The sequence below is a fragment of the Brienomyrus brachyistius genome, chromosome 20 (assembly GCF_023856365.1).
Source record: "Brienomyrus brachyistius isolate T26 chromosome 20, BBRACH_0.4, whole genome shotgun sequence".
Classification (NCBI taxonomy): Eukaryota; Metazoa; Chordata; class Actinopteri; order Osteoglossiformes; family Mormyridae; genus Brienomyrus; species Brienomyrus brachyistius.
Window position 1 is genome coordinate 8,411,891 of NC_064552.1, and position 72,089 is coordinate 8,483,979.

The 72,089-nt window shown below is 39.8% G+C and overlaps 3 protein-coding genes across 3 annotated transcripts; 1 reads left to right on the top strand and 2 right to left on the bottom strand.

Annotated features, from left to right (window-relative positions):
- Window positions 1-1,476: 1,476 nt before the first annotated feature.
- LOC125715591 (annexin A4-like) lies at window positions 1,477-10,914 on the bottom strand. Its single transcript, XM_048987337.1, has 16 exons — window positions 10,727-10,914; window positions 10,260-10,431; window positions 9,302-9,665; window positions 8,711-8,751; window positions 7,840-7,983; window positions 7,593-7,680; window positions 7,092-7,186; window positions 6,453-6,566; window positions 6,198-6,288; window positions 5,734-5,813; window positions 5,114-5,170; window positions 4,622-4,715; window positions 4,140-4,235; window positions 3,358-3,416; window positions 2,407-2,529; window positions 1,477-2,066 (listed from the first exon to the last, which is right to left on the bottom strand). The coding sequence occupies exons 3-16, from the start codon at window positions 9,660-9,662 to the stop codon at window positions 2,007-2,009; spliced, it is 1,503 nt and encodes a 500-aa protein (XP_048843294.1). The 5' UTR covers window positions 9,663-9,665; window positions 10,260-10,431; window positions 10,727-10,914; the 3' UTR covers window positions 1,477-2,006.
- Window positions 10,915-17,344: 6,430 nt separating this feature from the next.
- On the top strand, window positions 17,345-59,274 carry zcchc24 (zinc finger, CCHC domain containing 24). The gene is made up of 4 exons (XM_048987036.1): window positions 17,345-17,932; window positions 22,168-22,368; window positions 47,872-48,036; window positions 53,257-59,274. Exons 1-4 carry the CDS (start codon window positions 17,696-17,698, stop codon window positions 53,368-53,370), a joined length of 717 nt encoding a protein of 238 aa, XP_048842993.1. The 5' UTR covers window positions 17,345-17,695; the 3' UTR covers window positions 53,371-59,274.
- Window positions 59,275-67,573: 8,299 nt separating this feature from the next.
- On the bottom strand, window positions 67,574-69,767 carry ppifa (peptidylprolyl isomerase Fa). Its single transcript, XM_048987037.1, has 6 exons — window positions 69,433-69,767; window positions 68,968-68,998; window positions 68,762-68,850; window positions 68,558-68,654; window positions 67,868-67,943; window positions 67,574-67,777 (listed from the first exon to the last, which is right to left on the bottom strand). Exons 1-6 carry the CDS (start codon window positions 69,574-69,576, stop codon window positions 67,642-67,644), a joined length of 573 nt encoding a protein of 190 aa, XP_048842994.1. The 5' UTR covers window positions 69,577-69,767; the 3' UTR covers window positions 67,574-67,641.
- Between the last annotated feature and the right edge of the window lie 2,322 nt (window positions 69,768-72,089).

The window sequence follows — 72,089 nt, forward strand, 5'->3', positions numbered from 1 at the left end:
AGGTTATGTACGCGACACTGAATTGCCTAGAGTCTATCAAGTATCTCAAGTTCTCAACACAAATTAAAATCCATCCAAGAGCTCTATGCTGCATATATAATGGGGAAAAAAAAAAGCTGAACGCGCTACAATGTTAAGCGACATCAAATATCAAGAAGATTTGGGGTATAATTTTAAGTGACAGGTCAGCACGTGAATAGCTTCAGTTTCAAAATGATGCTATTTCCCATAAGTATCAAGTCATAAAGATGCGTGCGTGTATATACGGTTGCCAGGTGTTCTTTATGAAAGGACGCTTCTTCACCAGAGGAGCTGGGCCGCTCCCGAGCCCCACCCTAACAGTAGGCTGTGTCACGCCCCTTAGCCATGCACTAAAATTTCACAATAGGTCAGCATAGGGACTGTATACACAGGATTCCTGGCTTAAATGGGGCTGGAGCTTTTCTCCGCGTCAATTGAATCGTGGGTGGAGGATACACCACACGCCTTGGCAACCAGACGCATTAACGTCTCTACCCAGGGCCGCCAGCAGTGCATCACCTAATAATCCAGTGAGCTTCTCAAAAGCCACCGAAGGCGCCGTCGTCTCTGTGAATGATTCTCACCGGCATGTAGAAAAGCAGGAAATCAAGACAGTATCTTTTCATCCTCGCCCCTTCAGTAAGTACCGCTATCCCACAACCCATAGTACAAAGAGTTCATTACTTTTTAAAGCACAAAAACCTTATCGGGATTTCGTTGTTTTTGTCTATCCTTCTAGGCAGCTACTTCTGCATACAGCCCGGCATGAAATTCAGTCGCACCTATTGATTCCATTATCAGCATTTCCCCGGCTTGAAATCACTGACTTGTAAATTAATACATGAAAATTTAAACCACATGTATCTTGAGAAGTGGAGACAGTATTTGTATGCAATTAAATGGTTTCAAACTGCCCCCTACTGGTAGTAAAACTATTTAAAGAATTTCTCAACATGTTATATTTAAGCACAATTCAACAAAGAAATTCAGAAAAATGGCACAATTAAGCGGCGTGTTGGGACATAATCTTGTTCTTTCAGCAGTCAACATGAGGCGCATCAATATAGAAAAAAAAGAACAAATTAGATATTGATATATTCAATATATTCCTGTGTCCAATTCTCTCTTTACTACTGACACATTCAGAGTGTGACAAAGAAATTACAGGGTATAAGACCATGCGCACCTTCGACGGAGCCCCTCTCTCCTGCAGGGCATGCATTACACACGCATGCATGCATGCACTCAAGCAGGCACACACACACACCTATTCAGAGTAATAAATTCACCTAAATGGTACCAAACAATTGTGAAGCTGTACTAGATATAATCCTCTTAAAATCTAACAAAAAATGGCCACCCCCCAAATCTTATTTAATTAATGCTGCCGGAGGTCAAAACCATCCCACTGTAAAACAAAGAACCTGAGAAAGATAGAAACACAAACAGGTCAAATAATGCACAGACATCTTGCCTTTTATTTCAAACTCTGATAACATTCTGAGGAAAGCTTTGGGGTCAAAAGCTCACTTTTATGTTGCCATCCAATAATATGTTCCTAAGCTACATATATACTCCATATGTTAACAGTACAGCTCTCTTTTATGGTGATGCTGAGCACTGCTAAGATAGAATAGAAATTATCTTGCACAGATATTCAGAAAAGCAAGCTTGTAATAAAAGAAAAGAATTTAGCCAAGAGATCACACAAAAATATTAATGTGTTAAAACCTTTCAGATTATATACCCTCGAGATTAGTTCAAAGAGTGAGTTATTAATCGCATATAATATAGAAAAATGTGTATTCCTTTATCTACTTTGCAATAACATTTACTTTAGCGGTAAAATGCACCGTGAAGGGAAAATACATGCAGAGTTACATATTATTAGTATTCTGGGTGCCAGTAAATGACCACATTTCTTTATTCAAATAGTGGCAGACCCTCCTGTCTTCAGAAAAATCAGGAAATGTCCCCAGATGCCCTCAGTCATTTCCTCCACACAACTTCAACAGCAGCTTCTGATAATCCCCAGACGTATCCCCCTATGATGTCACAAAAAGAAAGAATGTAATTTTTCCCCCATCAGGCCCTGACTGTAGTGTTTCTGATAATTACGTCATCGTCACATTCAGACAGGAGGCAAATTCAGTCAAGTTTTCATATGAACGGATACGCATCTACTCTCAGCATTTCAATCCTGCTTAAATCACCATTAATAATACAGAATTCGTTTACTCTGGTTTAGTACGTATTCAGGCGATCTTCATTTAATAAAAGGACGACACTGGGAGTTTGTTTAAAACAATGTGGAAAAAAAAATAAATAAATAAGAAACAAAACATTTTCCACCGAAACAGCAAGGAGGACAGGAGTTGTACTCACACTGATGTGCGTATACAGGGATTTTCCGTAGGTCCGCAAATACTCCTGACGAATGTCTAGCATGTCGATCTCGGAGCGGGTCACCATGATCCGGATCAGGGTATGGTCCTTTGTCCCAGCCCCCTGCAGCACAGGTTCGAATGCATCAAACTGCACGTGACACCTTCAAGTCAGTTTTCATTTTAAATGTAGCTAGTGCTGGAAACAGTGTTTTACAGCATTACTAAGGTAAATCGTGCTTACATTAACTGCAGGTGCATGCCGACAGTATTGGCACGTTAAGCATTACCGTAGGATTTCTCTTACCATAATTCAATAACCTCATTGCATTTCAAAGCAACAATGGGAATGATGTGGAAAAAAGAATATTATGAAAATCAAATATCTTCATTTGAAAGAAAATTTTGTAAATGGTATCAAGAATGATGACTTATTCTGAGACACAGACAACCTGTTCCTACTGTACATGCTGTGCATCCCCAAACAAGATATTTTTATTTATCATGTAGTAAACATCCATCCAACCATCCATCCATTTTCTGTAGCTGCTTGAACTCGTCAGGATAGCGAGGAGGAGGGGTCCAGAGCCTATTCCGGAGGCTATGGGGGACAAGGCAGGGAACAACCCAGGATGGGGAATCTGACTCACGCACCATTCACACCTAGGGACAATCTGGCGACTCCAACTAACTTCAGCATGTTTTTGGACTGGGGGGGGGAAACCGGAGTAAACCGAGGAAACCCCACGACGACTCAGAGAACATGCAAACATCACACACAAGGACCCATGGCAGAGACTCGGACCCTGGTCCCAGAGGTATGAGACAACAGTGCTACTCACTGCGCCACCATGCTGCCCCATGATGCAGTCACAGGTAGTAGTAATTTTACACAGATGTTATTTTTCTGTGTTAAGAATCACAGGTGCAGGTAAAACAAATGCAACATTACCGCCATAGCCTTGTGCAGCCGCTCAGCGAAGAAGGCAGGTGTGTTCTTAATGCATTTCACTAAAACACAGAACATATCATGGAGTGTAACATTTGCTTCCTTTGCAGTCCCTATTCAGTGTTAAAAAAGGATATATGGAAAAGGAGAAACACAAAAGGCAGTTTGAACGCCATAAAAAAGGATTCCCCAGTGTAGCACAAGTGCTATATTGTGCATTGTCAACAACTGCTGATAGTTAAAAACCCCTGTTTTTAAGTACATTGTACCAAAGGTATGTTGAATCACAGTGGTGCACGTTAATGCACAACAGACAAAAGACCTATGAATGACCTGACTGACAGTGTACCTTTAATACTAAAATTTAGCATCCATTGTTTATAAAAATATGGAACCTTCAGAAAATAAATTACAGCACAAGACGATGAACACCAGTGACATTTCAATATGAGCACCAGTGACATCCCATGGGCAGCAGGCAGCAATTTTAAAATCAGTGTTCTGATATACGGCAAAAAAAATAATAATTATATCACCATCCAACATGAATACTGCCATTATGGCCAGCAATGACAGCATTTTGCCAGGACATAAATAAGAAAATAAACATTTTTGGTGATGCATGTTACATTATCAAAAAAAGAATTATAATATTATAATCGTGTCAAAGTTGAACACATATCAGTCAATAAACAAATGTTTGTAAGCTACATCTTGGAGAAAACTACTAGCACTGGAGCCTTCAACAACATGCTAAGTAGCATAATTAGCCTGAAGCAACTTACCCACGGCTACCATGCCAGACTCCAGATTTCCAGACATCTCCCTGCAAATGCTTTTCTCTATTTCTCTGCCGCACATCTGCTGGTACTCTTGGAAAACTACAAGCAGATGCCAAAGAATGCAAGTTCAGTGCAGGCTTTGTCAAACACACCATCATCAACATCTTCATCCCCCTCTTGCATCACTGTTGTTGACAGGATACCATACTGCATGGTCTCAGGGTCTTCCGGGTAGGAACGCCCACGCTATGATTCCTTTTTTCACATTATTATTTTAAGCGCAGCCTCACAGTATGATATCCCGTTCTACCAATTAATAATGCTATCACACAAGGGTGAACAAAAGTTTTTCATTTCAGATTATAAAGAAATAAATTATTTCTCTTCCAAGGTGACTCTTATACAGATTTTTTAAAATCCCTGAATGCACAATTGCAGGAAGAAGATAACCAGCTGCTGAAATTTCTGTTCCTGCTCCGGCTCACCTGCTCTCAGGTGCGGTTTGCTTCTAGCACACAGGATGGCATTAAACTGAGACTCATCAGTGCCCACTTTGTTTTCTCCAGCAGCATAAAGTTTCTGAAAAACCAAACGCAGATATGAGCGGAGAACACTGCTGTCCATAATGTGAGAGGGCAGTAGCAGCTTCTAACAAACGTATCTTGATGCTTAGGATTGTCAGGTGAAATCCTGTAAGGTTTATTGTCATGTCATCCATATACAGGTATACTGTGTCAAAGGCAGGGCTTTACGATATTTGAAGTGTAAAAACAAGGGGGGCGGTCTGGACACAAGGGTTAAAACACATAAGCAAGAAGCTATTAAAAAAATCCTCATGAAATTTCAAATACTAACTTTTAGCATCATTTCGGCAGCAGCGAGACTAAGCGCCGCCATCTTGGTTCTTAAGATTTTAAAGTTGTTCGAATACATAGCTCTATTTACTTTTGTCTTAATGTAATTCCAAGCATGTTTACCTGAGCATCCTGCTTAGCTAAAGATATGTCAACAGTCTCCCTCTCATCACGATTACCCTTCAAACAAGAAAAATAAACAGCATTATGTAATCATAGTGTACCATTTCTTACTTTGTGGTGCCATCTCCTGGAGAAATAATCCTTATTTTGTCCCTACTATTCACCAACAAATAACTCAATGTCTCATTCCGCATCTGCAATCATATCACTTGAAAATCCAGTTAATTTTTTGTTTTCATGTGAAATTTGATACTGCCCATTCTCTGCAAATTGCAGCCTTGTCTACCATCTCTGCATAAAGCCTCAGGTAAACATTTACACATAAAAAAAAACATACATGGTGGATAAATTAAGATAATAAACAAAGAACCACAAATATAGGACAAGATATTATCTGCACTATACATAAACACCTCATACTAATGTGTTTATATGGATATGGTTTCTGCCTTATTGTTCATACATTTTTTCCTCCACTGGTAATGGACAAATTTACTTCCAACTACTTAGATTCTTTTTCAACTGACCAATTACACACACCCTTCAATTTATGTCCAAATCAGCATTCACTACAAAAATTATTACATCAACGAGGGGTCAAGAGGAATGAACCCAGTTACCTGTGAAAGTGAGATTAAAAGTCTGCAGAAGTGCCCTGAGGTATCACTTTTAATGGTGTCCTCCAGTGTCTTCTTGTACTCTGGAACCGAGAAGATCATGAGCACGCAGGAAAACCAGGATGTATGTGATTTGCATGGCCAACCAAATCTTAATGACAGCAGAATGCAAAATAACCAGAAACAAAATCATATACGTAATATAACCCTAAAACTAATCTCATTCAGATGACAAAATGGCCATCAGTTATTTATGTGTTACAGCAACCTGCAAGATGCACTGACCGCTACTAGGAAATATTGAAGAGTCTAAAATAAGGCTTTGCAGCAGGGCTGACTTTTTTGCAACAGCTTAAAGTGAGTGAAATAGAAGCATTCTTTATCCTTTGTCCATTAAATGAACAAAAAGTTCTTTCTTAAAAAAAGACAAGCCTGACCAGATTCGTCTCTCGTCTCTTGAAACTTACCACTTTTAAAAATCTGATTAATCTCCCGAATCTCAGCGTTGGAACGGGACGCCAGGATCTCAATCAGGCATGCTTCATCAGTGCCCGCTCCCTGTCACAATTGCACATTTAAACCCAATTCTTTCTGTAGAAAACTCTCAGCATTTCCCAGTTACAGTTCCCATAACCCTCCCATTTTGCTATTAGGTTCAGTCCTGAATGCGCGTTCAGCAGCCAGTCTTCCTTTACTTATGTAAATCACATGACCAGATTTACCTTCATGGCTTGTCTGAGCTCATACGCATCATAATGGGAGGGTGATGTCACCATGGCTAGGACAAGCTTCTCAAAGTTACCCGAAAGCTCGGACTTCAAATCAGATATCAAATCCTGTCAAAAAGAAGCAAAACAAAAGTTCAAATCACACTATTTCAAACTGTGACCCTACTAACTAACACTAACAGCAATCACATAGAACTCCGGAAAAATTAAGAGACCAATCCGTATTTTTAAAACCTGGTTTAATCCTGGCTCTGCTGGAAAAAAGGTCTAGGCTTCTCATGCCAGAGATGAGCATCAACTTATCTGACAGTTTCTCATGAATCGGAAGATGACATCAATTCAAAAGGAATGGGAAACATTAAGTGCGGGTGTGAAGTGCACTGCTAGGAGAGTTCATATCAGGCTCCTAGAAGCAGGACTGAAGTCCCAAAAAGCAAGGAAGAAGCCCTTCATTAATGAGAAACACAGAAGGCCAGGTAGGAATTTACAAAAAATACGTGTATTATTCACAAACACACAGAAATAAAATTGAGAAATGAGTGAAGCTAAAATTTTGCTGTGGTCTCTTACTTTTCCCCCAGAGCTATTTGCCTATTGCTTGCCAGTTCTCATCAGTATTAAACTGGGCCATACCTTTCCATATGTTGTTTTGTAGGCCATAACCATTGGCACACGCTGCTTGCTGGATCGATTTCCAAGAAGCTCTATGATTGCCTTCTCATCTGTGCCTGTTTAATTTTCAAAAATAAAAGATGTTTACTCAAAGATACTCAAGCACATGTGTAATTCCAAACCCCTTTCTTCTAATCTGGAATGGCCTTCCGGTGACAGGACCCCTACTCAACCCAAAATATCCACACTAATTTGGAAGAGGTAAGGACTGGCTCATGCCACCAGCAGTGCTTTGCTTTGCCAGTTACCCACCGTTTCTGCTTTGCAGGGCGTGTCGGGGAGCATAATGCTCTGAGAAGGGCGCAGCATTTACTCAAACCTGGCCCACTGTAGAGTGACGGGAAGTGAAACAACCAACCAGTCTAACTCACTCTGGGGCCAAACAGCAGGGCACCTATTTTAAGACACACCTTAAGCTGACAATTCTAACAATGATGATTTAAGCGGAACGCGATCACTCACCAAAACCCTTCATCGCTTTCCGGAGCACTTCTACATCCTTCAGGGGATCAGCCCCGGGGAAATCATTTATTGTCCCCCGGAATCCCTTCTAATGAGACACATGAAACAAGATACCTTTTCAGAAAGTAAATGTGAACAGTCATGTGTGCATATATGCCTTTTGTAAGCGGCCTATAAAATATTACTACACATGTTTGAGTATCACCAAAAAGTAACGCCGAGCCTTAACAGATCGTTCTGTCCTTACGTTCACCGCTGGGCCGGCTGGAACACCTCCCCCATAGCCTGGCATGGACGGATTTGGTGCAGGACCTCCTGGGTACCCCGGTGTAGGCTGACCTGGGGCTGGGCCACCGGGGTATCCCATTCCCTGAGGCATGCCCCCTCCTGGCTAGGGAGAAATGAACATGCCAATCTCAGATTAGGGACGTGCATTAGTGCTAGTTTTCCAGCTCAGTATGTTGCTAAGTAAATCTGGAATCCCTTGGAATCTTCTATAGCTAGTGAGGAGATCAAATAACCAGAACATTGCTGCTCATGGTATTCATTTGTTGTGGCTTGCAACAAGCAATGTCATTTCCAGTTTCCTAAAAAAAAAACACAATTTTTTTTTCCCCTTCATAAAAAGGACTGTTGCATCACAACAAATCTTGCAAAAATGCTATTTCACCATTGATGTAACTTACAAAATCTAGACCGAATGTATTGGGACACCTCGACATCCTTATTAGTTCTGTTCGCATTTCTTCATTATTTCACTATAAATTTCAATGTGTAGAAGAATAAAGTGGCCTGCATTTTAAGTTGTATTGTAAGTTGTTTAAGGTTCAAATATATATATGGACAGTGGATTCAGGGCTATAAAGCTTCAGGTAGCAAGTATTCATCACTCCTCAACTAAAAATACCCATCCAAGTTCAGAAGCCACAATCTATAACACCATAAGTGAAAAAATTTCTTTTAGTATTCAGGTCACAATTACAAGGAAAGCTGGGTGTGTTAATATTTTACGATTTTCCTGTATTCTTCACAGTGCATGCATAGCAAAGTGAAGCAGCACAGGATTTGAAAATTTTATCGTATCCTAAAAATGCATAGCTAACAATGGTCAAAATTACCATCCCAAAGCCAGGTCCAGCTCCCCATGGAGTGTTGCCTCCTGGAAAAAAGTAGAAAGTTGTACAGTTAAATACATTAACCGCAAATCACATTTTCAAAGTTTAATTCTTAACAGGGATATGACTTCACAAAAAAATAAACAACAAAGGCAACTAAGAAATTGGAAGAACCTTCTTTATGAGATATTATCCATATTCCAAGAGCTTATCAGACATTTTAAAGAATTTGAACACCGAAACAAAACATGACAATGTGAATGCAAGCCTTAAAACCAGACTAGGCCTCTAGTGCAGGTTCTCAAACCAGTTTCCAACTCATCTGAGAACTGGGAGGGAGCAAAACTGTGGATTGTCTTGAGGGACGGGTTTGAGAACCACTGTACTACTGGACTGTATTTGACACATTAACTATTATACTATTTAAATTGGAACTTTTTAAGTACGTGTCACAGTTTTGTAATGTTGTATCTGACAGACTGGTTTTATGAGAACTGGATTAGCATTTCTTCTGGAAATACAAACTTCAAACTCTCACTGTTTGTATGTGCTATGTACAAAAAAAAATCAGATTTGTAAGTTTTACCAACTGACCTGCAGGAGGCATGGAGGGATAGCCCCCAGCTCCACCTGGTTGTTGTGGGTAGCCTCCGGGTTGCCCAGGATAGCCCCCAGGTTGGCCAGGGTAGCCCCCGGGTTGGCCAGGGTAGCCCCCGGGTTGGCCAGGGTAGCCTCCGGGTTGACCAGGGTAGCCCCCGGGTTGGCCAGGGTAGCCTCCGGGTTGGCCAGGGTAGCCCCCGGGTTGGCCAGGGTAGCCCCCGGGTTGGCCAGGGTAGCCCCCTCCTTGAGGAGGATAAGAACCTGGTTGTTGGGGATAGCCTCCTGGCTGAGGTGGGTACCCACCAGCTTGGGGAGGGTAGCCACCAGGCTGAGAAGGGTATCCTGGATAACTCATTTTCTAAAACGTAGAAAGATAAGTCATTTTTGTACCTTACTATGCATACAAAATTTCCACCCCTTACAAGAAACATAGAGCAATCATATAGCAAAATGCGGATCATTTACTGTGAAGATCACAACGCTTGAAATCTACTAGAGACTCTACACTGCACAACCATCAATGTACTAAAAATGTAAAAGCATAGGACACGTGACACTAAGTTAAAGCACTTCATAGTACACCCCAGTGTGCATTAATAACATGCCTAGTATACGAAACTTCAGTAAGAAACGTGTTTGCGCAGGGTTAATGAGATTACTTCAAGACAAATTTTAAAATACTGCGATTTCCGATGCAAAATATAAAATGGCGGCTTACAGCAAAGAGTAGAATAACGTAAGACAAATAACTACGTTTCAGAGGTAAAATCGAATCAGGAGAGACAATATTTCTGATACCGCACTGTAAAATATGACCGATAAATAAATTATGGAAAAGCCACTGGAGCAAAGTTTATTCCGCAAATAATGGGTAATTAAAATGAAAAGCGGGAGAAAAAAAATATTGAAAGTGGAAAAACACACCCCTAATATGAGATCATACATTACTTACTGTGTGAAATGCAAAAGTTTCCCTGTGAAAAGCAGAATGCAATCTTAAAGACTGCTTTGCAGAGAGCAGCGAAAAGGAGACACCGAGTGAGATTCTTCCGGGCGAAAGATCCAGGAAGAGAAGCCTGGAATCCAACTAATGTGGTGGGTGGGTCTCTTTTGTTATTTCTGTTCTGCACAAATAACGTATTACGGACGAAGTGACTAAAACGCTCAAAATGTGACACAATGGTCCACAGTAACTTGTGGCAAACACTTTCAGTGAGGTGACACGTCACTTATCTGCCATAAAATGCAACAAAACAATAAATCAAGTTGGCCCCAGCCGAAGTCTAAAACGGGCCTGTTTTATTACAGCAACACTTAGACAAATCTAATAAAAGCAAATATATGAAACACATTCGAACCAGAAAGATCGAAGAATATTAAACTGGAATTCGTTGTAAGTGTATGTTTGAATTCACTTACAGTAACCAGCCCGAACCAGTTTGACAAGGTCAGCAACCAAGTACAGAATAATTTGGCTTCAGTATTTTAGTGAAAGTATTTTATGAAACTCCAAGTCATACTATGTAGTTGTGATAATAACCCGCAGATATCTCTTTAAGAGCAGTAAAGGTTTGGGTTTCTTGGTCGGCCAAACGAACTTCTGCAAACCCCTAACCCTCCCCCATCCCCGGTAATTGCCCTACCCTTTTTATGACTCAGAGTCTGGGCAATTACTAACCGCCTGACGCCAATTACAGCGTCTTATTTTACATGTAACGCCCAGTGCCCTGTCTATTCTGCACAACTTTCCATCCATCCATCCATCCATTCATTTTCTGTAACCTCACGTCTTATTCAAGGTGGCGGGGGGTCCGGAGCCTATTCTGCGCAACCGTTTATTTATACGGTATCTATACATACACACGTATGCATACATATAAAGCGCATGCTATGGCTGTGTAGATGTGGGTGGATGGATTCAGTCATGGGTCGGTTGACAGGCAAAAAGGGCGTGTTGCCCATCCTGCTCTTCCACTGAGCCACGGCTGACATGTAACGCTTTTAAGGTTTCGCAGAAGTGGGCGGTGCCTAGTGTTAAATTCCGTCGAAATTACAGCACATTAAGAAAACGCAAAACACTTAACTGTTTAATGTCAAAGTTTAATGCAAGACATTTCCATCTGCTTTTTGTAGTTCTCGTTCTTCAATTTATTATTTATTATTAGTTTTCCTTAAGCGTTCAGCACTTCGCGGCTGGCCGTTTTTCCACAGTAGGAAGTACTCCAAACCACTAGGGGCAGCATACGCCGGACAGCGTGTTCAAGTATCACTGCTTGTTTATCATGTAGGGCAGTTAGACGTAACTTTTATAAAGAATCGATCAAATTAAACCACTAAAGATAGTTAGGAGTTTGGGACTAATCTTGTTAGCTATTAGTCGCAACACGTGGACGGGTTGATTTTAGCCAGCATGTCTAAATAATGGAAGGGAAAGGTTTCGTGCTGACTAGCTTAGTTAAATTTGGATCTGTGGCCTATGTATGTAAATTTTTTTTTTTTTGCGTTTTTACTAAAGTGTTCTTTTGACCGCCGTAGTTAACTGTGATTTTTTGCAAGAAGGGGGAACGACGAAAAGAATTTGCCGGTTATCTGGCAATCGACTGACGGGCTAATAATGGCGCGATGCAATGGCGGTGAGGAAGGACCGCAGAGCTGAGCGCGGTCCGTGTCGGGCTCAGATGGACGTCAGCCGGCGACCACATCGGCTTCCACCGCCGCCCGCTAAAACCGAGTTGAAGCGGCTCCAAACATCTTTGCACGTTTACAGCAGTTTTTAACACTTCATGAATGGGCTACATACACATTATGTGCTACGATGTGACATTTTGATTTAACTATTAAAATACTTCTGTTCGGTACGGTGATGACAGACCTCCGGGGATGTGGGCTGGAGTTCCTGTTCCCGCTGTGAGCGTCTCCCTTTCCCTCGTTTTCTGTACGTGTGGTTTGCTTTTCCCACCCCTGTATTCGAGGGTTTCCACAAAATACTTATACGCAGGGAGATGGTGTAGTGTCCAATATGTGTGAATCGTCACTCAGCATGTTTGTCTATGGTGACAAATGTACAGATTAATTAAGTGATGCAAACATTAGTTTTTCAGTTTGTAGGTACATGTAAAACACATGATTTTTATCAGTCCTGTTTTACCACCACAAACCTGCCCCCTTCGGTTTTTGTGCACTGTTGTGTGGACCTTAACGTTCACGTTTTGTCTGTGGTATAGTATAAAATTCATATCCAATAACTTTTTATTATTCTGATATTGGAGAATGTAAAACGACAACGAAACAATTGCTTTCAACGAAAGCGTGAAGTAATCCTTGCACAGTAGTGGTGAATCTGGACATTTCTGGGGAAAGGGGAAGCGTCAGGGCTCCTTAAGCCTTGGGTACAGATATTTAGTAGCTAAAATGATAACGGCAAATATCAGAAAACTGTTTCACGTCTTACTTTATAATGCAATTCAGCTGTGGGTGAGCAAGGATGCCACCACCTGGGAAAAAGATGTAGGTGCAAGATTTCCTCAGCAGCATTTCACTATCGCCATTAAAATGACGGCTTAACGCTTTGGTTCATCTACTTCCTGAAAGACAGTTTGGTTGAATTTCCAGCTGCGTATCTGTTTATGTGACTTTTTGGGTCATATATATATATATATATATATATATATATATATATATATATATATATATAAAACATTACATTAGAAAAATTACATAACATTAGAAAAGATTTGAAACTACATTTGCGATAAAGTGTTTAAGTGTCACATAGTGTATATACAGTTAAACACTCAAAATACTCCAAGAAAACAAATTTTGCTGGCAAAATTTAAGAAAAAACGTGACAGAGGAAGTCGGACTGATTGGTTAGCACTCCGGGGCTTTGGCTTTGATTCCTGTTTTTCCCTGGCTCTTCATTTACAGAGATTACATGTTCTCCCACAGCCCAAAGGCATGTGGTTAGGTTAATCAGTGTCTAAACTGCCCATAGTGGGACAGTGTATACCCTGCAATGGACTGGCATCTCTTTCAGTGTGGGGTACTTTCCAGCATCGCTGTGACTGGATAAGTGGATAATGCAGGATGGATGGATTCATATAAATGTAAATGAAAAAAAACTCAATACATCAAGATTAACCCAAAAATGATGGCCCTGACTTGTTCTTGGCGAAAAATTATGCACATGGATGCAGAAACCAAGCATCGCCTGAGTTCAGTACATCTAAATTCAAATAAAAATACTACATGGACAAATGTATATTAAAAGACATGAAAACATCATAAATACACAATGCTCAGATCAACAATGAAGGAAGAGGAAGAATAAATCATTAGTTGCACAATAATTCAACAAGGTCAGACGTCCTTGGAAAAATAAATAAAAGTGTTAATTATATTGGCCCACATTTGAAAATATACTCGTGTTTTCTGACGGAACTCAGTTCACATGTTTTAAATGCTAGTTTTCCGTCTAGGAAGCACATGACTCCAGCAGGAAAAAGACAACTGAAATGCTGCCAGAAGTGGTCAGAGAATTCCACAGTCATTTAAATGTGGAACAATAACAGTTTGGCCTTTGGAAATGGAATTAGAAGAATTTAAACAAGCAGTTGCACAATCACACACAAAGTATTTACTAAACTTGCAATGTTAATATTTCTGTTGAAAAACATGGTTTATTGAAAGTTACAATATCATACAAATAGCATTGCATCATCCACCCTGTGATTGCATCTACTTTATTGTTTGACCAAATAAACTTACAATTTAACTCATCTATACCGCATACTATTTGACCAGAGAATTCTGGTAAAGAACTTCACTAAATAATGCTCCAGCAGGGTTCCTCTTGGGGTTTGAGCTAGCAACCCCCACATTGTACCTTTGTATTTTTAACTGCTGCACTACCTGCTGTTACTGGCAACCTCCCTTCTCACATTCCTGTGTGTTTCTCCATCTCCTCCAGCATCACTGCTGATGTAGGTCACAGAACATGTCTTGGGACTCTCGAACGTAATTCTGCCAATCACTACTTTAAGTAAAAATGACACACATATGGTACTACTTCTAGATCATACACAGATCAATCCTTTATCATGTCAGATTTCCTATCTGAAAATTCATTAGACCCATTATACGTAATTGACATATTGCACACAATTATTGTCAATAGTTTGTCTATACTTTGTGTAACAAATTCAGTTCATCCTTTCTTAATTGGAACATTCAAGGATTACATGGCATGAAAAAAAAAAAATCAACCAGAGACATAGCCAATGTTTCAAGGATTAACTGTGATTGCCAAGAGCACTGTATGCTGTCAGTTACCGCATTTTTAACCCAATGGACACCAATCAAGTACCCAGCAGTGATTTGAACTACTTAATGATTTACAGCACAAAATATTTACACCAACTATAGGTTTTGAAGTTGTATGTATTCTACTACTGGATTTGGGCAACATTCAATCACTGATTAGTGACAGTCCACAGAGGTCAAACCAAAATTTTGTTTCAACCAACCAGTTGAGTATAAAGACTCACAGTCACAGAATGTGAAACTGGTTGGTTAAAACAAAACCTTGGTCTGGATTTTAACGTTGTGGCCCCGACTCTTCAGCTCTGCCCAGAGTGGTAAAACGTGTCAGAAAGATGACCCCTCTCAAACAGATTATATAAAAATCTGCACATGTCTGTGGGCCAGCAGTGGAACAGCCCATCTGCAGAAATCTGCAAAAAGTAAGTTAGCCAGTCTATGCTAAAATAACCGAATCTATTTCTTCTTTAAGTGGCAGTCCTAGCTGCATAACCAACAGCCCCTTCCCCTGCCGAGCTACAGACGGACCTCATCCTGAGCTTAGGTCTGGCCCAATGACGACTGCCAGGTGGAGTGCATGAGACCTACACCCTGCCTGTAGGATTGCCAAAGGCAGGTCTGTTTTATACACTTCTGACATCAAAGTAAAAGACCCACTGGGGGGAAGTCTCAGTGAGAATTGGGCCCTGGTGCTCAACACTCACGGTGCCGATTTTCAGCCAAGGCCATTCTGCAGGCCTGTAGCACTATGAAACATATGCATCATGGCAAACATACTGTAAGACTCCTCCTCACATATTCTACAGAAAAGTATTGCTCATATGCTTGCAGATATTCTCTATCTCTCACTGAAAGTCATTTCAAGTTTTATTGCTGCATGTATGTAGTGCAATGATTTTTTTACTTGGGTGCTTCCTTCGAACTATTTCCAATAAATACAATGAATATGAACGACACAAAATTAACGCTAAACAAATAACACCACTGTAGACAAAAATCCCCTATGAACATCAATGAGTTTACACTGTAGTGCAAGTTAGCACTGTTATAACAGAATTTAGTAGTGGCTTCTGTTAATGCACACATAGGCCACACATATGGTGAAGTAATGATACTGATACATTGATTTGACATGTGTGCATAGAAATTCTTTGGTTTTCACATCTTAACTCTCCTATGAGACACACATAAAGGTGAAAGAGAAACTTGCAGTGAGAGTACAGGATCTCAAGGGCCCAACTGTGATACAATTGTTCTTCCAGTCACAAGAAAAAATCCCTAATACACAGAGTCACACACCATATCAAAGTGCCATACTATAAACACAGCCTTTACACAAAAGACAAGAGTTACATTCAAGACTGAAGGAAGGCGGGGGTCAGGATATTATACTGGATGCTAGATATATCAGGATTACACTGAGCATGGGTGATGCATTAATATGAAGTGTAAACAATAAGGTACTGGACAAAACATGTAGTACTGGGCGACAAAGTACCGACTAAGTTCCAGACCGAATGGAGCGCAGGAATCAACAAATAGTTGGACAAGACATAAAGTACTGGGCAAACAAGTTCTGGACAATAGGTACTGGAAAATTGTGACTCATGGTAGATATTGTGCATAACACCAGTAACATGTGAGAGCATTAGTAAACAGTGTAGTGCCGTGGAAAGCTTAGGTGAGCCAGCAGTGGTGGGAAGAAACTTGGGAAGGTTCCGTTTGTCATGTACAAAGGGCAGAGGTAACATTTCTGTGGACTGTATATATATCACACTGAGGCCACGAAAATCAGGAAAGACTGACTATATTAACGTCAGCCCTTATTGCAAGCAATTCAAACTATTTTAGGTAAGTAAGCAAAATGATTGCAGAATTGTTTGGTATTTGTCTTGAAGGAAGTTAATATATTACACATAAATAATATTAATATTTATTGCATTTATATTTTCATATTGTGTGGACTGTTGATGATTAGTCCGGTGATGCCCCAGCAAATAACTTTTTTTTTTATCTGTTTGATATGCAGTTTTGCATTAATATGGCAAAGAACCAACTTACTCCGTATTTCTTATACATCGCTTCAAATATAAAAGAACGTTGTGATTTCGTTCCCTGCGACATGGAAGAATACGGAATAGCAAGCTTGCGGACTCCAAAGCCTGGGAACCATTCCCTGTTGAATAAACAATGCCATTTGTTTCTCTTCTCCTTGAGGCTAATCAGTGAAATTCATGAGCTCTCACATTCCACAATCCCATGTGTGAGTATTAACAGAATGACACTTCAAGTAAAATACTTTTAAGACGTTATTACGTATCTGAAAATGATCGATAATTAGAAAATATCATTTCAGCAAGATCATGACCAAAATACACGTTATCTTTCACATTTGAGGTGGAGAACTGGTCGCATTTATACACAAAATCGCTTTAGTATAAATGTCCACGCCTAATGCGTTAGTACGCAGTAAGCAATGAGCCCCTTTAATATACAAGCAGTATCTATGATATTCAACTTTCCACTGTTCTCCAAATTACAAGCTGTCAAGACCCCGTATCGCAGCCATTGCTGTTCCGTCCTGCTCAGCTGTTCTCATAAATATTCACCGATGAAACCAATGACGATGCTCGTTTTAGTGGGGGGGGGGGAAATGAGAGTTAATATTCAAAGCGGTGTCCTATTACCAGATGATAGATGAATTACTAGGAGCAGAGGATCCCTATTCGCCGCTCGCACGGTGACGCACTCCGGTTTCCCCCGAATATGCAATGAGTTCCTTGAGGCTCCAGCGCAAATAAAGATAGCGGACCGCCGCCTGCGGCTTCAACTTTTTATACTGACAACGTAAAGCTATGCTTTTTGCATAATCGCGAACTAAGGGACTTAGATCCCAGAAGGAGCCTGCGGGGTGAAGAAGAAGGAGAAAGACAGAGGAGGATACTTTCGGGCGGAGAAACGCAAAGTAACACAATAGAAAAAAAAGTGAACTTACGACCTAGAAATCAGAAGTTGTGATTTACCTAAAACAGCGGAGAACCGAAAAAAACCTACATTTCCGTTTTAAAGATGAGTTTGATGTCTGCTATAGACACCAGTGCCAACGTGTACCAACCTGCACAGCTTTTAAACTGGGTATATCTCTCTTTACAAGACACCCACCAGACCAGTGCATTTGATGCGTTCAGACCAGAATCTAACTCTTCCCATCCGGAACTGAACTACACCAAGCCTCCCGCTGCTGACCTGGGCTCCTCTTTAAATTCCAGCTATCTGAACAACTTCTTTCAGCTCCAGAGGAATGAGGTTAGACAGTTTCGGAATCCGCTATTTTTTCCTTTCCATTTTCATTTCTTCTGTGCATTTTACGGCTGGATCTGCGTCCAAAAATATAGGATAAACGCCACACAAGGAACCTTTTTTAATTGTCCATAAAAGTAAAATAATTTAGGTTCTCACGCTTGCATGTTCTAATGTAAAATGACTTGGACGCGGACGCCACATTGCTTTGTACGTTTACACGAAAAAGTTACTTAAAGTGCATTTTTTATCGCAAACTTGTGATGCGCTGCTGTAAGAAAAATAATCTTTTGCTAAAGTTGTTTCTTTTTAATATAAATACGAAATAAAATGCAAGGATGCTGATTTATATTTTTTTGAGCAAAGTAGTCTTGAATTCTGTAAATATAACAATTGATTTTGGTGGAGAACGATCTGTCGACGCCTTAACGGTACCGTCATTTTTCATCTGTTAGCTAAAATCCTAAATGTCAGGGAATGACAGGATGTAGTAATGACTAGGGCTGAGGGTCCATGCTGTTCTCTTTTTATGAAGGACTTAACATGGTTACGTTGTACAAGAGTTTGTTACTCTACATTTCAGACTTTGTCTGAATTGAGTTAGATTCTCTGATCCTATTTAGAGCAGTTGACTAATTGGAAGATAGTTGAAGACTAAGAAAAGTTCAGCAGACTTGCGCTGTTATTTTCAATTACACGGTAATCGTACCAGAAAAATATTGTTGGAAATTTTGTAGCTGATTATTGACCTTTTTGGCCACTATGATAGCGCCACAGTTAGCCGGACCGTGAAGCACGTCGTGCGGCCTGGATAAGTACCTCATACGTCTAGCAAACTCAGATTCACTTTAAGCTGATTTTCAGATGTAACAATCCAGCGTGATATAACGGGAGGACACATTTATATTTGAATCATGTGATGGAGAATATGCATTTCCCACATTTCCAAATTCGTCCAGTTTATCGTTTTAAGTATTCCCTGACACAGTCCTGTAAGGACATTAAGCGAGTAACGTCCTTGTATGCTTTTGCAGTATACTTCAGCATTGAAGCAGTGTCCTCAACTGGGACTATGGGGAGAATGTAATTTGGCAGAGTACAAACGCCAATAACAGTCACAAGTAACAGTTAATATTAAATATACTTAAAGTAAGACAGTCATGTAGTTGCAACACAAATAATGTTTGGTAATGTTTAGTACTGTAGCATCGATGATGCCAACATACTCAAGTCGTGCCTTTTCACAGTTTTGAAAATACATAACAATACACACGTGCACTTTTTAAATCAAACAAATCTTTGTAAAGCAAATATATTCCTACATTTCCACTTAATGCCATTCATGAAAAGTCAGACATTGTGCAAGGGTAACATATTTTTACTTACAGAACATTGCAGAGCCAAGTACATATTGAATCGGGATGGTTTGACATAAGTTATAACAGTTGTGTATCTTTAAATAAGCTAAATAAAATGCAGTTGGTTTGAAACAAAGCTGTTTGAAGCTGTTTGGATAGATGCTGTGGTTTAACAAACACAATACATGTGGAAATGGACAATTGCACGAAAGGCTCTCTGTTCTCATATGCTTCCATTTAAGTATAAATTCTCATATAGTCTTATAGAAAGAAGTTATCCTGCAGGCTGGAATAAATTGCTGGTCGATAAGTGTAACGTCTGTACAGTTTAAGGACTCATTCATCGAATACGAAAAACTTTGTCCTTGAGCAGCCGTTAATTTGCTGTCTATAGCTGTGTGCTGGGCTCTATGCTTTGTAGATTCCACATGCTTTTTGTGTCCCATATACGTGACATTGCATGCCTGCCTTTGTTACATTAACGATCGGCCCGTACTTCATGACCGGCGGATTATGGAGACGTTTTACAGTCTGCCCTTGCTGGTTGCTAACCTGCATCCTGTCCAAGTCCTGTGCTCTTTTTATAGCTTGGGGACTCTTATAGCCAAAGTTAGGGTTCTGTAGCATGCACTAGGAGGCTTGTTTCCATTATAGTGGAATGCATCTTAGAAGGTCATTATGAGTCTGCTCATCTGCAAACATTTTGTGCATTAATTTGTGCATTCACCCAGAATCGTGTTGTCATTAGCATTCACACGCAATAATTCAAATGTATCCCTTTAAAAACTGCTCTGTGTACTGTCAGTACTTAGTGTGTGGGGGGGGAAAAACATTCTAAATTGAATTTTACAGTTTACTGCTCAAATTGGCAAAAGGCTTGTCAAGTTATCTATGTTCAATTTTATGATCAACCATTGCATTGTAACGATCTGCTTATTATTCATTGACATCATCTTAATACATTTAGATGCTGCAAACACATGTCATAAATTAATTAAATAAATCCGGGAAAATGTGCTGTGATGAGAAGCAGCCTGCTCTCCATAGCATGGGTTTGGAGTCTCTGGTCAGCATTATGGTGTCAGTCAACATCTGTGACGCGCTATCAAGCAGAATGTCCCACCCCAAATGACTGTATAACTAAAGTAAGTCATTGCAAAACTTCTAGAAAGCTGAGGTTTTTTTTGGAGTTTGCTGGATCCATTTTGTTCTGAGGGTCATTGCTAGATTTATGGTGTTGAAAATTTGTAAGCTGTTGTAAATTCCTGTCATGCCGTCAATCTAATCAGTCGACACAGAAGTTGCGTTTTGTTTACATCTGCCATGTGGGCTGTTTACAGGTAGACTGCGGTTCCTCCTTGCTGACGTGCTAACAGTCTGCTGCTTCAGCTATCTGTTGATGATTCTGTGTCTTTGACTGGGAAAAAAAAAAGAATAATTGCAATGTTGTGTAATTTCACCGAAACTCAGCCTATCGATTTTACATGTAGGTTCCTCAGGGAAGGAGGTGGAAAGTGATTTTTTTTTTTCCCCTCAATATCAACAACATGAATGAAATGATCGTAGACGCGGGGGGGGGGGGGGGGAGGGGGGACATTTTAAAACCTGGAACGGACCAGAAATGCTGTTTTGCATACTAGGAAGTCAGGGACGGAGACAGTGGGTCCGTTTCAGCATCGTCCTGTATTATTTACGTACAATGCCCACAGGGCTTGGCTCGGAATGGGGACGTCACTTACCAGCACAGGGGCTGTTATGGCATCATGCAGGCTGCGTATTTGTGGGCATTGTAGGGCGTGGCAGGGGACAAACCTGAAATCCAGATGTGATTCTTCTCCCACCTTGTTTGCAATTGTAACTGAAAGGAAGCCGCGCTGCCAAAATCCCAGCATGTTCCTGGAGACTCACGGAGAAGGGGGCCATTACTTTGGATGCATTTTTTCTTTATGGACTTCAGGTGCTTTGGGAGGGAAACACATTAGTGTAAATAGGACTGATAACTGAGACGGATTAACGTGATCAAACTGAAAGGGTCGGTCTCTAAATCCAAGTTGGGTCCAAAGGAACGTTTTTATTTTAATGCCCCGTGAAATAAAAGTTCTGACTGCAAGCTCGGTCGCGCAGTTATATGCTGGATCTGACCTCTCCCAGCTGATATTATAATAGCCTTGATTGTGTGGGGGGAAAAAAAATGTCAGATGAATCAGAAGGGACTCTGTTTCTGGGACAGTGCAAAATCTGCACTGTCCGCTCCTGCATCTGCAAGCTATAATAATGCCTCATTCATCGAGCGTGAGGAGACTCTGAAACAAATCCTGGCAATCAATCAGGGCTGCGGACATGGTCTCCAGTGTTCTGCTGGCAGCGCTGTGCTCGAAGGTTCCTCCTTTTTCATGCTTGCTGACAGTCGGGTTCATGCATGCAGTATCCCTTTGGGTGACCTCAGTACTTTCCCGGTCCTTTTGGCGTTGGCCTCCCCATTTTTTTTTCTGGGTTCAGCTTGTGAGCAGCGAACCACCCTGACATTATAATATCATGCTCCAGACCACATAAATTCATATTTGACATGTCTCTGGATGGCCGCAGAGCTCTTCCTATCTATTTGTTTTGAGACTTCCTTCATTTTTTTTATGCCATAAAAGCATTTCTTCCTTTGGACAGTGCAGTGAAAAAAAATGTACCACGGCCATTGAATGTCGGTTAGAGTGAAAGTCCTCGGAGGTGTCGTCGGACCTTACGTTATCACTTTCCCTGGGTTGAGTACTTAAAGGTTTACACCTTTATCTTGATTAACTGGAGATCACTTTTCCCCCAATTTACTCTCAAATTATTGCACAACACTGACTGGTTTTTCTTTGTCTTGCTCTTTCTTGGGCTCTGCAGGCCTTGAATAACAGCTTATACAAAAGTGCCTCTCCCTACGGTTCCCTGAACAACATTGTGGACGGACTGAGCTCTCTAACGGACCATTTCTCCGAACTTTCCCTCTCCTCTGAGCCACGCAAGCCAAGCAAAAAGCCCCCTCCCAACTACCTGTGTCATCTTTGCTTCAACAAGGGACACTACATAAAAGACTGCCCCCAGGTAAGTCACAGTCAGGCCCTGCACAGCCTGCAGAACGGCGTGTTAATCTCACCTACTGCTCAAACAGCTGTCCGCTATATTCTGTCTGACGACTGGAACCTTAAGGAGCCATTGGGAATGTTAGATAACCCAAGTTCGTCTAAATATCAAAGGTTCTTCCACATACCCTGACCTGATCAGATTTAATATTCAGAGATGAAAGTATTTTCCAAGAACAAACTATCACAAAGGTACAAACGCATTAATGGAATAATGGTAATGAACACATCCATAAGAAATATATTTTATGTATATTCTTATGCATATATGAATCTTGTCATTAGCATAATGTTATGAATACTAAAACCATTGCTATTCTGTATTTTGTTTGGAGAAATACTAACCCAATTTCCCACAAAAATGTGCTATTGGCAGCTCTAGCACTTTCAACAGAATCGTCCTTAATGGTAAAGACACTGGCCAAACATGTTTGAACCCACTACACCTGGGTGAAAATGAAATATGAAAAAACATTTTAAAGAATGTAAAACTAAATATTTTATTCAAATATAATTTGGTACAGGCTTGCCTTTCATACATCTGTTAAAACAACAGTTTTATATTTAGTTATATAGTGGGAAAATGGGGTGAATTTGCACAAATGTGCCATTTACTTACTGTCCTGTCAAATAATCTGACACTTTATCATTGTTAATCGTCAAGGATTTATCTTGAGCTGTAGTTCTTAGTCACCTTCTAGTTCATTCCCTTAATTGCAAACAGTCTTGACAGTTGAGATTGGTATGTGAGACAGTTTTATATTGTAATGTTTCAGATTTTTAGACTGCTGTTCAGGACTAACATACAAACATAATATGTATATCAAATAAGTAGAAAGAGTTTATATGTGCAGCAATATAAAGGGGAGTCGAAGTGATTATCATGCTGTCTAAATTTTATCTCAGAAAAAGAGAAGTTGTGTTTTCATTTGTTTATAACTGGTTATGCCAGTTAGAGACCAATCTGCCTGTTTGGGGCAGGTCAGTACATTTGTATGACTGATTAGCACTTGAAGTTGGTTCGCCTTTTATTATTTTGAAAATGACTGGCAGATGTTTTTAATTACCATGCTTTGTATGCATCTGTGTGGAAAATCAGTCCAAAGAGACATATATATTTCCATCAGTGGTTACAATTCAAAGAAACAATGCAAAAGTTGTACACCATGTGTCTTAACTTTAAGACTTGCCTTTTTATGTTATGGTTTACAGCTATTGTCTGTAGTTTGAGTTTTATTTTTAAAAACAATATGTAGACAAGACATATCAGGTTGCAGCCTAGTTTAAAAAGTGAACACTGTGATCATTTTAACTGAGACCTGTCACCATACAAGCCGAGCAAAGTGACTTACAAACATTAAAGATCTTAAAACATTATGTTTCTTGCGAGGGCTGCAAAAAAATAGAGGCGGCATCTCTTAGGTCTTCCTCTTGTGTCTTTTCTTGTTTGTCATGTTCGGCCGAAAGAAGCTCTTTAAGTCAAAGCCCTTTGAATTTTGCTTTTCAGTAATAATTTTTATTTGCTGTGGATGTTTGTACGCCAGAGTTGTAGTGACAGACTTAGTTTTACACCAAAAGGCAGTAAGTGATCTCACCCTACATCCCAATTCAATTCCATGTACCCTGGTATGGTAATGGAAGCCAGATGTTGGATTAAAATTCTAAGCCTCTCTTTATGAAGGAGGATGGGCTTTTCTGTATAGCAGCACACAATCTGCAAGACAAATAAGAGAAATCCCAGTGTACAAGTTAATTGATGTTGCAAGATCTGTTTGAAGTGATTGACAGTGGTATGTTTGTGACCATATTTCCAATTATCCCGCTTGTAAAGAAGACTGTAGTTTCTCCCTTCACAAATAAATAAACATCGTTACTACAGAAACCAAAAATTTAGTTAATATGATCAGCATGATGCAGAGGCTCTTTAGAGAGGACGAGCATTCAAATATAAAAAAAATTAAGACTAAAATGTTATAACTTTGCTGTTATGCAAGTATGATGACACACGTTCTATATAGATACTGTATGTTAATTGATTCCTGAGCACATAAATTCAGTCTTCTCTACTCTGACGAACAACGTCTTCAGTTGCTGTTGGAACATACCAGAAGAAATGGAATCTTTTAAACAGCCTGTCAACGTTTGTCTTTGATTGTGGCATTTTTTTAGCTCCTGCATTCTGTGCTTTTACGGCACCATTAAAATGAACATTATTGTCTATCATCAAAATTTATGTAAAGATCAAATCCAACAGATTTTTCATCTTTTAAACCATGAAGCAAAAACGTACTAAAAAAACATAATCCTACAGTCTTGTGGTGTGTAATGGATTCTCTCTTAATTTGCATTTGTTTTAATCTTGTAGGGTGGAATTGTCAACTGATATCAAATCTCAGACATTGAGAATAAATAATCTGGGTGTATTTGTTGTATGTTTTTATACTGGGTACATAATCTCATTGCAATTCAATATAGCTGAGTAGAACACCCTGAGAATTCCAGGAGACAAATTCCAGAATAAGCTGGTGCCTCAAAGATTCTCCACAGCCCTGTCTAGCGGGCCAAAGCAAGTATAAATATGGAAGTCCAACTTCACAGGCTGTTGCAGGACTGTGATCTATGTCCAGCACTGGGGATTGCTTTCACATGCGTTCTCGGGGTGCATATTTTCCTTGTCTTTTAGGAGATTAAGTGAAAGCGTCAGTCAAACAAAAAAAAAAAAAAAAAGAGAGAGTCTGAAAAGAAAGTTCACCTTTCCTGGAATGTCGTGTTAGCTTCCTTCGAGGAGCGGTTGATGGTGCAGAGGGGATAGGAGTCCGGGAATGTCACGGCTAAATAAAACGCGAGATATGACAGGAAAAGGGCGTGGCAAGCTGGCCCTCTCGGCATGGGAGGTGTTGTGCGGCAGAGCGGACCTCCGTCTTCAGTGGTGTATTTGTGGCATTTAATTCACTGCATTTGGCAACATCTGACAAGCCGACACCTGTAAAGTGCGCTTAGCCCTATCAGTCATTAAAGGATTGACCATGTCCTGGCGTTTCGCCTTCGTTGCACAATCACACAAAACAATGACGTTTCCTACAATGTTCAGTGGCTTTTTTTTTATCGTGTGTGAAAAATCACTGGAACCCATTGGATCATTTCAATATGTCGCTGAATCATGTGACCGTTTTTTTGGGATGTAGATTGAAGAGCCACAGGTATCGCTCTGTGTGAAGCTGCAGGGTTGAGTCATAACCTCTGCAAAGCCTTGCCTCTCCTCCACTGGCCTTCTGTGGGGAGCGTTCCAGAAACATCCCTGGCTTCCAATCATACACAGCATTTCATTTTCAAGGCATTCAGACGGTTTCTGGTGTCCAGAACCTCATTCAAAAATATAGCTGATGTCTTCAGACAGGAATGGAGATTCTCATGGACAGCAGCGTGTGTGATCCTGACTTCAGACCTTCTTCCAAATAGGAATGGAGATGATGTCTATAGAGAGATGTGATGCAGAAAAACATCTATTAAGCGTGATAAAACACTGATTTGGACTGATTAGCTGTTTTCCTATGGTAGGCTCTAGCCTCACAGCAAACTTGCTGTGGATGAATATGGAAAATGGATGGATGGATGGATGGATGGATGGATGGATGGATGGATGGATGGAAAAGAAAGGTGTCCACCCGGATCTGAGGTGCTTGTTGTGATTGTTGCTATGGTATTCAGTTATTTGCTAGCATTTTTTTTTTTCGTTTTTCTGTGGCCAGTAGACTGATACAAGACAAGTAATTGAATATAACCATTTTCAGATTTTTCCCTTGTTCCCCATCCCCTTGTTAGCGGTGCTTCATGTCCGATTTTCACTCACATATTCCCAGATTAACTGATATAGTTAAAAAAGAAGGAATAATATATCCTTAAAATAGTCTTTTTGTCTTCCATTTCCTGGATGTTTTTAATAACATTTCTTCGCTTCGTTTCACTTGTTTGCGAGTTGAAATATTTTGTCAGCTTCAATATTTTTTTACAATGATCTTGTGTGCCGATGTACTTTATTTGTGTGTATTATAAATAACTTGCCGATTTCACTTCGGTTTTGTTTAAAATGCAATGAAAAGTCAGAGTGCATGTTATTGTAAAGTGAGCGAGATCATAATTATCTCGGCCCAAGCTCTTTTACCGGAATTCTAGTGAAGTCTTCTTATGAGTAAATAGGGAAGAGATGTACTTTTATCAGACTCTGAGAGAGATAAAAACAGGGAAAGCAAATTGACGACACTTCCTCAAAAAGGAAATCAAAGCCAAAAGAATAAAAAGGTTTCCTGCCAGCTGGTTGGCATTTTTTTTTGCACAGGAATATCGGTCTTCCTTTCTGTCGCTGATACCACATTCATTGTCCTTCCCTTAGCTACAGAAAATGAAGAAACAAAGCCAAAACGTCTCTTGTGCAAAGCTGCCGTCTCAGCAAATGCAAAAGGAATTGATCGACTTCGAACAATCAATTTTTTTTCCCGCTGTTAAGGTCCCCTCGTTCGGCATCACATGCATGATTTTCATTCGCACTATATATCGTGTGATTATTCGGTCCTTGGTACCCTGCCCATGTAGATGTGGGTCTGGAATGTATTTACGTTGTGGTTTTCTTTTTGCATTATTGCATGATGATGACATCGTATTCAGTTAGAATGCAGAATGTGTTTCAGAATGTAAAGTGCACAGAACAGAACAGAATAGGGAATAATTGTTTGTAACAAAGACTGCTACAGTCATAGAAAATGCTTTAATGTCCTATTTGAATGCTGGAGCATCGGATGAACACACTGCTTTTTATTCTGACATGCTGTTCAAGAGCCTGTAGCTTGGACTTTGTGAGGAGAAGTGGCAATACTTCTCCTTAGGGCTTATTAAGCTTTGTGGAACTGGTATTTATTCATTTTTATTCACCCTGATATATCCTGAAGACAAACACTGTCTATTGATGGTCCGGAGAACAAAACAATATAACAAGTATTTATAACATATTCCACATTGCAGGAAACCATTATGTAATTAATAGTGACATGTTTATTTTTTATTTGTTTATACAGTTTTGCTCTGTGTTAATCTTAGCATGACTTTCTCCTCATAAAACTCAGTATTTGTTATTTATCCTCTGTGCTGGTTTTCAGTGGAGCATATGCCAAAACTGATGGTATCATGACATTGTTTTTGTCGTTTATTTCAGGAGAGAGCCAATTAACATCTGAAAACTGAACAGCTATACAGCATGTAATACACTGGTGCTTCAGATTGGAGACAGTCTGTTTTAATTTTAATTTTCAGTTAAACATTAATTTTCATTAGTTTTTAACATGGAATATTATTAGATAAACATCCCGAACATAAAATATACGTTGAAAAATATGCATGCCTAATCTGCATTGTTACGTACAGTCTGTTACGTACTTTCAGGGATAATCATAATACTGCAAAAGCATTATAGCACGCACCAATATTTATTTATAATTCCAATAAAAAATAGATTAAAAGGGGGACACAGGGTGAAAAATCAATTGTCCTGACAATTTTGTTGATATCCGATAAAGTCCAAATCATTTAATTCTGGTTGCTTATGGAATTGTACAATCCTGACATAATTAACGATACACTGACAGTAAATGGTAACCGTGCAGCTTTGCGATGGGAAAGACTGGATGCAGCTAAAGGCTTTTTCTGTTTGTCTTTCGGGGCCCAGGGCTGAAAGGTCAGGAAGTCAGCTGGTATTGTTCACTCGCTGGGGGTCGGACTGCTGCTTTGTTGAACTTGTAATTTGTTTTTAATAAGCCTTCAAGGAAACTGACCAGCGAACAGCATTTTTCCACATTTCAAATGAGAGTTTGGGGCGATTACACACAGCACTCGAAATAATGTGCATTTCCGAGCGCAAACTTTGTCGTGGGCTCATTCGATAGATGGAAATCAGTTTTTATATTAAGGCCGATTTGTTTTTCAGCGCTTCAGGTGACCATTTTCGTTATTGTGATAAAATCAGCTTCATTACTTAAAGCTTTTTATGTCCGCAATTGAACTATTTGCTACGCATTTATGAAATAATGAAATCAGAAGTTCTTTGCATTTTTATCTTATTAGGAAGACATATATATCATATTACATGACATATATATGATATATATGAAAATACTGTGTCTTACTGCATATAGTTTGATGATGTGTTACAGAGCTGTTACCACTTAGTTTTAAACTGAGCGAAGGTGACAGGAGCAGTTCTTCATAACACCATGTTCAGTGAACATGCACATCAAACAAATTCGTCATAGTTTGTCATTTATGACCATTGAATGAAAACCACGAGGCTCAGTGTTTATTTTTGGGAAGTTCCTTAACCTCATGTCTGGGGCTGGTATTTCTATGTGTGTGCTATGCATTCTTTACATTCCGTTATGACATTCATCATACGATTTTTTGCTACTATAAGAGCAAATGCAGACCTCTTATATGTGGAAAAAATTATGATTATTTAATGAGAATTGAAAATATCTAAAACATTAAAGAGTACAGGCTCAGTGACTGGGACTAATTTTAGCAACAATAATACATTTTAGCTAATGAAATAAAATGATGAGATTAAAAAGGCACAAAAGTACTACTACTGCAATGTTAAAAAAAAAAAGAAAAGAAGGAGATGTTGGCTGTTATTTGATTTGCAGTGCGCCGCCTTAGTAATGGCGAAATGCTCAGTGCATGACAAGTAGTTTGGATTGAAAACAGGAGGCTGAATATCAAACAGACAAAGATATGGCTGTGTACAATCTGCTGGCCAGCTAGCCTCTCTGACACTGCTCGAGTCAGGGGAAGCTTTGTGTCAGGACATCTGCTGTGCAGTGCGGGTACGACAGCACTGCAGTCACACAGACGCCGCCGAATTCACAGGGTGACAGAAATCGGGAGCGTAGCCCTCACTGCAACGTGAGGCACGTTACGTCCATTTCATTATCATACCCAGAAGTCCAGGGAGACGCATTATAATAAAAATGACACCTTATTTATCTTTCCGAAATGTACACCAGGCAGAAAACGATACTTTTAAGAAAGTACTTTCCTTCGAATTTCTTTTTCAAAAAGATTTACTAATTATTAAATTCATTTATAGTCCTCATATTAAGCCTTTCACCTTTGCACGCCTATTTTTAAGAACACAAATTAAAGAGAGGAAGAGAATGTCATTTCCTTATATTTGCTTTCAACCAGTTGGTTCCTTCCTACATAGTTTTGAAGCCAAAATGAAGAATTACTATGTTGAATTAGACTCTAGTTGGATCATTTTGGTTGCCTAAGGTATTTTCTGGAATTTGTTATAGCTATTAAACGAAATTGTCCTTTTCTAGGGAAAAAAAGAAACAATCACTGATCATACATGATAGTTTTTGATGGGTTTATGTGTATTTTCAATATGTCTGGGTATTGTGAAAAAGATGATTTGACCAGAAAATCATTGGCTGCTACATTTTCAGCTGTTCCTACAATATTTTATGTCCCTGTAAGGATAATATACACGCTTACTGTGCTTCACGCGGACTAAAGAACGTCATGCTAAATACATTTTATACTGTAGGAACGTTTGTTGTAATTCATAATATCTTTAACATGTGGCATTTTGCCCTTGAAGTGATGTTGGAATCAGGAAGCCGGTTCTAAAACTGTCAGTAGATGATTCAGGTGCTTTTTAGCGTATTTATTGGAATATCAGGATGCTTTTTTTAAGCAAATGCATGCTTGTCCACTGCTGTCTGCCTTATTGGTTTCTTGTTTTTGTTACTCTGAACTATTTATGACCACGGCCTTCATTGTACATTAAGCTTCCCAGCACATAGAAAGAATCATAAACCTTAATCATAAACAAACATTATTTACAAAATCGGGGTAAACTATAGTTAACTAATGTAATAATAAGCTACGTTAATTAACTGACACAACCCTTTTTGCGGTGATTTTGAACAGACTTTTTCATCAAAAGAATCTGGAGCAGAAATCATGGCACAGAAATCTTTGATAAATCACAGGATCATGTTACTATACTAATATTGTGGTACATTCTGTGAAATTGGGAAAGTCGAATTTACTAAATTGCAGTTTTAAAAACAGTGTAGCTTCTGCTGTCTGCATCTCTACTAAATGTTCGTTTTCTTGGCTAAATGGATGGACATTATAGAGATTAACATAATTCATTATAGTCCTGTAGAGTGCAACACTGAACAGCAAGTATCACTGGCTAGTCATCCCTTAATGTTGAAAATGTTTCTCATGGTTAAGGTTACTAGACTTAATTGAGATCTTGCTAATTAATATTAGTAGGTAGGTTAGGCATTGCAGCACCCAACAAGGTAATTTAAGTCTTCAACATAAAATTGCAGTCCCAACTCTTCCTGTCACTGCTGTTGTGGGCCAGTCCCAATAGCTGGTTAAAAAAAAAAAAAAAAAAACGCAGTTTCACTGGATTAGGAGGGAAGTGTGAGTGAACTGAAACTGTGCAGGGCTGCTCCACTGGAATATTTTTATAGCGTGACCCCAGATCTTCCTTCCAGTCTACAAGTAGGCCCCGGCTGACATCTACATACTCAGCCCCATGAAGCCCTGGTGACGAAAGAGCCCAGAGCCCTTATAGAGGGACCCCAGGCAATGGGAGTGGGGGGGGGGGGGGGGGGGGGGGGGGGAGGCTGGAAACAATGTAGCGGAGCGGAGAAAGCGAGAGGAAGAGTGAATGATATTTCGAGAAGGATACGGCTTATCTGTTGTGGAGCAACAAGGTGCCACCATCTCTGAATTCCTGTGGGACCGCGCATGAATACAGCATAGAGCAAAACACAGTGTTCTGTATAATTGAAGATGTTCTGTAAACAGCAACATGTTGAGAAAGTCAGCCCCACAGTGACTGAGGGATTAGGGAAATTGACCTAGCAGCTGAAGCACAATTTATTACCAAGGGGTATTAGTTTCCTCTACACTATGAACTCCCCCCCCCCAGCCCCCCCCCCCCCCCCCCCCCCCCAGCTGGCCATGGAATGTGTGATAACAGAGAAATTCCCTGTCCGGGTCCCTCGCTCCTGTGTTCGGAAATAAGCTCTGAATATTTGCTCCTCTATTTTTCTCAAGTGATCCAGCCCACCTGCTCCTGTCGCTCAGTCCCTCCGAAACTTAATCCTGTGGCACAACTGTACAAGTCATTAGGGTGGCTGTGGGCAGGAGCTGCGCCGCATGGGATGGTGGACTGGGGCTAATGCTGAGATCGCTCTCTCTCTCTCTCTCTCCCTCGCCCTCTGTGTCGCACTCTTTTTCTCCGGGAGGGAAAAATTTCCAGCTCCGGACGGACGGCTCCATGTCCGCATTACAAAAACCAAAAGCCCGGGATGCAGAGCTTTGGCCAACCAGGAGGCCTGCTTACAGTAACATAACACCCCCAGACAGATGTGAGTTTTCGCAACCCATGTTCTTGTGCTCGTCCCAAGTTCAGGTCAGTGTTATTAAAAAGCAGAAGGTGGTGTAGAAAAAAACTCGACTCGTTATACACTTACACGTCGTGCTAAGGTTACTGTCAGTGTCTAATAAATAAAACAAATAAAATCACTGACCAGCTGTTAGAAACCAGTACGATATAAGTGTTAATCATAACATAATAAAGACAGATTTTTTATTTTTAATGAATATACATTGTTTTACTAAAATGCTACATAGGAAATAGGTCATAATATGGAGGTATAAAACTAATTTCCTTTATATTCTATCTTATTTAAGACAGCTATATACCTTAGTAAGACATAACATACTGAGGTTATTAAACGACTGAAAGATTAATCGACATAAACAGAAAATAATAATGTTTTCTTTGCTTTATATTTCTTTGTAAGGGAGTAATTTGCCTTAGATACGTAAACATTCTGCAGTTTATTTTGTAGGCTGATTAAGTGACCTGTCTGGCACGCAGCCTCGTAGACTTTCAGTGAGTGTCGTGCATCTGATGGTCGTTAGCAACACGTATCTGCGATCAGTTTCACTAAGGGGCGGTGCCAAAAACTCTGTCAAGCACTGGTATCGTACAGATGTATATAATTCAGTTTCAGGAAATCCAGTGGTACCACTTTATAATAAAGCTCCCATTTGTCACTTATAAATGATAGTAACTCACTGCTAATAAAAAAACTGCATTATAACCACTGCTTAATTTGTGCTGCATCCTGTCAGAATGCATTCCGGGATTTCTCTTAGTGCTTTTCCACTGCCAGAGAAAATGGTTCCATTCCAGTCCGCGAACCTGTTTTTGAACAGTTCTGTGAGTTTCCACCAAAATAAAAACAGGTTTTAAACCAAAACACTGGTTCGTGTTGAGAACCAAGAAATAGTTGGATCCTGAGTGGGAACCATGATGACATCATGAGTGGGCGTGTACTATCGTACCTACAGGCATGAGACAAACATGGAGGCAGTGGTGGAAAATGTATTCAGCTTTTGTACTTAAGTAAAAGTAGAGATACCAGGCCAAAGTGTTACTCAAATAAAAGATCAATGGAACACCGTTACATAGTTTTTTACTCGGTGGAGAACAAAAGAACGATTGTGCCATATTTAATAATGAATTATAACCATATCCCATTGACATTTTACTCCGAATTGTGCAGCCCTACGTATAAGCGAGCTGCATGCTTTTTGCGAATCCTTTTTAAAAATAACTAATTAACGACAGTCTCAATGTAATGAGACTAATGAGACAGGATGTAATGGAGCAAAAAGTTCGTTTTTGGCCCAGAAATGTAGCAAAGTGACAGTAAAAGGTGCAACAGCTCAAGTAAAATCCAAGTTCGGAAAAAAGCTCCTTAAATACAATAATAAAGTATTTGTACTTCGTTACTTTACACATGGAGGCAAATGTAAACTCCACCTACTTAGCTGCACCCTCCCCACTGTTGACACAATGGTGCCGACTATTGAGACAAAATTGGTGGAAACGCAGGTCAGTTCAGTTGGCAACTGAACTGAACTGGTTCTGATTTGAACTGGTTTATGAACCGGAATGGAATAAGTTTCTTTGCTGGTGGAAAAGCACTATCTGTTTGACTGTTCGCATTCTGGCACCAGTTTGCACAGATTCAGCAGCTCTCTGGTTAAAAAAAAAAAAAAAAAAAAGTAAAACAAGAACATAAAAGAAAAATTAAATAAGTAGCCTATGTATTTTAATGTATAGACCAATTTTCATGCTACTTCACATCCTTTATTAACTGATTTATTATTAACAATATGTGCCATGTTTTCATTTCGTTTGCATTCCAGGACCTACAACCTGCTTCATTACCCCTCTGGTCTCATATGCACTTTGCATTGTGGCACCTTCTGATTAAACCATGAAACAATGGTTATAACTTGTTTATAATTGTCTATTAATGATGCTACAACCTAATTAATAGTCTGATTATAAACCACTCATAAACCTAGGCCCAGTCTTATTGCAAAGTGGTTCCCATCCAGCATATCGAGTCTTCGGTCTGCAGTTTGAGAGTCACAGACTTGTAGGAAGAACTGAAATAAAAGCCATGAAAAGATTTATATTTAAATGTAGCCCCAGTGAAAACCTTGGTGCTGTACATGGTTTATACATTAAGTGAGGTATCAAGTCTGGGTTTATATGTTAAGAGTAAAGTGTCACGTCTGAATTTTGCCAAAGATACCGGAAATAACGTTACGATAAACACTGAGCAGCATTCAGCAGTTCAGGTGTCATGCACTGACAGAAAAAAGCACACAGCCCTGGTACAGTTTTGTTGTCTAGAAATCTTACTTTGTCTAGAAACAAAACTAATGTACCCCCAATGGTACAAAATGTACTTCAAAAGGTACATTTTCCTACAGCTAGGGTACAAGTTGGCAAAGCCTTGAGGGTACACCCCCAGTGACAAGTAATTGTCCCCTCAAAGGTTCAAATTGTTCCTTTTTTCTGACAGGGTATGACAGTACCATTGCCTGGCACGTCTAGTGTTAGGGAATCGAATCCCACCAACACTCTAGGTGTGTGGAGTTTGCATATTCTTGTGTGGTCTTATGTGAGTGGAGTACAGATATGCCAGATTTCCCTCACAGTCGAGAAACACTGAGTTAGGTGCACTGATTCTGAATTGCCGATACTGTGTGATTCTGGCATCATGTACAGGCCCTATAACGACCTGGTATATGATGCCAGTGGTCCCCTGTCTTGCGCTCAGTGTTGTCTGGGATAAGCTCCAGCCCCCTTCAGCCACCCTGCACAAGTTTTGGTTGGAAGATGGACAGATGGATAAACACGTGGGGTGGGTGGGTAAAATAATGGAAACACCGCATGAAAAACAACGCTGAAGTAACCGAATCCCAACTGCAAATGCAGATACAAAGGTGAGTCATGTTAGGCTGGATGCCAGTTAGCACTGTGCGCACGTCAGCTGCAAACGATATGTGAGAGTTCAAAGCAACATGGAGCAAACTAACAGAATTACAAAGAGGTCAAATAGTCACAAAACTGCGAAAGTATTTAATTGTACAAAGAGAAATGGTTTCAGAGATCGTGGCAACCGGTCACTGTTGGCACAGAAGAGCAGTGGCCGTCAGTTGAAGCGTTCTATAGGTTGTTCTATAGGTTGTGCAGCTGCATGAGCTAATTAGACAATCGTACAGGTTCATGTCTGATCTGGGTAGATGAACACAAATAGAGGGGAGATGTGCAATGTAGGATGTGACACAAGTTCACAGTGACTGCATATCTCGGCAAGCACTGAAAAATTTTCTTGCTGAGGTTTAAAATTGTAAATTTAATTTTTAAGCAAAACAACTGTTGTGAATGTGTTTTATGGAGGATTCTTCAGTAATGCATCAAATGTTTGGAGAAGTTTCATAAATACAACCTTTGATTTGACGCCAGATTTCGATTTTAAACTAATGTGGTGGATTGACTACTTGATAAAATCTGCTTTTCATTTTGAGAGGGTCAGTTTGTGAAATTTATCTCTGATGTTTGCCTTTCTGTTGGCTTTTAAAGTTTGAAAAAGTTCTAAATAATATAAAAACTTGCATGTTGTAATTCTCCACGCGTCATCACAAATGCCGTATGCTCGACATCATCTGTGGAGACTTTTGTTTCCTTTGTAAACCACACTTCTATCTCTCGACAGGAGAAAATGTCATCGCAACCAGTCGGATGCTTCCATAGGTTTTAGGATGACCGTCATCCCCACTCATTTCTCAGCGTTTGAGGGCTGCGGTGGGTTTATCGTAAACAGAGCGTACGACTTGGAAAAACTCTTTAAAATTTACTAACCTTCATTGAATTCACCACAGCTGTCTCTAGCTTTCACACGGCCAGGGAGAGAGAGAGAGAGAGAGAGAGAGAGAGAGAGAGAGAGAGCGAGCACCTTCTCAAATAACAGAGTGCTGTCTTGACTGAACTTGTTGCATACATATTTTTTCATGTGGAGATTTTGCGGCATATCTGGACTTTATCACTTCCCATGTGTTTGCCAGCATCAATGGTCATGGATGTGGAAACACAGCACAACTGTCACATTCTGTTTGTCTATATCACAGAGAAGGTCACCCTGCCAACAGAAACATGTGGGCATAAAAATATCTGTACGACGATAATTCCATTCCTAACATTCTTCAACTTTGTTGAATGACTTCTTAGTCATATCTTTATATATCTTTATATATATAACCACTCATAATGATCTGTTTTATAAACAATTAAGAGATAGACCCACAGCTATGCTGTCATATATTTCCTATGTATTCCTCTGTGTTGAAACTCAACAATCTTTCTTACAAAATCTCTACCAAGACTTGGTGTTGGCTGCATTTTCTCTATTCTGCTGATGGCACCATTTCGCAGTCTGTAGCATCTGTGATCACCTTACCAAATGTGCAAAAGTGTTTTTAAATACCTGACAAATGACTATGGGAGGAAAAAAAATCTACACTGTAACACTGTAAATTCACACAATTTGAGGTAATTTAAAAAGGTTATGTAGGCATGTAAAGGCTTGGTTATACAGAGTTACATAAGAATTATACAATGAAACTAGCATCAGTGTTTAGCCACTGCAGATTCATTCTTTGAAACAGGAAATTATGTTCCCTTTAGTGTGTTTCAATTCAAATGGTAGCAATATGTCAAATGAGCTAAGCTTTATTCACACTGACTCCCTGGAGTGACTGGCAAAGGGTTTGAGAGGTAGAACATTCAGGATGTGCCCCTGCTGGCAAAGACGAGGAATACCTACCCACCCCCACTAAGCTACAAGCCCCCTGTGTCTGCATCTTGAAACATGCACTTAATTACTGATGGCAGTTTTACAAATTCTGACTGGATAACTGCAACTAAGGGCATGTTTGGTGCTCTCCTAAGAGCGATAACAGTCCCCAGTTGATATGACGGTCCTGCCCCAGTGTGCTGTGGTGATATCTGCTTGGTAACGGCTGTAAACAAAAGAAATGTTCGCCTCAGCAGCTTACTGCCCAGCAACAGCAGTAACTGGTGGACAAAATCGGAGTGTGCCTTTGCTCAGCTGTTACACCCCCTGTAGTGCAATCACCTAATTATTATATCTGACCAGGGGTGCCAAGGGGGTGGGGTTTGGAACATTTGGAATATAATTGGATTGGTCTGGGTTGGAGCCATTATATGATATGCGCTCACGGGGTCCAGCGACACCCCAGAATCTGTATGTTTCGGTGTGGTGTAAAGACAGCTGGTAATATAGCAACTCTTGCTGATTTAAAACATTGCAGTTTTAAGCATTTGATTGAGCCACAACAAAAATCACTTACAACCTTTCTTTTTTTTTACACCTACAGCACATTTGGACACTCATTCGTTAGTTGTTTAAGTACGCCTCCAAACAGCCAATCGCGTGGCTGCAGATGAATTCATGCAGCTCACAGACGGGATCAGCAGGTTTACGTACCGTTTGTCCGGCCAATCGTGAACATGATGTTGCCGCCGGTGTCATAGGTGGTGCTTCCAGCATCTCAAACAGCCGCCCTCCGCCGGATTTTCACTGCAGTGTCTTTACAGAATGACGTGATGAGCAAAAAAAAATAAATAAATATCCAGTGAATGTCATTTCACTGGCCGGAAACAAGCTGTTAATGAGAGAGGTCAGAGGAGAATGCCATATCTCTATTTGCTTCAAAAGTCACTTTTAAAACACTGCTGAGAAACTTGAAATCCCTTCTGAATTGCGATGACCAGAAAAGTCGAAAATATACAAAGGTTATCCGGGTGTAACTGTATTTCCCAGCCACAGTCCCTTAAGCAGAGTGTCTGACTATTAAAACGACACATGATAGAAGGACAGTCCATTACAAATGATCTGAGGCGCAGATTTCAGGTCCAGAGAGTAAAAGTCCAGACCGAGATTTTGTTTCAACCAACCAGCTGAGTATCTGTGACTGTGACTCTTTATGCTAAACTGGTTGGTTGAAACAAAATGTTGGTCTGGATTTGTACTCTCTGGACCTGAAATCTCCACCTCTGGTAGGTGCTACACTTCCTACAACTGTTTGCAGTAGAATTAGCCAGCTGCGCAAAGTAGGAAAATGTTTGGACTCTTTACAAAGTGTCTCTTAACACGCTCACAGTAAGCAGCCTGACTCCCAAAGGCTTGTTTGATCGGTCTTTTGCAGAATTTTGGCTGAAGTCGGCCAATCATGCTGTCAGAGAAAGTCTGAGACATGTGTAAGTGTGATAGATTTAATCATACACAGTGACATGTGGGTGTGTTTCTGACTCTGCATACTCAGCTACACCCACCAAGGAAGGTGTGGATGTAGCCTTTACGATACATTAGTGATTTATTTAAAACTGCACAGTATACGAGCTTGTAACTAAAGTATTCAATTTATAATAATGCAATTATATACAGAAAACTTTGCAGTTGATTTAGCAATAAATATTGTATTCATTTGTTATTTGCATGAACTTAGCTACACGGTGTGTAGAATATTAATTTATTAAAGTCTTTTTTTGTTAAATCAGTAGTTATTCTATCAGGAAAAAAATCTAATTATAGCTTTTTCATAGTTCGGCCGATTACGAAAGGTGCAGTTTGTTTGTCTTACACAAGTAAGATTAAAATTAAGATGGACTTTAAGGGGGAAATTCTGGTTTATACAGCAGAGAGAATGTAGTGCACTGATGAACATATGTACATATGTACAGACAAAGTGCAATGACAGCACACACAGTACACAGCACACACAGTACACAGCACACACAGCACACAAATAAAATTTCCTGCAAAACAAAATATTGTGATACTAAAAATAAATATTTCAAGATAAGAATAATATATTCTGCACAAATAAATTATGTGTAATTAGAACAGAAAGCGCTGCACTTTTACTGTGACGAGGTAGAGTGCTTCCTGATGTGTTATGGCATCTCTGAACGCGGTCAGGAAGGGAAATTTTTATTTTTTTCACTAATAAGCTTCTGGGGGAGTTGTGTGAGTCTGTTGCAGGACGCGAGGGTAATGGAAGTAACGGCATATGCTGGATATTCACCAACAGATCTGGCTTTTTGCTGTAGCTCTGCTGATTGTATGCAGTTGTCAAAGTCCAAAGAACATCCAAGCCCTGGTAGATAAATTAATGGCAGCGATCTCCTCCTACAAGCACAAGGACGCCACAGCGACGAGGGTACACGATACGGTTTTCCACACAGCGTTCTTTATTTATCCGCATGTCACATGATTTGATTGAGGAGCACTTAACGTGGTGTACTGGATTTCTCTTTAGTGTCCCGAGTTGCATCATTGTTGCCCAATTATCAATCTTAATTCAGTGTGACATCGGTAACAGAATGGGCAATCTGGCAGGGCCGCATGCTTTAATGCATACAAAACGCAACGTTTATAGCGACGCTACATCCACAAGATCATTATTAATGTTCCCACGAAACATTTTCTCAATGTAGGAAGCCAAAACAAAAAATACAATCCTGTTTGGTAAATGCTGATATGACTACTAAAAGAAAACATTTCTTCAAAAACAAGAAAATAATGTCAAATGTAGCACTGATGAGAACAATGAGATTACATCTGTGTGTATCTAGTTTGATCTTCCCCTACATGTATTAGTTTATTTTGCGTAATTAAATTTTGCTGCGTGTATGTGTGGGCGTACTTTTTTTTTGTCGGTTTATCTCTTAGTGTCCTTATTACAATAGCTGGGCTTTTCTGTAAAAATGGGACAGCGATCTAATACTAAACAGAACGGGGAAGAGCCTGGCTTTGTTAGACGGGAGTAAGTGACCACACAGTGTCCAGCGGCTCCTGCGTTCTCGTGTTGCCGGGATTGAAGTCTCGTGGGAGTCGGGGAAGGAGATCCAGCCCGGAGAACTCCATTGTTTACACTGATGGTTTCCAGATGCTGGCAGAGGGAGCAGTCAGCATCCCAGGACCACTGCCAGGAACCAGGAAGCGATCCAGGGCTTTCTGGAATACTTGGAAAACATGTCCGTGCTTCGTAATAATGTCAAAAAAACAAAAATGCTGGAGCCCAAGTCCTCACTGTGTTTCAAAACTGATTAAAAACAACAATGTTGCACTGAAACTGCCAGCGATAAAAAAAAATATCGTAAAATCACAGATAGTCGAAGCGTTTCGTGGTGTCCTACGGATTTTTTTTTTTAATCTCTGTTCATAGAGGTCTGTTCAGGGTTCACCTAAGTCCACTTATTGCTGGAAATGTCAAAATAAGGTGGCAATATATCACTAAGGACCCTCTTTAGAAGAGAAAAATTACGATCCTTTAATTTTTATTTGTATAACTCCCAAAATATATAACTTATTTTTATGGTCTTCTTACGTGCGGCTGGTTTTGCTGGGTGTGCCTGTCCATTTTGTATAGGTTTATTTAAATATGTGAAGGTCTTTTCAGTCTGCTTGGCCACTCTGATGGCAGGGGCTATTTTGAAAACACAGGCACACTGTGAGAGGCCAAATTTGTCATTTAACAGTCCACCTGTTTCCCCGCTCTCTTCTTCTGCCCTCTTTCTTTGCGCAGGCACTAAAAGAGACAGCTGCAGGGGCAGAAGATCCGGAGGACCCCGAAACACTGGTTCCTTTTAGCTTTTCCTGGTTGCAGTCCTGCAGCAGCACCTGACTGTGGCTCTCACATAAAGGCCGGCCTTTTGGGGGGGGGGGTGGGGAGGTGGGGGTTGCGGAAATCGCCAGTTAAATAGCAATGCCGCAGGGGTGCAGCTGATGGATGACAGTGTTATTTCTGTGCTTCTTCAAAGAAGTAAAGCCATCAAACTGGCTCTTCCCCAACCACCTTTGTATCCCGCGATGAAAGGGAGGTAGATCTTTATGCGTGTCTGTTGTAACATCTGAAAAACCTCGCCTAAAAAATACAGCTAATGAAATGACAGCGACAAGAATGTGTGCAGTTAAGTACACAGGGGAGTAGGGTTTATATAAATAAGATCAGTAAGCTGAGGAGTGCAGCTGTACAATTTGAGAAACGTGTGTAACGTAAACAGATCGAAGGAGCGCAGGTTTCGGCCGCATAGCCTCCGTTTCACTTCTGCACCATCCGGCTTGAGCCAAAACACACTTCGTTTGGCTTTACATTCTACCGCCGGTTAAGTCAATGCAAAACAAGCCCTTTGATTTTGCGCACGTCTTGGGATCGCGCGCGCGCTGTCGTGGGGTTTCACGTAAACTCAGGCGTCACGCATTTGATTCTCGATGTGTCATCCTGTGAACCACAAAGGTCTGATTTAAACAACTTTACTAGGGGCCCTTGCAGAAATCGGTTAAAGTGTATTAAGCACAAATGTCGAATCCTTGTTTTCAGATATTCCTTAGATAGAGATAAAAGCGTTTCAGATTGTGAGTTCAAATAATTTGTTGATTTATTTAATTGGTTTTATAGCGGCACTATAGTAACTAACCTGCAATAAACAGCACGTTTAAACAGCATCTAATTAATGATATATTTTTAATGCCAGAGATAGTTTCAAAAATTCAAAAATTGGAAGACTTGTTGTGTTGGTGAAATTCTTCTTTGATACCAATTATAGTTTTACACTATATATCATGCACGATTCACCCTGATTTCTAGGAATTCCTTAACAAGCACATGGATACTGGGGTGTAGAGAGAGAGAGCGTAACCTTCTGTCTTGCCCTCTGCCTTTTAACATTTGTGGCACTTGTGTTGCTCTCTGACCTCCAGTGACTGTGTCTTACTGCACAGACAGAGAGCGAAAGCTACTTCTTCAATCGGGCAGACAAGGCTCATCTTACCGGCCATGTGCAGCATGCTGACACCACCCTGTCATTCAGAGGTTAGGGACAGGGACAGCCAGTACACGAGTCCCCTTCCTCTACATGACACATGGGGGGAATGACTGCGTGTAATGCTAGATCATTCTGCAATTATTTGTCACTTGTGACTACGGTACTCTTGACTGGACTTCAACAAGTTGTGAAAAAAAAACCTCAAGTCATTCTGCAGTCGTTTAAAAATCGCCAAGAGTCGGAGACTAGAAGCATGTGATTTTAAACAACAAAACTTTTCTTTCACATGCTACATTTATTTGTAGGTTTTCCTCGTGCCACCTTCTACCACCTCCAGCTAACATATAACTTAAAACAGTCGGTGTGGCTCCATGATGGGTTTCATGCTTTCCTGTGCTATCCGAATGTGCACATAATCTGGCTTTGATTTCCTTTCCCCGCGGTCCTTTACGGCTTGATTGGAGAGCCTTCTCCAGCTGGGAGTGATGACTGCGCCGCTGAAGTATTTGTCCTGTAGCAGGGCGCCTCAGCTCATTGGTCGAGCTCTCAGGCTTGGGCCCCCGTTGCTGTCCTTGGAGGCCACAGCTGGAGGGAGGACCCCCATTTCAAATCTGATGTGCGTTAAAGATTTACAGTCCAGGGCTATACCTTCCTAGCCAGTTAACTGAATTTTTAGTTACCTCAATCTGAAACTATTTCTTCCGATGATTTTTATTATTTTTTTTAAATGACCCACTAAATGTTACTGAAAGACTCTAAGGACTTTATCTCCACGGAGAAAATGGGAAGCACAGCCTTTTTCTGACAGAATAAGTTTGAATTTTAAGACCTTTATTGAATCTGTAAATTATGTGAATGGGAGAGTGCTACTTAATTATTAACAGTTTATGGCAGTGAACAATTGTCTCACCTGAAAACAGGCTAGGGTCAAAACAAGTACCTATTAACTTTACAGGGGGTAATAAAGGCAGAAATATTTGAAAGCATTCCTCACCTGTAACTACATTGGCAGGTCAGTATAATGGCAGCTTTGCTGGTTGGCTTCTTACTTGGCCTCTGAGATGCATCCATTACACGTATCTTGCATTTGTAGACCATTTGTTTTTGAGCATTGCGCAATACGGCCGTGCAAACACAACCAAAACTCAGCCTTTGCCCCAAGCAGATGTTGTTTAAACTGTTATTGAAATCACTGTCGTCATTTTCATATTTATCCTTTGTAGATCATTTTTCTTACAGCTTTTGTTTTCACAGAAAGTTGGACGTATCTCAGGTTATGCATTTGGGAAGTTTTTGCTCAGTCACCATGGCCCCAGTTAAACCTCTAACAATCATTGAATACACGCAATACCAGTGATCATTCATCTTATATACTAATACGAATCTTAAAGTCTCTGAAATCCCATGTTTTCGGTTCACCTCCGTAACTCTCATTAAGAACCAGGTTGGCTGGTTTGGCCCGAACTTATTAGTGTGTAAAAAGAAAACTTTCTTAATCCATACATCTGAAATAAGTCGATACAGAGATAAAGCAATGATACAGAAAAAATTGCTTATTACAGGTCATATAGTTCATAATGTTTTTATAACGCATTTGTCAATCTGCTTGGAGCTAATATGAAATATTTACTACGTATTTAGGCATTGGAATGGTATAATCAGTTCCAGGCTCCAATAAAGCAAAACTGGTGAAGTCTTTTACTATGCCTGCTCTCTACTCTTGGCAGATTTCTGCTGTTACTTGAAGGTCATATAAATTATTCATTAATCTTTCGACTCAAACACTTTCTGAGGAATAGTATGTTTGAACGCCAGGAGTAGTAACCCACCGTGAACTTCATATCAGAGAACCTTTGTGTTACGCGAGTTAAGTTGTACATTTATTTATTTAGTATATCTGCCCTTTGGGTCCAAATCAAGTTAAGAGTTAGTGTAAATACTAAAGGTAGATAATGGGCTCCATCTTCATCTAGCTGTAGGTATCATAGAGAGAGAGGGAGAGAGATTCAGTATTTTCTCAGCTCCAAGTCAGGATCTGAGAGTGGAACCCTGGAATTCTGATGTCATGTTTTTCAGCCTGGCTCCCAACTGACAAAACAACAGGCTTGTTTGTGTGACATTTCCAAGTGTTGGTGTTTGGCTGCCCTCGGGAATGTGGGTCAGAAACAAACAAAAGGAGGATTTTACAAATCGAAGATCGAGTCCTTCCGTGTCGTTCGGCAGTTTCCATTAAGAACCATTCATGCATACTTATAAGTATCACTGTTGTAGCAACACTTTCAGAATAGTGACGTACAACCTAAATCATAAAACAATCCTGATATTAAAACTATGAAGCAGCATGTATGATTGGTTTTGGTCATTATAATGATTAGCTCAATAGGTTCCTTCCTCGAGACATTAATCACTTTCATCATTATCAATAGTTATCAAATATATAATTTTAAAAGGCAGCGACACATAGGGTAGATGTCAGACTGAGATTATGAAGGCTTTTATGTCTGCAAGAGTCTTTTTTTCCAAAATATCTTTTTTTTTAACTTGGTCTTTTTTTTGCTGAATATCAAAAAATAGTTACAATTCTTGCACATTTTACAGTTATTCAAGCCAAATATGCCTGGACCTAAACTGAGTTTAACTGGGAAGATCCGTTATAAATATGATTACAAGTGATTTGAATTCATTCATTGAACAGCTCTGTTAAAGCAAGAAATGTTCAGCTGGAAAACAGCTTGCACTTCATTCTGATTGGACGAGGGTTTGGATCCCCTGGGGTATATTGTGTGTGCGTGTATGTGTGTGTGTGTGTGTGTATGGGGGTGGGGGGTCAATGTAATGAACATGTTTAGTGGTTAAGGAACTGGTTCTGGGGCCTGAAAGGGTTCAAGTTAATTTCCCAAGCCTAGTGTCCCCCTGAGCTATGCAGTTGCTTAGTAACTGTAAAGGTATGTTTCAGGATGTAGTTATTGGTCACACAAAGGGGGAATATTGTCAGTAAAAGGGTGCTACCTTTTATTATTGCATGGAAATCCCTGCAGTGTGTTTCTGTGCTCTTGTTGTTGGTCACTATTCAGAAATAGTTGTAGTCCTCGGTCACAAAATAGCTGGTACACAAGTGGGCCCACTCACAACCTGGACAGGACGCTCAAAACGTTACGGTGCTGGGGCAGTGGACAGTCACAGTACTCAATAAGGTAGCAAAAATTTATTAGACTGCGCAGACTAAATGCGTAAGCAAATGACCAAGGTCAATGTTTGGGGCTGCCCTGGGGTTCCCTGCCTGTGCTTCCATTGCTGGTCTGAACGACTGAGATATTTTCCGCATCATTAGTTATTACCGAATGCCTACTTGCATAAATAGAAATACAAGCTTTCAGTTGATAAAGACATGGTTAGGTAAACCTGGTTTGGAAAACTGAGAAAGTATTTCCATGTAAGAATGTACAGTGTACACATGGGCACGGTTAAGTTAGACATCTGCCTCATATGACTATGTACGTAAACACTTAAGACCCCCCTTCTTGCTATAAAGCCAGATCTTTATGATATTCAGTTGCCTTTATGTATGTTTTTGGGGCCAACATTAGGCCATAAAACTATGAGGAATTGAGTTTACATACATTACATATTGTTGGAACGCAGCGTTTACAATTAAAGCAATGTTTTGGACAGGTATGACATTTCAGTTACCACACAGAGACAGCCAATGAGAGAAGGGCATCAGTCCAACGGCTTATCTAAAACCTTTACAAGAGCACGCGAGTCCTCAGCCATGCGACAGTGAGCCGTTAAGTTTTGTGGCCATAGTAAACCGAGGGGGGACTTCTGTTGACAATTGTTGAGTCATTTCATTTTATTTTGTTTTGGAGGGGGTGACGGCATGTAAGCCGTGACGCAGATTGTTGGCACGGCAGAGGAACGAAGCAGATGCAAATGATTACATTTCGCATTACTCACACTGCCGCCCGACATTGACCCCTCCCCTCCGCAAAGCCCCACCCATTCAGGCACCATATTTGGACCCAGCGATGGATCGTTTTCCACAAAGCAACTGAAAACAGACGTACCATTCTGACATAAATGCAGTGATGCTTGACTTCATCTCACACAATAAGAAGGAAGATCAGAGCACATTGAATTTTTTCAGTCAGAATTTCAAATTTAGACAAGGGAAGAATAAATCTGATATAAACCACATGTACAAGTCATTTTTCATATATGTTTGTTTAAATGTGTTTGTTTAAATGTGTTTTCTCTCCATATTGGCAAGTCACAGATAATTACTACAGAATACATTATTTTTGGTTAAAATGGCAAAATAATCAGTGAAATATGCATAATCATGTTCATGCCAATACAATGAGCAATTCATGCATGTTCAGTGCTGGCCGTTAAGCTTCTGCTGTGTGAAACTTCTATGACGGCAGTGATCTGCGTATTGCCTCCATTTATCGATGTAATACTTTGGTGGAATGTGTTTTTATTACTGTCTAGTGTGTCTTGCTATTTGAAAGTGATATGAATGCATGAAAATAAGCGAATCAAGGGAATGACATGTAAAATATATTTTGCGATTTGCAGTAGATGAAAAAATATCGTCAATACTAAAGCCTGTATGTCTGCAAAGGTCAATGAGGTTATTAGGCAAAGATTTGTGGTTTAGTAATATAAAACACTGGTGGTTTGTACTGAGCAACTGTCTACGAAACACATGCAACGGTCTTAGGTATGCAGACCGAAGGCGCAATGTTGAAGGTGCAAGAAAAAATGAACACATCTTACACAGTTTCATACCTGAAACACACCTTGTCTATACCTTAACACACCAAAAAACCTATAACAAGCCCCCCCCCCCCAAGAACGTGACCAAGATGAGCGATGGATGGAAGGATGGATGGATGGAAGGATGGATGGATGGATATACCTCTTAACATTGTTGGGCATTTCAGGTTCAAAAGCTACAAATCCAGACCAAGATTTCGTTTCTACCAACCAGTTGAGTCTCTGCGACTGTAACTCTTTATGCTCAGCTGGTCTGGATTTGTAGCTTCTGAACTTGAAATGCCTTCTCGTTCACTTGCTCAAACCATGCTTCCATACGGTGATGCTTGCATGAGCGGAGAACACTGCCCAAGCCTTTTCTCTTGTGTCATTTCTCATGAATCCTTAATGCAAAAGGAAAAGAGCAGCGCCGGTCATGGCAGAAATACTTATTTGGATGAGTGATGAACATGGTGATGCAAATTTTTATTACTCTCGTGGGAAAAAAGGTTTGCTTCTTGTTATATTGCTGTTTACCGCAGAAGATATTGTCCGTCATAAACTGCAAACTCAAAATAACGAAGAGTCAAATAGTTGCACAAAGAGCAATCAGTTACGCATGAAGTCTGCAAGGAAGCTGTCAAGTCATGTGACCTCATCCTGGCTACCTGCCCTCTGCCAGGATTAGCATAAAATTTATTATATAAACTCTTTGTTTTAACTGTGTTTTCACATAAGCAGCATTTAATCCACTATTTCCCAATATGACAGAAGTAATTACGTAGGATTTTAATGCAGTGGACAAAGAATGATTTCCACTGTACTGACAATCAGATGAATATAAAAACCAAAACCGCATCAGCCAATTTAAACATCCTTAGCATCCTTAGCTAATCTATCTGAACTGAGTAATTCCTTACTTTTGTCTTTTGTTTATATTTCTATTAAATATCTGAAAAATATTGAAATTAAGGTTCCCTTATTTCCAAAATACCCATCTAAAAATGTAATTCCAATAGCAGGAAACTGGAAATGGCTATCATGGCCACCAATGGTGGATGCTAGCGCGATAAAATTAGAATTCTAAAAGCATCTGAAATTCTTTTTGTTGTCTGTTGTGATTTATGGTTTTTCTACTCAGTTCCGGTGAACTTTTACGGGGGTTTTCTCAGGGTTAATCAATCAACACATCGAAGGTCCGCTTGTCCACACGGTTTTATCCACAGTGTCACAGAAACCATATCTGATCACAACACATACTTCCCTTAATCCTTAGTCAGGACAACCTAAGAAAACCACTTCTTTAACCAAAGGTCTTTATTTGTGCAAATTATTGTATTTCTTTAAAGAAACGAATAGTCTGCTTTATCAGATGTCTGAATGTTACCTCCGGTGTCTCGCCAGGCTCGACCCAAGGGGGAAGGTCTGACTCCATATCAAGGGAAGAAGAGATGCTTCGGGGAGTATAAATGCCCAAAATGCAAGAGGAAGTGGATGAGTGGAAATTCCTGGGCCAACATGGGACAAGAATGTATCAAATGCCATATCAATGTTTACCCACACAAGCAGGTGTGTATAAGGGACTGCTGACACCTTCAGGAATCATTCCGATTCAAAGAATAAGTCGACGCAAATGCTCCTCACTTTACGACGGTTCGACTTTTGCTATTTTGCTATTTACAAATGCTATTTTGACTTTTCCGATGGTGCAACAGCGATACGCATTCAATAGTCATCAAACATTTAATTTTTGATTTGTTCCCGGGCTAGCTATATGCCGTACGATACCTACTAATGATGCCAGGTGTGGGCAGCATCGACACAGCCACATTTCCAGTCTCTGTAATGATCTTGAGTGTAAACATCTCATAGTGTTTAACGACGTATCGTACTGTGGTTTTTATGTGTTTAATCAAATTTAGCCAAACCCGTTATGTCTACCGAATCATATTCATACTCGACTTGCGATATTTTCAACTTATGATAGGCCCGTCGGAACGTAACCCCCTCGTAAGTCGAGGAGCATCTGCATTTATTATCATTGTCGCATCTGCTAGGTTTAATACTTCACATCCTTTTACATCAGAGTATACAATGCAGATATACAGAAGATTAAAAGTTTAAGCCCCTCAGGAAATACATTAGTCACAGTGTAGCAAATACATATATATGCTCCAAGTTGTGTGTTCTCTGCATATATATAATTGCATCCTTTTCCTAAAGAGCAGTGTTTCTCAACCCGGTCCTGGGGACCCACAGACGGTCCACATTCTTGCTCCCTCCCAGTTCCCTGCCAGACAGTCCAAATTTTGTTCCCTCCCAGCTCCCCGGGTCCCCGTAGACCAGGTTTGGAAACATTGCAATTGGCTGTTTGTGGGCGTTTGTGTCATATTTGTTTACTCGCGACTTTCTCCATGCTTAGGATTTTGGGGGCAGATTTAGATTTTTGTACATTTAAACAAATTTCGCTCCATACTTTGTCTTATGCATAAGCTTTTCTTAGTTACTGTCACACAGATAGTGTAATTGTCACAATATCTGCAAAGTTTAAGATGATCCACTTACGTTGCAGTATGAAATTTGCTTCTTGAATAATAAGATTTTACCATCGCCCTTTGACCTCATATCAAATGAAAACAGAACTTTGAAGAATTTACATTGTGCATTTAGTCATTTTGAGCGGCTTTTGAAAAGCGGCACTGCAGTTCTTGTTCAGTTTTGATGAAAAAAGAAAATCTTTCGTCCCAAGTTGAAGACATCTAGTAATAGCTTACATCACAGTGCCATATTATACCATTTTTTAGGTTTCTAGGTATAGAGCTTTAGAGCTTCTGATCCAAATTCAAATCCCTGAAATCACACTCATCGGACTTTTCCTTTAAAATGGGTTACCAGGTGGAGAGTTCAGGTCCAGAAAGTAAAAATCCAGACCTAGATTTTGGTTCAACCAATTAGTTGAATATAAAGTCACAGAAAATGCAAGTGAGTGATTTTTTTGATCACAAAGTGTTTCTTTAAATGTTTCCTGTTATTTACGAAACCACTCAAACCTACATAAGTTGCAGAAGGTAAACGGATTACTGAGTTGAGAAATCTAGCCGAAATAACACTGGTTTGTTTGTCTGGATAATGAAATGTTACATAAATACATTATACTGGGAAGTATGCTATATAACACCAATGCTTTATGTCAGAGCCGCCTTATTTTCTCTTGTAACTATAAAAAGTCACAGTTATAGCAGAACAATGAGACACTCCAAAACAGGACTGTGACCATCTCAAGGAGCTGAAAAGAGTATAATCATAATCCATAACGTCCCATATTTTGAAAGATTTCAGATAACATTGTTACAGTGACTGCAACTTAAAAATGTTTCTGTGCTCAATTTCCTAAGCCATGTATAGCAACTGTGAACGTTCGTCGCCATGGACACGCCACAGCAGCACAGTCTTGGTCGTCAGCTGCTTTCGTGCAGAAAAAAAGCCCCAGGCTTGAATCTCCATGATGATGGAGGTGAACAGTGAAAGCACAACTTTTTGAAGAGCTTCCGTCGCATTAGCTTTGGCTAAAGCCTCATTCACAGCTACCAGATTCACGGTTCATTTTAGTATTTTACTCGCATTGATGCCAACATGCATGATATACATTATATCGTACGCATGGGCCTACGATGGGTTGGCGCCCCGTCCTGGGTTGTTCCGTACCTTGCGCCTGTAGCCCCCAGGATGGACTCCGGACCCCCCCGCGACCCTGAATTAGACAAGCTGTTGCAGAACATGGAAGGATGCATGGATGTATAGACAGTCAGCACAACAGTTAAATCTTAAAAAGAAAGTCACTGTCACATGTCGTATATATTCACTGATAACATTCTCAAAGCTTTACACCATTGATTCGAATAAGCAGAACATTTATCAACCCTCTGCTAAAAAGCCTATTAATATCACCCTTGTTTCAACAGACTTTAGTATTTCCAGCAAATCTGAGACGTCCAATTCTGTGACCTTATAATGCTAAGTTTCCAAATCTGTTTAATTACTGTTCAGACTTCTATTATATCAAGACTTCAAATCGATTGTTAAGTTTTACTGTTTCTTTAGCGGCTTAGCCAGTTCTTTTAGCCAAAGCAACTTAAAATTTAATACATTTATATAGCTGGATATTTCAGCCAAAGCAATTCAGCTTAAGTGTTTCTCCCAGAAGAACTTCAAGTTTACATGTCTGTGCCTTTAACCAGTGTAGCTCCCGTTAGCCTGTGTACATGCTGTATGTACTGAATGCATAAACTTTGACAACTGTATTTCCGTTGACAGTCCCTATTGTGGAGAATGCTGATCGTATAGCCGTGCAGCCATTGCATTGAGGAGATGATTACATTCTGCCAAATTATATCTGGACAGTATCTCACTTTCCATGTATAAAAATGAGAGAATGCATTCATTCATTTCCTCAGCCTGTTTTTCACTAGCGTGGTACGCACCTTTCGCTAAAACATTGCCTGTCCCCAGGAAGACGGCATCGTCTGCCATGCCAAGGGGGACGCTAAATGGAGATTAAAGCCTGAAAATTGCCCAGCTAAGAAGCTCGGACACTGCGGAGACCATATTGTCTGTCCTTTGAGAGCTTTTTTTCCCCCTTTTTTCTAGGATAGAACGTTAGAGCAGTTTAATGGGGAGGAAATTCTGTCAGTGAGGTAGATTTATCCCCAGCTCTGTTCCAAGTACAACCCCCCGCCCCTCTCCACTCCTGCAGAGCGTTAGGAGATTCCTGAGAAACATTCTCTGAAAAGCATTTAAGAGCCACGCGATTCAGCAAACGTTGTGCATTTTTTCCCCCCACCAGTATTTCAAAAATCACGGCCCCGGCATTCATGATGTAAACGATATATGAAATTGGGATGAATAACAAACAACGCTTTGTGGCCAACAGAGGAAAATATGCACCAAAGCACAGCTCATTGGCGAGGTACCGGCCAAACTGTTACACATCCCTGGGTTAGTGTTTTCGTGGGATTTTTGGATTCCAGATCCATGTTAGCGTTTCACATCCATTAGGGATTAAATGGTCTGCCAGATTTCACCAATAATTAAAACTCTGCCTTCGTTCTCTAGATATTTTCAGGCTTGATGCCAAGGTAAACCTCAAAGTATAAATGATGAATGTGATACTTCTCTTCTGCTGTTACGGGTAAAAAGTATTTTAGAATAAAAAGTTAAATTTTTAAAGGTGTCTCGCTACTTGGTAAGGCCGTGACAGCTAATGCATACACGTTAATCACGCATGTGAACGGTGACCTTAATGCACAGTATATACGAGGCTGTTTGTTAAATAGAATCGCTAGTGGTCTGTCGAAGATTGAGAGCATATTGCACAAATGGGATCAATGTTAAAAACATTATTCAAGAGCCAGTGAATCCTCCTCCACCCACCGAGTGGGCTCTCCTGTTGTTGTTTAAGTGCACTGTATGCAGTGCTTTGCCAGTTACCAAAGCAACGTACGCATCACACATACATTGCATCATTCTTTGTGCTGAAGCTCACTTTCGCTGTGTGGATGTTTATAGCGTCACATTTTATTTGTGTTTAACATTTTATGACAGCGGTCTGAAACCTTCTTGGCTTTGAAAGGCACTTCTGCAGTCCCTAGCATCAGTTCCAAGAAAGTGATCTCCAATGCAGTCTCCCCTGTCTCGTCAGATGGGTTTGCATAAACACGCAGGGCAGCGTTCACTTTTACTTTAATCACAATAGATAAACTAAATCAGTGCCTCCTTAGTAAAAAATTGTTTACTCAGACTGCAGCGCATGTAAATCAAGGTCTGGGAACCTTTTTTTTTTGTGAGCATAGAATAACCGTTAAATCTATCAGAAGCTCTTTAACGTAATGTTGACACAGGAAGAGAGTTAAATAATAATGGAAATTTTCTTATTGCGTTGAACAGAAATGAAACTGAAATACTTTTAATATATGGATATAAATAATTATGAATAGCTAAATTTACACCAAATACACCCTAGCCCTTACAAAAAGCTATCTATGTAGTTTTAGCTTTCAAGTTTACAGAGTCTCCGGGATAAGGCCGTTCAACTTCTGGACAACTCATACTTACGAATGGACTGCTGCGAAACCTACTATATTAAAAACTGTAGTAAAATACAATAGTTCGTAATAACGAACGCTCACACTGCTTTGTGATGCTCATGAAGACATTGTAATACTGTGTATTGTTACTTTATTATTATTGATAATAATAATAATAATAATAATAATAATGATTATTATTATGCCCTGCGATGGGCTGGCCCCCCATCCTGGGTTGTTCCCCGCCTCGTGCTCATTGCTTCCGGGATAGGCTCCGGACCCCCCGCGACCCAGTAGGATAAGCGGTTTGGAAAATGGATGGATGGATGGATGGATTATTATTATTATGTATTATTTTCCCAATTTACATAGAAATTCTACTTAAAACTGACTTGGGGAATGCACCGTAACCATCACCTGGGGACTCTCTGTATTTATTAATAGACATAGGCAAGGGTGGCATAGGGGGGAGGGGTAGGACGGTCCCAAGGGTCCTGGAGTGACAGGGGCCCTAAAACATTTGGAAAATAACCATATTGGTCTGGACTGCAGGTCCAATATGATATGCTTTCAAGGGGCCCAAAATCTTTAGCGACGTCCCTGGACATAGTAATGTGTTTTTAGAGAACATTCCTTGTCATTTCCATGCGTTCATGTTGCGTTTGTTTGCATGTTTGTTTGTTTGTTTGTTTGTGTCCCTGCACAGCGTCCTTTGGAGAAACCTGACGGCCTGGATGTTTCGGACCAGAGCAAAGAGCACCCTCAGCATTTGTGTGAAAAATGCAAAGTCCTTGGCTACTACTGCCGTCGTGTGCAATAATCTCCGAATGAAGGTCTCCCCAGTCCACCCAGCCCTCTCCGTAACAATCTACAGGTCACCCACAAAGTGCTCTTTAAGAAGTGAAACTTGCCAAATTTGATATGTATATAGTTTATTTGCTCATAGGCCTTAAATAATCAGTATTATGTAACAAGTTTATCTGTGTATGTGTATAACTGAGAGATTGTTTTAACACTACAATATCACTGACAGTATTGCTGCCCATATCAGTTGCAATGGATTACCTCACTGTGGGGTCTATTGACTTTGTTTACATAATTCTGTGTTTGTTTCCATTTTTCCCTTCCAAGTGAAATTTATAGATATGCTGAATATTCATGAATTTTTATTTTTGCTAATAATTTAATATGGCTCTCGACGCCATTCTTACTCGTATTCAGTGGGTGGGCAGCACATCTTATCAACTGTGAATTAACTGAGGGATTATGAAAATGTTTATCCCTGGCTTGTGTGTTGTATTTATTACTGGAGTTTACCGTGTCTTCGTTGTAGACTAGAATTAGTGTTCGTGTCGTGCAATTTGACTATTTTAACTGGGACATATATAGCTATTGTAACGATTTCCATACATCATTAGAAACTACTGTAGATTCAGTTGTAATGCTATGAAATTTTAAATAAGCGTTAGTCTGCTTGGCAAATAATTCAGTATTTTTGAAGTAGATATGCTATTATAATACTTCTGTTAATTTGTTGAACCCCGAGATATATACATACATAATTTATATATGAAGATATCAGTTGGCATATAGTTGTTCTATAATTAAAACGCACAGTATTATTCGATATGAAAACTGATTTCGACTTGCAGTTAGTACATAACAATCGTAAATGTTGGAACAAATGCCCTTAAACAAAGAATTTATCAGACAAACGAAACACTATAGATTCTACCCAACTTTTAAGAATTCCGTTTGCCTGATTTTAATTTCAGACAACTAGCTATGTTTGTTTTCAGTGTTCACACATAATTTTGAGAGCAGTTTTGGCCACATTAAACAAATAGTTCGTCTCATATTCCCACATTCAGATAGGAAGACTTAATTTAAGGTGATTTGAAGCGGTGCTTATTAGAAGTCCGTTTAAACTCAGGACAATTTTACTGTTCAAATAGGAAGTTGTCAGGTATGAATGCTTAATGGATATTTCTTAAAATATGTTTGATGGCTTTTTTTGTTTCTGGAAAGTCTGAAGAATAGATGAAGAACACTTGTGTATTTAATTGAACCAGTCGTCAATTTGAAATAATACCTAACAATGTAGGAAACAACCCAAATGAAATCATTCGCTTCTAACAAAAAAGTACCAAGATGGTTTTGTTTTCACGTGGTGTAACAGTGTGTGTAACCAGTAAGTTGCCAAATGCATATTTGAATCGGCTTGGCCAGACTCACTAGGTAATTATGTCACCATTTACCGTTAAACCAAAAACAATTTCAAGAATCTACACAGTGACACTTGGCCAGTCTTTTGTATGAGCATTAGAAAACCGTCTCCCAGCACCTTGGAATTGGTTCGCAAGCAGCTTACAGTATATAGTCTGTCATATAGGATATTGCAATCTTATTGCAGAGATTCAGTAATGGCCTGTCCGGTGGCAGAGAGGTCAAACAAGTCCGCAGTTCCTTTTTGTTTGGTCATTGTGTCATAAAACTTCTGACACGGGGAAAAAAAAAATATATATCAAGGTAGAATTTCAAGGAAAATAACAATTGTTAAAAATTTCCAAATGGGAAGCCAACAGTTACCACATAGAGGCATTTAAAGCGCAATGCTTTTCATCTGCCATTAAATGTCAGGGAATAAAAAGCAACTTTATGCCTGAAGTGGGTGGTAACTGATTTGAAACACATGGGAAAGCAATTGAATTGCACATTGTCTGTAATTATTTTACAGGTGTGAACATGTCCCTAATTTAGAGAGGTCTGGATCTCCTGAACCAAAGGACAAAGCAGCGTTTTGGGGTTTAACAAATAAACCTAATCGACTTATTAAGCTGCAATTAATTACTCCGGGCACCATATTGTGTTTTTGAACTTTCGGTTGCATATGCACGGTTAGCAGATGTTATACGATGTGCTGTTATTAAACATCATCCATCGTCCATCTTCAAATCGCCTGAATCGGTAGCACTGTTGTCTCAAATATTTATGGTTGAGGGTTCGAATCCCATCTCTGAATGAGCGTTGGGACTTTGCACGTTCCCCCTCTGCTGTCTTGCTTTCTGCTGGGTATGCCTCATCCTACGTTTCAAAGGCATAAAGTTAGGCAAATTGGAGCCTTTAATTTGCTGAAAGTGATTCTTCTTGTGCTGGTATCCCGTCCAGGGTGTTCCTCTGCATATGCAGTGGGATAGGCTGCAAAGCAGTTAGAAGATGGGATTTCTTCATTGATTTTACAATTAAATGCCACTGTTTAATAGACGCGTTAAGTGAAGACATGTCATTAAGCGAACCGGGGGGGGGGGGGGCATGGGGTGGGGCGAGAGAGATGATAATCTCCATTTCAGGTGTTTAGAGCAGGGGTGCCGTAAGGGGGGCGGAGTTAGGAGAATTTGGAGCGTAGTTGGATTGGCCTGCGTTGGCGGCCCAAAATTTCTAGCGGCACCTCTGATTTAGATGAACGCAGAGAATGTAATTCACTGATGGGCTCACTGTGTACCCTGACGTATCTCAGAGCAGTGAGCACCGAGCAGAAATGTGAAAATGGAAATTTAAAGTTACTAAAAGGGATTCTGTTTACTGTTCTAATAAGGCAGGAAAACTCAGAAAGTCGGATGTTGCGTGGCATTGGGGAAAAAAAATATGTCATCAGAAAAATATTTGAAGGGCTTTATGACAGGTTTAAATCCTTTAACCAAGAGCCTAGTTGTTAATCGTCAAAGCAAGTGCTTTCATTGCTAAGCGAGGTACCTTCAAAATGCAGCCTGCTCAAATACAGGCATTTTAGATATAGCAATCAATCAATTTAAACAATTTAAGTTGCTTAAGATTTAAAAAATAAATATCGTTTTAATTCAGTGGCAAAATGAAAACGTCCAGATCACAAATGTGGAAACTAGGAAATGATATGACATGATGGCAACGTTTCCCATAAAATTATTTTTAAAAAACTATTCAGAAATCATCCTTGACATGCCAGGTTAGCTAATATTTCCCTTGATTCCCCTAGTTGACTTAAATATATGAACAGATATTTCCAACAGACAAAAACAATTATAGCACGGCTGTTATAAATGCAGATATCATTTGATTTATTCAAAGCCAAGTTGAAAGGCACTTATTCCTTACAAGCCAAGCCATCGTTTTGTACCATCATCAATAATGATCAAAACCTTTCTGCTGACCACAATATAAGTAGTGCAGATTTATTAAATTAACAAACAAAAAAAACCCCAGCGGAAATGTGTTTAAACACATTTGATTTACTTGTCAATGGAACCTTTACAGGGAACTTTCTTTTTAATACAAATTGACAACATTTACGTGGTTGACTGGATTTTTTGGTATGTGGCCTAATATATTTGACCTGTTTTTACAGCTGATAATTTACAAGGTGCGAAATGAACAGTTCAGGTAACTTACTAGATTTGAACTGGACTGTAATGTGAACTTTTCGGAATGTGAAACGGTAATTGCTAAAATGATTCTTAAACAGAACATCATACATGAATGTTATTAACAGCAGTGGATGGCGTCAAATTGGCCGAGCGATAGGGTATGTCGGTGTTATTTGTGTGTGTATTTGGGGAGGTTAATCAGTCAAACATACTTTCTACAGTCACAAAATCATTACGAACGGGAAAAGTTGAAAATCTCAGTTTACAGGTGCAGTAGGAATCGTCGAGGTACAGAACAATTTCCTTTAATGCTGACAGTTAAAAAAAAAAAGCAGGTTTTATGTTACCCATTTATTGTTGGGATCAACTCAATGTCAATTCAATGGCTTTATTTACAAATAATATAAAAGTATCATATTATGAAGTTGCACCGTCTACCTTGTGTTTCCAATTGTACTTCTGTTGTTTGTTTGCATTTCTGAAGGCTGTTTCGTCTAGTGGCCTGTTTCGGTTTTAGCGTGGATTAGACGTAGGTATTGTTTGACGGAGTAATTTGAAACTGTGGTTATTTACTTCTCCCACTGAAGTCTGCAAACAACGTGTCAGCACTATAACGCCTTTTTCTATACTATGCTCTATCCTTACTTCTATATAATAGAAACAAAAACATCAAGCTGAGCCAAAGGAGCTAAGCACATAACCAGAAGGGGCCTTGAACTCCTCGAAATTAGCTCGGAATCGTTAGAAACCTATAAAGGAAAAACAATTATGTGATTTGGGGTTTCAGAACTCCTTTCTCTGGCCATTGATGCTATCTAGGGGAGACATTTTTGAGTAGGTAGAGTGCTTTGAAAATATGTAAAGAGCGAGGAAAAGGTTCTTGTTTTTTTTGACAGCATAATTGCTTGCAGACGTATTTGCCTTGAGAGACATGTACTTGACTTTTACTGTTCTTTGCATTTTCTATGAACAATGTATGTATTTTCGAAACCTCTCGAGATGTTAACATTTTTGGAACAATTGCAAAAAATACAGTTCTTCCCCGGACAGATCTTTGCAATGATTGTTATATGTATATATTTGGAGGCCATCATTCACAAAATAGAATATTAGTTGTTTTACAATGTTGTATTGCAATATCAAAGCTTTTCCTTAAAAGGGCCTATTGTTGAAGTATAAACAAGATTGGGAGTTTTTTTTTTTTGGATGTTTTACAATCTGAGGGTTATATCCTACAGAAAATATTTATGGAAGGTTTCTTTTTTTCTACAATATTTTTTCTGTATAAAATATGCAACAAAACTACACTAAGAAGAAAATATTGTTGTCTACATAGATTATTATATGAAGGTTGGTACATAATTCTTAAATACCCTTTGCTCTCTTAAAGCCATTTTCTCTTGTTTAATGTGTATGGATGAATATATGATCCATATTAACAATATTATTCAAGTGTTTAATGTGTATGTGTTTTATATGCCTATCAGAGTTCATATATGTGTATTTTGAAACATTTATGCTGTCTTTTTAAAGGGCAGTGCTACAATTCTAACATTAACAGCAGAAAGCAATAGAGCATGCTAATGCAAAATAATGCTATGCAGAAGTAATCAGTCAACAGTAATCAGGCTGTTTTCAGAGATGCAGAACACTGTACCTCTGTATCACTGTTTTGTAGTTTAGCGCTCACCACTATATCAAAGCACAAGAAAGTGTGCCTTCTAATATGCATTATCTACTAAAGCATTATCGCGCAGGAGCTAATGTAGATTTTTAATTGTATAGCTAGGAAAGCATAGCTGCTCCGCTGTGCAAGAGGTCATGATGTTTGATTGTGATTGCATGTGCATATCCTTCATAATGCTTGGAAGAAAAAAGTTTTTCTGTAACTTTTAGTGCATTAATTTAATTGTATCCTAGCCTACACCAAAATACTAACTCTATTGCTGTATTTCAGATATTGTGTATGTATAACAACTAACGTATTAGTATACTGTTTTTGTGGATTCCCGAAGAAAACCACGAGGAAATGGAATAACACACTCTGACATACACTTCTTTATTAGAAATTAGATATCAATGTTTACTCATTAATTTTTTGTAACTTTTTTTGTATAAAGACTAATGCTAAAATGGAAATTGGCAGAGCACAGAGTGGCAGGCGAGGATGATGTTTTTGCTGGGAATGTGCAAAGAATGTACAACTCTTCTGTTAAATGTCCATAAAATGGCATTCCGAAATGTGCCTTATTTGCTTAATAGGGAAAAAGCTTTGCTTTAGTGCTTCAAAGAGTTTTATTGCTGAATTAAAATATTGAATCAGTGCCATTTTGTTCTGTTTTATTTGCCTTTTTACTTTAATTGTTGAACACAAGTTGTGCAACAGAAAAGCCGGTCATACTAAATTGCATTAAAACTGGAAAACTGATTTATACTTGATGTTTAACGTCATGTAACATTCTATTAAAATATTGCACAGACAAGAACAACAGATGCATTTGGGTTTAATTGCCAAAGTTGTGTTTTCAGTCCTGTTATACTTTATTACTAAGTAATGTATCCATCCTACGCAAAGCAAGAGGTGACTAATCACAGGAGGACATGGCCGCACTATGGGCTAACAGAAACAAATTAGTTTGCCCAGTCCATTAGTATAAGGAGAAATATAATTATTTGTGAGTTTATTTAAATATGGGATCATGAAATGTTTTATACAGAACCATTAAAATAGACTGAATAGTCTCTATAAGAGGTGGGAAACCATTTTGTACAAATGTGGTGTTTTTTCCACATCAGTCAAATATATGAATAATTTGTGACCATTGTTTGTGACTGTTTATGTTCTGTTTTTGTCTTTCTCTTATTCGAAATATCTTTTTCAAATTGAGTTTAAAAGGTCTGTTAATCTGTGTGTGTCAAATGATGTGGGAGAGACATCAACCTCACACCAGATTCAGTTGAATACATGTATCGAGGGGGACATTTCAAACACCTAAGAGACAAAACATGATCCAATCAGTACTGTAAAATAAAATATATGTACATACTTTTAAAAATAACTTTACTTTGCAAAACAGTACATTTGCTTTGTAAAATGAAAACTGTATACCTACTTCTAGCCCTAGCTGTAGAAAACTAATACAGATATTGTACGATGAGTGTTTTGAAACCAAACAGTTAATCTATTCACAAGATTAAGATGTCATTTAAAAAGGTCAAATATTCTCATGAAAATCCATTAGTATTTAATGCAGTACCTTTAATCACTCGCTGACAGCTTATTGGCTTACGAGGAGCTCATAGTTCCAAGATGGCTGACCTGACTCAGGTCATTGCTCTGCTTGAGTGGGTCGATCTGCGAAACTCCTCCCTCTAGTAGAAACACATGCTGGTCAAGTGAAATATAAACCTGTGAGACACATGCAAACTGTGCACACACACACACACACACATACACACAGATATATACATGCATATTTAATTTACAAATACACCCTCAGACTCCATCCATCCATTTTCCAAACTGCTTATCCTACTGGGTCGCAGGGGGTCCGGAGCCTATCTCGGAAGCAATGGGCACGAGGCAGGGAACAACCCAGGATGGGGGGCCAGCCCATTGCAGGGCACACTCAAACACCATTCACTCACACATGCACTTCTATAGGCAATTTAGCAACTCCAATTAGCCTCAGCATGTTTTTGGACTGTGGGGGGAAACCGGAGTACCCGGAGGAAACCCCACGACGACATGGGGAGAACATGCAAACTCCGCACACATGTGACCCAGGCAGAGACTCGAACCCACGTCCCAGAGGTGTGAGGCAGCAGTGCTAACCACTGCACCACCATGCCGCCCCTCCCTCAGACTCCTTCCTTATAATTCTTCGGTAAATTTATAATGATTCAGATAGGGGTCAATTCCCCCTTCAAGCACTTATGTCAAAAAAGCTCAAAAAAATGATGTCCTCCCCTCATTAGCACAGACACACCCACCGCACTTAACCTGAAAAAGAAAGCAAGAAGTATAATTAATTCATCAGGAAAAGGGTGAAGGCGGAATGAGGCGGAGCTAACACAAGGGGTGTGGCTACATGTGTAGCCCAACCCATGAGCATGTAGATGTAATGATCACAATGTTGTCACAAATGTGTGGATGCTGCATTCCAGTTGAACTCGTAACTCGGAAATTTCAACTGAAGCGCCTCCTGAAGTTGGAATTCCCACTTGAACTCTACAACCCTAATTCAAGATGGCCGTGCCTTTTATCAACAGAAGTGAAAGCTGTACTTTTATTCTGTTTATTAGCACTTGTGTCTTATTTGTGGCTGATTAAATTGGCCACACACACATTACTGTCCAAATGCTACTGCAATATTGCGTTTGGCCATGTACAGGAGAATGACATAATCCAGCCCTATAGGGCATGTAATGAAAAGTGCACTTACATGCACTTAAATCAGTGGCAAAACGCGCTTAAGGATCGTTACCCTGTGACATGCCCACATTGTGGTGTGTCGTAAAGGGCGTACATTGTCTAAGTAAAAAAAAAAAAACACTTAAAGCCTGCATTTAAGTCAAAGGGAAAATACGCTTAAGTCAAAAAGGTGCATCTCCATAGTTACTATGATTTGTCCAAACCGGTCATAATCCTTTAGAAGAATACAAATGTACCAGTGCAGAAAACTTTCCTCCAGTTCCTCCAGTGTAAAATGCAGTTCTCAGATTACGCATGAAACTTAAAAGCATAATATAAACGGGCTTAAGCTGCAGAATACAGTTAAAAAAACACACTCTGAAACTCATTTATGGAATTGTTTGTGAACACGGTGTTTCACAGACAAGACAACTAATGTGTTTTGCCTGCACCTTTGGTCATCTTGGACAATGAGGGAACAGAAGAACACAAGAGCAGCAAATGATGTTGTTTTAACATGACGCTATTAAGTGGACCTAAAAGGAGAACTTTGTTTCCATGGTGACAACGAAATCAGATATGTCAGGCAAACTCGACTGGATTGGAAGACACTCCTGGGCTCCGTATGGCTTCCTTTAAAGAATGCACACCATTGCCTTTTCGGAGGCACACGATTTACGCTCCGTAACACGACATTGCGTTCATAAGCTCTGTCCAACTTCCTACGCAATATGTACTGAATTTCAAAGGTAGGCTCTCTTCCTGCAAATAAGATATGATTTAAGATTGAAATTATTGGTTCTGAACTTTTTTTCAGGCAAATTAATGTGCTGATTCATGTCAATTAGGCTAAACGAGCAACCCTCCTTTTACAACCAACTCTAGCCAGAAAGATTTTGGTTTGAAAAAATGTCTGGTTGCATCCACATCAATACTTTTTGGGGGGGGGGGGGGGGTTAGAGCTATCAATAGTTTTGGGGTTTCTATTGCCATTAGGGTTAGGATGATGGTTAGGGTTAGGGTTAGGGTTGGCATAACAGTTAGGGTTAGGTTGAGGACTAGCAGCAGGGTTTAGTCTATGGTTATGGTTGATATTAAATTACAAGTTAGAGTAGGTTTGGAATTAGGGGTAGGGCTTAGGTAAGGGTTAAGCATAAGATTAATTCTTAGGGACAGGGTTAGGTTTAGTATTAAGGCTAAGGACAGGGTTAGGGTTAGAAAAAGACCTTATGGCTAGGATAGGAGTTGGGGAGGTGTACAGATTACAACTCAGGTTTTAGCTTGGATGAGCATAAACTGTAAAACTAAGGGTTAAGGTTAAGGCTATAGTTAGGATAAAGATTAGGTTTTGGGTTATGATAATGGTAAAAGTTAAAAATATGGCTAGGCTTAAGATTAGAGTTATGTTTAAAGGTAGGGTTAAGATTAGAGTTAGGACTGAGGCAATGGTTAGGGTTACTTTTTCAGCTTGCCTGCATAGTGATCTTCTAGAACCTTCATGCAAGTTTTGAGATAGTCCAAGCCATTCTGAGGCAGTTTATCCATGACGCTGTGTGGTGGGCAGGTTGGACTTACCAGTGCGGTAACGTCTTGCATTTCCATACACAGGGTTCATGGTGGCGTGATGGTTTGTCCTGTTTCTCTTAAATTCTTCGAGTGGTGGATAAACTGGATTATCAAGTACAGACTGATCAACTGACTGTTGCCGTGTGTTGTCAACTAAAAGTTGATGCATATCAAAATATCAAAACATGGTGTGGGACAGACCAACTAACACGGAATAAAGATCAATAAAGACTGAGTACTGTGTAACAAACAAGGAAGGCTTATATAGGGGACCTAATTAGGCACAGCAGAAATTCATAAAAAAGAATGATGAGTGATGAATCTTCCAGAAGTATCGGGGTATACCCTAGGTCTCCCTCTAGTGGAATGATGACAGATGTCTGCTTCTTGCAATAAAAGCTATGGCACTTCTGGACAAGACATTAAAGAGTAAAGGCATTGCATTTTCAACAGATGTCCATATAAATCAAAACTTACAGTCTATCCATGACATTTCCAATAAGCTGAGAGATGGAAAATTAACACCTGTGATGTGTGGTGTTGGAGAAAATGGTCGAGAGTTCCTTGGACTTCACAACGATACAAAATACTCAAGCAAACAAATGAAGACTGTTACAATAAAACTGGAAGTCAAATAAATTTGTCAAATAATGCGCGGATGGGGTGCACTTGAGAAGATGATGGGAAAGACTGAAGGTAAAAGGAGACAGGGGCCGGGAAAAGCTAAGATGTTTACACAGCATAACGAAAACAATAAAGATAAACTTGCAGGAGCCTGGAGAAATAGTTACTGCTACACTAGCTTGTTGTATTAAGGTCCAGGAGGAATGGAAGAGTTGAACTTGACTAAGCAAATGCACATCATAGCTTTATGGCTACAGATTACTTTACAGACTAAGGTTAAGGTTGGCATTGGGGTTTTTACCCCAACCATCCATTACTAAACCACGGTGTTCCCCATGAAACATAGCAAAGACATTTAACCTGCACGCACAATCTGTGGCAGTCCCTGGGTAGGAAGGACCTATTGCTTCTGTCTGAGCCACTACGCCACTCGGGTAAAAGAGAAATAAACAGGAAGCAAAAAGCAAATGGTTTTCCTTTGAATGACCATATTTTGCTTTGCAAATAAGAGGAGACTGAGAGCAGGATGCAAAGAGAGGCGTTAAAGTAACGCAAATATGCACACAGAAAGTATTCTGAGGGGTGAAGGCAAATGTCAACATGAAGGCAAATTTTTAGGCTTCAAAAAAAGAGGACATGTACTGTGAGGAAAAAGAGGATGAAGATTATTTTAAAGATTATTGAAAGCCATGCATAGTACATACACAAAAACACACACCATTAATATAAAGTTTATCCGTTATGTCATATAAACAAATAAAGCCATCAATTCCATTTGTTAGCTATTATTTCTTGGTTAGCCCAACTGGAACCCTAAATTGTAAGTAATTGATCCATTTTGGATCGTAAAATTTGTTTCTAAATGTATGATACATGTTAGGACGTCTCTGCTTTGTTGAGAAATCCATGCTACATCTGTTCTCAGTGCAGATACTGGGAGACCTGTTTGATCCTGCCAGTGAAATACGCTCGTCTTAAAGATTACACTGAGCAAGTTTAGCGGAACTATAACTGCCTACCATACTGACTGTGTTTCATTGGGAATCAGAGTTCCATTCCAAAGAGGGGGTCTGAGAAATGGCTTCCACACAGCAGTAAGACAACAGGCATGCAAATTACCCACCCCTGACACATGGAGGCTGTGATAAAAAATAACCACAGAGGACTCTTTCGGAGCACTGTAACGAGAGAGAGAGTATGCTTTAAATCCTTTTAACGATGATCCATTGGAGGGCTTTTCTGCTGCCAGAAGTCATGGTAATTTCAGTGTATATTAAAGATCTTACTAATGAAAAGCTCATAACTGGATCTTGGAATCGGGCTACTGCGGGTTCAACCCGTGCTGATCAGTGCCTCTCAAACGCTCTTAAGTGAATGTCCCATAGGATCTGAAACATTCAATCTGAAAAGACCTAAGTGCCGGAAGCAGGAACCTCACCTGAGTGCTGCAGCCTGGAATAATGAAATAGGACTGTGGTCTGATCTGCGGCCACTGTTAAGTGGGACAGTCAGGGCAGTAAGTGGCACCTTGGAGTTCCTTTAATGCATTTTACTTTGTTCCCTCCTTTCTGTGCTTCTTACCCTGCTTTTATTTTTCCATTGTAGCGGATCAGTGTGACAGGTGACTTGCTGAATTTTGATCCTGCGTAAACTCCGCTTGGCAGCAGCCAACAGGTTTCACACCAGCCAAAACTACAGGTAGAGGAATGGGGGGAGTTTCACGTTTTGGAGGAAACACAGAGGTAAGAAGAGGAACAAACAAAAAAAGTAGTCAGCAAAAGGAACTGCTAGGTTGTGTTCTTCAGTAGTTAAAGGTCTAGAGAGGCAATCTTTGCAGTTTGGGATTATTGCAGACACTGGACTGTTGGGATACTTACTCTTCTGGGAGGATCAATCCAGTAACAAGGACTGGAGCTGTGTTTTAATTTTTTTGCTGAAGATCAGCCTTTTGACTAAAGCTTCTGAATGACATTTACCATCTCCCCCACCCCCTCCCCCCCCACCATTCTATTTGAGGTCTTTGGATGTTGTTCAGGACTGTATTGCTGGATTTGGGTATTACAGAACTGAGTCCGTAAACAGACTTGAACTCAAACCAGGTCAGTTTGTGGAAGTGTTTACCATTTACTAATTTTGTCTTTGTGTGTTTTGTGCTTCTAAAATTAATTGTACATGGTAAAGGATCTTTTATTTTCACAAAGAACTCAAAGAAAAGCACAACTCTTTTTTGTCCTTATTACCGAGTCTTCCCTCTTAGTTCTTTTAATAACTCTAGCAGCTCTAGACACACATTATAAGAATGGAAATGTGCGACTAGAGGAGAATTTCTGCTTTAATATATCATACAGGTGCTGGTTTATTCCTTAATCCAATCCCCCCACCACCATTATAATTTGTCATATGTTTGTGTATGATTAGGTTGCATTATGATGATGTCACATCATTTTTTTACAGCTCCCTAGCTAGTAGGGACCATCAGCAAACATAACATAATTGATTTGAAAATTTTCACCAACAACTTCAATTAAGCATGTAGATATCAGCTGTCACATTTAAAGGCACAATTGTTTGGTGTTTAAATGTTTTAAAAGTCCACTGAACAACTGACGTAGAACTGGGTGATATTAAGGTAATATGGCATACCACGGTATTATAATTATTATTGATTTTCCCCAGTCTCGCCTTAAACATTTAAACAACACTAATCCAAGGAAGCTGAACATTAACTGACTGTATCTCAAGAGACCAAAGCCTGTGATGTGTAATAATGATCATTTTGGACAAGGGGGATTAATAAAATACAACAATTTTAACAAATTTTGCCTGGACACTTGACCAGTCCCTCCCGACAAACTGAGTTCTCTAGCATTAGCCTACATATCTGTGTTTATTTTAACTTTGCAAATGTCTACAGAAACTCAAAGTCATGCCAGCCACCTCAGTTATCGATGTTTTGCAATATTTGCATTCCACAGTGTGCTTATTTTAACTGGACGACCTGTACAGAAACTTCTTACGGTATATGTACGCAAGCTGGATAATTGCTGACTAGGCAGACATGATGAGGTGCGTAAGTGGATGCAGGGCTGGCCTGCATCATTCCAGAGCACGGGACAAAATGATTTCAAAGCTGCCTCTTGCGTGAGGCTCAGTCTCACTCCTGGCCTTGCTGATATAGAAAAGCCTTTTGGGGCCACTACAACTGCATACAGGGTGCAGACATGCTATGGATTCTGAAGATGCTTTGAGTTCCAGTCCAACGGAAGACCGAGTAAAAGTTCACCTGAGTACGTGACAAGGCTGAGTCCATTCATATGTGGATTCAAGACCGAGTCAGACTCGTGTACCAAAACTCACGTGCCAACTGGACTGTATTAACCAGTTTTTGGGTCAGCTCATATAATGGCTGCATTAATTTGATACTTTTACAGCTAACAGTAGAGTACAATAGAGAACTACATAATCACAGAGCTAAGCTTCATTACGTAACACTAAACTTTATTTTGTTTTCTGATTATCTTTTAAGAATCAACCAAAACTCATAAAATAACTCCAACAAACCATGCTTGAGAGGCAACTTAGAGATGAGAATTAGCAGGACTAATACCTGAAGGGGGAAGCTCACGGACGTGGGGAGAACACGCAAACTCAGCGCATGCGAAGCCAATAACTAAAGCTGTATCACAGCAGTGCCACTGAATCAATGCACCTCCAACGCCACACATTTATTAATAAAATGGCAAGAAAAAAAACTAAATTCGATCCAGCATCATGTCAAATATTTTGCATAGATTACGGAACTTTCATTTTCTATGTGTCATACTAAATTTTCTCATACGCAATGAGAGTGTATTTCTTGGATGCACAAGTGTGCATAATTCATTCCAAGTACGTACTGGGATTTGTACTTAGGTCACCGTTGCCGAGATAAATTACATAATTTTCTGTTTGTCTGGACGAAACTTCAGCAGGTCGAACGGACTTACGGGATGCATTACAGCGACACAGTAAAACAAGAGTATTTACCAATGTGTTTATTTTGAATTCACATTTTAAGTGTAAGATTCCTGAGGAAGTGATGAAGGGATTACTTAAGCTCGCCGCAGTTTGAAATCGTGATCCTTTTGGCGGGACTCCCAGACTGAGAACCATAGGAGTCCATTTTCATCACTACATCCATTCCGTCCTTAACATGGCCAAACACAACATGCTTCCCATCTAGCCTGGGGGGGGGAGAGAAAAAAAAACTAAATTCTGTTATGTGATTGCATAAAATGATAAGGTGAGGTGAGAAACAGGTTCTGCTATCATACCATTCGGTCTTTGCAGTGCAGATGAAGAACTGCGACCCATTGGTGTTGGGCCCTGCATTTGCCATGGACAAAACACCTAAGAAACGAAAAGGTTTAACAAAATATAAAGTCTGCTCCCCTTCCCCATGCCAGCAATTTAGGGACTTATTCTTTCTAAGAAAGCATTGTACATCGTACTCGTACATTTATATTTTCACAAACATGCCTTGCAACATTACATATTTTATTTATCTTGAGGCAAGAGCTTAACTCTCCGTTAACAAGCACACAATGGAGTGAAATATATGAAGAAAAAAAAAGTAATCGGTTAATTGATTCCTGGTGATTTAAGAAAGTAGGTCATCTTCCACCGGAACAGAAAGTTCAACACGGACCAATATGGGAGAAAATGTCGCCATCTAGCGTTGGGCTTTTCCTTTCTAAGTTTGGAAGGTCTTAAGTTCAGAGGGCACGGGACCAGAATGCAAAGGACATTCAAATAGCTTTCCCCTTTTAGGACTTTCATTTTATAGATGACTTGTAAACCAAACCATTCCTAGACTGTAGATTTAAGCTTTTTTTTTTTTTTTTTTTAAACAGAGATCATGAACGCTAACAAATAAATGAATGTTGTTTGTTACCCATGGAAAAAAGCTCATACAATGTTATTGATATACATTTTATGTCTCATGTTTCTTTAAAAAAAATCACCTGCTCCCAAGTGCTTCAGTTTAAAGTTTTCATCCGGAAATCTAGATCCATATATGGATTTTCCTCCCGTTCCATTATGATTGGTGAAATCTCCCCCCTACAACCAAGGGAAAATGACAAAAAATGCATGTTATTTGGCTGCGTTAGATCCCAGATCTGTAAACTCAAGACCTGTTCGGACCTGCCTTTATAACACGCACATACCTGGCACATAAAGCTCGGTATAATTCTATGAAACGTGGATCCTTTGTACCCAAATCCATGCTCTCCTGTGCACAGGGCACGGAAGTTCTCTAATAAAATGACAGAAAACAAAACAGCCGTTTAACTGGTTGTGAGATTGCAAGCTGTACACTGGTCACATCAAGACGTGTGTAATAATGTTGTACTCGTAGCAAAATTGCGCTTACCTGCAGTTCTGGGAACGACATCCGCATTCAGCTATAACATACAGTAATGTATTAGTGAATATGAAATACGATTAACAAAAGAGCAAAACGCTTCATAATGCAAGACGAGGACAGGCAGTGGCGGAAGTAAATGCAGAGCTCGCTAAACGGTGATATAAGGAAATCGCATTAAGCAACAACTGTGAACTATATCAGCACTGACGAAAAAAACAAGGTATTTCGTATGGAATTTTATTGCACGTCGAGATGCTGTTTATATGTGCTGCAAAACGCCCCGGTCCATGTCAAACCCCAAGGGCATGTTTTTACGGTCCGCTGATCACAATCACTACTTGTGACTGAAATGTCGACCCATTTGCTTCCACCATCACCGGCGTTGGATGCACATGGAAGGACGGTGCAAGGTTACTCAGCATTCCAAACAGTTACTTATCACGCCAGTGCAAGTTTACCAAGGCGTCCTACCTGAAAGGTCACTCTACCAAGGGGCTGGTTATCGGCCGCGATGTCAAAATACACAACCGGGTTAACCGAAGGACCCGATGCTAGCAGCCGGGTCGCGGCCAGCGCCACCGAACACACTTTCAACCGATTCTTAATGTGCAGCATTTTTTTTCTCGCAGCCGCCACTTTGAATCGTACTGGCGCCGGAAGTGAGTGCAGAGCTTCCAATGGCTACAGCGGCCTCGCTCATAGGCGCAGGACTAGGAAGCGCACAAGAACCATATCGTCCACCTTTTTTGTGCAACTTGTCACACACGCGATTAGATCAGCGCAGAAGACACCCAAACGGCGGTAGCTGTTATGCTTACCGTATTGCATGTATTACATACGCACCACCATGTATGTATAATATACGCACGTGAATCTAAATACACAAGCGAACTGAAGTTTAAGCATCGAGGATCTGCTGATTAGGGTTATATTATTAATACATACACATATTTGTGCTGGCTATTCCCCCTAGCTATAGGAACAAATGATCTCTTTCAACATTTTTGAAAAAAAGTGAATCCGGAACACACAAGGCAATTGCAGAATGCATAGCCACCTACGGAAGTCAGTCACCTGCCGAGTCTAGTAAGGCAGTAATCCACTTTAACACCACAGTGACTGTTTGCGTAACCGTGCTGCTCAGCCAGCCGTGTTTCTTACAAACAGAACCAAACAGTCAAGACATTTCACAAATAGTTGAAACCAGGTTAGAGGAACAACTGTATAGTACACTGCTAGGGCTGGTATTTATAACCACCATAAATTACAGTGAAGGAAGCAGACCTGCACACCAAAAGCTAGACTCCAACCAGAGCATGCTGGGAAGTATGACTGACCCATCGCTGTTATTCTTATAGTGTTATGTAACACAACATCGGTAGAGCTCTGTTTTACCCCAGCTGACTGCAGTAAGCAACTAGACAGCAGCAATTATTTCCAAATGGGGTGGCGGGTAGCTGGAGTCTGTCCTGGCCATACCAGCTGAAGGTACAATACACAGAAGTTGCTTTTGGGAAGAATTTGGAACTTAAAACCTTCCAAAAAGAAGTAACATGGTTTGATATCAGTAGGCCCCATCAGATTCAGACAAAAGACGATTTACTTCGATGAAATGGCAAGATCACCTGGCAACCGTTTACGGATTTTCACATCCATAATGTGGATCAGTGGTCTTTTAACCAGTTATCTCACATTCTGAAAACGGGAACATCATCAGTGGTGGCTGCTGGCTAAAAAAAAGAGGAAGGAAAATAGATTTTACGGTATTACAATAGGGAATTTTTCCAAGTTACTTATTTCAAAGTTACTTGTTTCATAATTCAATGACAAAACCACTCTCAACCAGCCACCTCTGAACAGCATATTAAAAGAGTGAGCGGTAACAATGCGGGTTCTGAATGAAACCAAAATACAGTGGGTTCACCTCCGGTGCTATAAAATTTAAATTGAAAATTTGCTTTGGTCTTTCAATGCTACAATGGCTTCTCAGCCCTACCTACATATTTAACTACCCTTTAAATGGATGCTTTGTTAAGTCACACATATACGCCACCTGATAAGACCAATCATATCAAACATGAAATATAAAATATTTCTAAAAAACAACATGAAGGCCGTGATGTACAGGTATCATCTGAATACATATTTATTAGATAAATATTAGGTTGTCACATCATCTAACTACATACAGTTCTGCAAGACTAAAAATCACAATTAGTTCATTTTCTTCTGACCAGTTTAGAATATGAAATGATTGTACATACAATGTACAAACATAAAGACAATGGTCACTTTTGCATGAATCACCTTAGATTGTTCCTTTTATTATTTTTTTTTGTCCTTTTTCATCGGATCATGATATCAAAAATTGTACAAACTATGGATTTGGTTACAATCTTCTGGAGCTCCCCCCTCGGTCCCCCACCCACTTTACTTCCTTCCCCTCCATTTCCCAGCATTTTCTTCATTAATATTTTGTAGCACCTTAAAAATACATAGGTGATAGACTAATACACATAGGCTAATTATTATGTTGGTATAACAAAATTATTTTTTCCCCCCTCCCCAGCACGGCCAATTAGCCTCATAAGAGAGGTCAGAATATGTTACATGTGGCAACAAATGCAGAGAATCCACAGACACTAACAAACAAGATTCATTTTCCATACTGAGTCACTTCTGATGGGGATGCAGACTTTTTAAAAATTCTGAATAAACAATGCACATTCCCGGGGAAAATGAATACAGTTCTGTTAACATGTCTCTATATACTCATTTACATACATATATACAAGCATCCCTCGGATCCTCCCTCTACGGCGTGGTCTTATCCTGTGGCTCAGCCCTGGGCCTTAGTGAGCAGACAATTCCTCCATTCACTGTTTTTATTCCATTTTATTTTTAAAATTCGATTCGCTTCCCCCAGAAAAACTTTCCTTGTAGGTGACTGCACAACTGTAGTGTGCAGGGGTGACCAATACATAGAACCGACCCATACGTAAAATGTGAGCTGATGTAAATATACTTACTTAGAAAAGAAACAGTGTAGCAGTGCATGATTAAAAAGACCGTTCATTTTTACCTTCCTTGGACACAGTTATTTTTTTTTATTTTTTGTTTTAACGATA

Coding starts and splice junctions, on each gene's coding strand:
- LOC125715591 (XM_048987337.1), bottom strand. CDS start 9,662: ATGAGTTATCCAGGATACCCTTCTCAGCCTGGTGGCTACCCTCCCCAA. Junction 8,752..9,301: donor TCCCTCCATGCCTCCTGCAG/GTCAGTTGGTAA, acceptor ACTTTTTTCCAG/GAGGCAACACTCCATGGGGA. Junction 7,984..8,710: donor CTGGACCTGGCTTTGGGATG/GTAATTTTGACC, acceptor ATTTCTCCCTAG/CCAGGAGGGGGCATGCCTCA.
- zcchc24 (XM_048987036.1), top strand. CDS start 17,696: ATGAGTTTGATGTCTGCTATAGACACCAGTGCCAACGTGTACCAACCT. Junction 17,933..22,167: donor TTCAGCTCCAGAGGAATGAG/GTTAGACAGTTT, acceptor TGGGCTCTGCAG/GCCTTGAATAACAGCTTATA. Junction 22,369..47,871: donor ACATAAAAGACTGCCCCCAG/GTAAGTCACAGT, acceptor GTGTCTCGCCAG/GCTCGACCCAAGGGGGAAGG.
- ppifa (XM_048987037.1), bottom strand. CDS start 69,576: ATGCTGCACATTAAGAATCGGTTGAAAGTGTGTTCGGTGGCGCTGGCC. Junction 68,999..69,432: donor TTGGTAGAGTGACCTTTCAG/GTAGGACGCCTT, acceptor TGTATGTTATAG/CTGAATGCGGATGTCGTTCC. Junction 68,851..68,967: donor TGTCGTTCCCAGAACTGCAG/GTAAGCGCAATT, acceptor TCATTTTATTAG/AGAACTTCCGTGCCCTGTGC.